This window comes from Papaver somniferum, chromosome 10 (genome assembly GCF_003573695.1).
Source record: "Papaver somniferum cultivar HN1 chromosome 10, ASM357369v1, whole genome shotgun sequence".
Classification (NCBI taxonomy): Eukaryota; Viridiplantae; Streptophyta; class Magnoliopsida; order Ranunculales; family Papaveraceae; genus Papaver; species Papaver somniferum.
The window spans coordinates 148690703-148762791 of record NC_039367.1 but is presented as its reverse complement, the minus strand read 5'-3'; the positions used below and the strand labels follow the sequence as shown (position 1 = coordinate 148762791).

The following is a 72089-nucleotide window of genomic DNA, read 5'->3' as shown; positions in this document are numbered from 1 at the left end:
CTTTGATAGGAACTTGACCTTTACATCCAATTAGAAAAGCTTCCTTCTTTCTTTGTCGCGTTTTAGTCACTCTTCTCTCCAATATGCAGTCTTCCTTGAGTGGTTCCTCTCTATCAAACCATAAGGATTCTACTCGCGGTAAGATCATAGTGTCATCGTCGTTATCATCAAGTAATGGTGGTTCAAACAACTTCAAGTATTCTGCATCTATAACCGAGTGCATTCCTAGATAAGGGGGAAGATCCAGACGAAAGGCATTGTCACCAATATGATCGACGATACGAAATGGTCCATATCTCAATGGCTTCAATTTCTTACCTTCCCACTTCAGTTGCTCCTTACTTTATTTTAACCATACCAAGTCACCAACACCGAAATTACAAGGCAGAAGATGCTTGTCATGTTTTGCTTTGTATTTGGCTTGTGACTTCTTTAATTGTGCCTCAACAATTGCATGAATAAGAGATATCTTCTCTGAGAACTTTTTTGCCTTTTGTCGTTCACTTCCTTCCTTTCCCCCGTTGAGGTGTCACTAGAAAATACTAGATCGAGAGGAGTAGGTGGTAAGTAACCATAACACGTCTCGAAAGGAGATTTTCCCGCAGAACTATGAACTGCTCTATTGAATGCAAATTATAGATATGGTAAATTCTCATCCCAAGTTTTAGGGTGTTTGGAATTATATACCCTTAACATGTTGAACCATAGTCCTGCTGACCACTTCTGTTTTTCCGTCTGTTTGTGGATGAAAAGTTGTACTCTTCTTCAACCTAGTGTTTATCATCTTCCATAAAGAATCTCAAAAATGACTAAGGAATCGACTATCCCTATCAGAAATAATCAAAGTAGGTAAACCAAAATGCTTCCACACATGCTCAAAGAAGATCTTTGCTGCACCGGCTCCCTTTACCGTCTTTGTACATGGGCAATCATCTTGTTGAATAGGTCGACCACAACGAACAAGTAATCATAAACAGACTTGGTCTTCGGTAATCCAACAAGAAAATACATAGAAATACTCTCTCAAGGCCTTGATGGTACTGGTAATGGTAGATATAACTCACGTTTTCTATTGGAAGGTTAGATGTGCTACACAACTTACACCCTCTAACTAACTTAGCCACATCATCTTGCATCTTTGGCCAAAATACAAAACGACGAAGGTGAAGAAAAGTTTTATTCATCCCAAAGTGTCCAGCAACTCGAGATGTGTATGCCTCTCTTAACCTTGTATAACAATCCATCACGGAGTTCAAACTCGCCCTTCAAACCACTCTTTATCCCTTCTGAAAAGACGAGTGAAAAGATGAGGGTACCAAAATATACCTCAGTCTAAAACTTTTCCACCTATAAGTCCTTTCTCCGAAAGTGATTTTCTATGGACTGTGTCGAGACAATACAACAAATCGGTTCACACTTCGTGTGATCGTATATGGATACAAGATCGAGAAAATACAACAACGAATTGTATGTTTACTTGATAAAAGGTTCGGACTTAACCAAACACAATAGGATTACTTATCAAGTAAATAGGAATTAACGTTTGTGTAATTTACTTTAAATTATAACAACAATTATAATTGCGGAAAATAAAAGTAAATGACACATCAAGATTTTGTTAACGAGGAAACCGCAAATGCAGAAAAACCTCGGGACCTTGTCCAGAATTGAATACTCTCAGGATTAAGCCGCTATAGTAAATCAAACCAACTTCGTATAGTTGAGACCAAACAACTAAACCTATAGTTAACCTAGTTCCGTGTGTATTCCCATGCGTCCGACCTGTAATAAGTCACGTACTTGGAACAATTCCTTTGGTTGGTATTCCAATCAGTAAAGGAACAACAAATTTGTTTGGTATCAACTCTTTTCAACCAAGTGACGTGAGTTCGACAAAAGGATCTTATGTTTATCTCAATAAACTCCTTTGTCAGGTTCTTAGATCTATCTTATTATCAACTACCAAAGTAATTGTTAAGATTTTGCTATCAGTACTTTTAATCACGAAGAATTATATTGATGCCAATCTACACGACTAATCAATCTAATCTACCACAAGGATAAACCGATTATAGTTGGATCATCTTTTACCGAAACAAGTATTGTGCACACCAAAGATTATGAACCCAAATCAGAAATCTTCATAGTCTTCTTTGTCTTCAAATCTTCTTAGATCTTCAATAAACACCTGCACACAGTCAACTTGAATCTCTTGTGATCAATTACGCACAGAATGGAGTCTGTTAAAAATGGATTATCACAAGACATCTTTAGATCTACAAACAGTCTAAAGATCCCCGTCGAAACTTTGATCTAGTTTGGGTGAATCTTATATCAGAAGAGAAGATTCTCAAGCATAAACAAACTAGGTGCAATCAAAGTTCAACAACTGTTAGTCAATCAAATCAATCGAAAAATAATAATAAACCGCAATTATCTAGTTTCCCAGCAAAGGTACTGATAGAGCTTCTCAATCCCAAAGAAGTCTTTAAATTGAGCGGCCGTAAGAGATTTCGCCTAATTAGGTCACTTTCCTCTCCGAATAGGCGGATCCACCAGTAACAACACAACTAGGTAGTTTTGCTGGCTCTGAGGATTAGTTTGCTAGAAATGCAAACTTTGGTATTTACAGACCAAGGAAGTTTGGACACCAAGGAATTTATAAAACCGAAAATATTCTCAAGATATGCAAAATATTCCAGATTCGGTTTCCATAATTCCTGGAAGTACTTTGTCCAAACATTGACCGAAAATCTCTTACAAAATCTCCAATTAGTAAATGCACATTACCAATTTTCATTTTCCAAAAAAAAAATTAAAAACCTTAATTAAAAGATTCTCAACGTATATTTTCGATCCGGGATTTTGATTTAGCTATTAAGGAATATCTTTGAACTTTGAACAATAAAAGATAAGTGTTACTGCACATGTTCAAAGTATGTCAAAATGTTTACTTTATAAGTCCTCTTTCATACTTACAATCTTGAAACCGATTTTCCACACTTCCAAACGAGTTTAGAATTTGTTCATCTGACTTTCAAGAACTATGTGATTGATTAAGAACACTCAATCATAAATCATGGGTTTCACGGTTCTACCAAAACAAGTTTCGGTTCTACCTCCATGTGAGTACTGTGCATAGTCACACTAGCTTTCCAAAAATTCGGTTGCCTAGGTACTAGGATCGGTTCCCCACATACTTATGGTAACTACTTGTATTTGTTGCACATTTCCATATGATCGGTTCCCCTTTCCCTAAAAACTTGTTGCACATGCTCATAGGATCGGTTCCCCCATCTACTAAAAATGTGTTGCACCTCTTACAAGGATCGATTCCCCTTTTGTGATCGGTTGCACCTCTTACTAGGATCGGTTCCCCTTTGCCCGGAGTCGGTCATACCAATAATACTAAATCGATCATACCATCTCAGGGGATTACTTAAGATCGGTTTCACTAATAAAATTCATACCAATACAAAAGTCAGGCCTTGTGAATAGTTTTACCAAGAACATAAACAAATCATGAGCGGCTATACTAATCACACATATTGGAAGTTCAAAAGATATGCAATGAATAACAATACCAATAAGGCTAGCAATTTCCCTTTCGATTCACGAAACAAGTTCATGAATTTACTTCCTTTAAACTAATGAAAAACATTGTTTTCTATGATGAAATCTTCACCTCATACCCATACATAATCACAACAGCATTCAAACGATTATGTCGATGTATTATATACGAAGTTCAAAAGATAAGCGTTATACTTAGTATTGTATTCCTTAATACTACGTCTAACTAGAGTGTAATCATTCATGCTTCGCAGTTATGTTTTGAATATGCACGACTTAAAAGATATGTTAGGGAATGAAACAGTTCAAGTCAACTAACCTCAAGTGGAAGGATGATGATGTCGTTGTAGCTCCTTACTTCTTCACTTCTTCAAGTCTTCTAAATACTTGTAATGTCTCATATCCTAATACTTTTAAACTAACCTATACGAAGTTGACGCTAGTACATAATCAAGCGACTCTTTAAATGATTTTTGATTCACTAAAATATGACAACCAAACTTGACATACCAATGCTTGGTGGGTTCAACCGAGATATGCATTAACACCTTCTAGTACCTTCTTGAAGTCTTTGCTAGATGTGTATGATTCTGCATACTCTTGAGGAACAATCGACTGAATTATCTTGCCCACCATTAATGCTCGGACTGGTGGACGAGACAACATATCTTCCAACTTATTTGTTACTCCGTTCTTGTACTTAATGAGAATGTTGAAACTTATCACGTAAGACATCCACTTCATGTGTCGGGCTTGTTGAAGTTTCATCTGTCCGTATAGATACTCCAATGGTTTGTGATTTGAATGTACCACTACTTCTTTACCTAAGAGATACACTCGCCAATGCTTGATACATTGATATAAAGCATTAAATTCTTTGTCATAAGGTGCATAGTTCTTAATAGTACCTGAGAACAATTCTGAATGGTTTACCATTGGTTTACCATCTTGTAACAACACTCCTCCCAATGCATAGTTAGAAGCGTCGGTCTCAACTTCAAAAGTATGTTGTAAATTAGGCAATGCCAACACCGTTGCTTCTGAAATCTTACTTTTTATTAGCTGAAAAGCGTCTTCATGGGTTTGCTGCCATTCAAATTTTTCCTTAGCTCCCGTCAAACCATGTAATGGTCCTGCACTATTCGAAAAATGTCGGATAAACTTACGCAAATAGGTGCATGCCCCTAAAAAACTCCTGATTTCAGTTATAGTACTAGGTTTAGCCCACTTAGTGATCACTTCAACCTTCCTTGGATAAATCTTTTGTTGTCCACCACCAACAATGAATCCGAGATACGCCAACTCCTCCTTCCCAAACTCACATTTTTTACGTTCAACTTTAGCTGGCCTTCATGTAACACTTTAAACACCTTCTCAACGTGAACGAGATGATATTCCCAAGTTCTGTTGCATATTAGGATTTCATCCAAGTAAACAATCACGAAATCTTCTATAAAAGGTCGTATCAAATCGTTCATCAAATGCATAAACGTCGTTGGAGCATTACACAAACCAAAAGGCATCACCAACCATTCGAACAACCCTTGTTTGTTCTTGAAAGCAGTTTTCCATGTATCATCTTCTCGAACTCTCATCTGGTGATATCCGAATTTGAAATCTAACTTTGTAAAGACTCGAAATTTTTCCAAATTATCCATCATGTCGTCTATCCGAAGTAAAGGGTAACGATTCTTGATTCTGATCTTGTTCAATGCTCTATAATCAATACACATGCGCCATCCTCTATCTTTCTTTGGAACCAACAACACCGCTGATCCACAAGGTGAAGCACTTGGCACTATCATTCCTAATTCTAGAAGTTCCTGGACTTGTTTCTTGTTCTCATTAGATTCCTTTACGGTCGTGCGATAAAGACCTACATTAGGAAGAGAAATCTCTCCGGTCAACATAATTTCATGCTCCACACTCCTCTTTGGCGGTAACCCCGTGACATCAGAAAATAAATCCTGGACTTCAACTTCAACCTTTCTAGGTCATCTTCTTGTTGTGCAGTCAAGGCTTCCAAACAATTTCTATTCGGCTTCTCCTCAAGAGAACGGATCACAAGGAGAATGAATTTTGTGCTAGCATTCACCAACCGCTTAGCTTGATTGGATGTGATCAAGCTTGCTTCCTCAAGAGGAGAATCTATAGCCCGAATCACAAAACTTTCTCTATCTTTGGTAAAAGAGTACTTTTGTTCCCTCATGTGTAGAGTTGCATCTCTATACCATAGGTAAGGACTACCTAGTACTACCTGGCAGACATCCAAAGGAACTACATCGCATGTAACTTCGTTAATATATGACTCACCTAGAGCAAATTTGAACGTGCACTTATTTGAAACTTGTAAGCCCCCTTCTTTTTGAAGCCATCCTAAAAGGTATGGTTTTGGATGTTTGATAGTCTTTAATCCTAACTTCTGCACCAAAGAATATGAAAGTAAATTCTTATGACTTAGCGGGTCAATAAAAACATCAAATAGTGATGTTTTGACATGCATCTTCATTGTGAGGAGTCTCTCCCTAAGATCATCTTTAGAAGGTATTCCTTTTTCCCTGTCATAAGAGATCTTTGAATTGGGTTCCGTGAGTCCGTGGACTTCTTTTGGAGTTTGAGCGACTAGTGCTTCCTTCTAGGCTTCTTTCCTCTGCAACCCTTTAGGCTTTAGATGAGGGTTCTTAACCTAATACTTGTCAATAACGTGACATGTTTTCTTGCAATGGGTGCAAATCAAACCTACCTTGTCACTAGACTTCCCTTCTTCTTTGCTCCTTTCACCTCCTTTCGCAGTGGTACCTCCAGATTTCACCTTAGTATTTCCCTTTGAATAAGATTTCTTAAGCCTTCCTTCAATGGCATTAGATTTTATACTTGCTTCGGAGATAGTATCCACCGAGAACATCTTCAACTCCTTCCGTATATACCCAAGGAACCCGAAAATATATTTCATATAGATAACATAATCTCCCAAGTCCAAATCCAAAATCATAGCTTGATTCTGAAATTCCGAAGTATATTCTTGCACGGTTTGGATGTAGGCCTGCTTCAAGTTATACCATTTGAACCATCTCTCTTCAAGTTAGACAACCAGATAAAATTATTTCCTTACAACTGCCTTGAATATTTTCCACGAAAATGCTCCCTTACCTAGGTTTTGTCTTTGATAAGCTTTCCACCAGGTTAGAGCATTCCTTTGTAGCTTCAATGCCGCCAAATAAATCTTTTCCTTTGAACCATATTCAAAGAAATAATATTGCATCTCTAGACGTTTAATCCAATCATCCAATTTTTCTACGTCGACACTCCCATCGTAAAGTGGAATATCAACACGAAAATCAATTTTCAAATTCTTACCATGAGGTTTAGTTGATGTATGACTTTTAAGAAACTCACTTTTCTTCATCCTCATCTTCTTCCTCTTTTTCATCTGAATCGTCTTCTTCTGCATCATCTTTTTCCGAAGCTTCATGTGAAGGTGTAATCCTTTTCTTCGTCTTCGGCTTGGGTGTATGAGAACGAATACATTCACTCAGATTCTTAAGGGTAGCCTGAATCGACTTCATGTCTGTTTGCAGTGTAGCCACCTTTTCTTCCATAGTTTGTGGTTCTCTTTCCTTATGTTCGTCATCTGAATACGTCATCCTTGATCTCCTTGTTTTCTTAACGTATTCTAGCTTCTCGAGTACCTCACCAAGATTTATGAAGAAATATCTAGTGAAAACCATAAACCACAGGGATTTACCCTAGAAACTAGCCTTGCTCGTGATGCCAACTTGATACGTATTGATACCTATACCTTGGTAGATATTATTATAAAGGCGGAATTCAGAATAATAATAGATGAGAAACTTAGAAAACAGAACACAAGTTGTTATTCAAAGAAAATATCTTCTCTAGATTATGAACAAGAAAACGGTTACAATTCTCTCTTTGTTACGCTCACAATCTGCTCTATACAGTGGATTAACCTTAAACTGTATGCTAAGCTGGCACAAGTATTGTTCCAAGCCTTCTCTAGGTTTTCTGTACTCCTGTCTATCCTTAGCTATTATCCAAAGCCCTCTACTTATAGCCTTCATCGTACTCAACCGACCAAGGACTTCTATTAGGAATCTATTTCCTAAACTAAGAGTATTTCCTAAAACAAAACTCTTCCCTAACTAGGAATTCTTCCTAAACAAGGAATCCTACATAGAATAGGATTCTTCCCTCAACTTAGATTGAGGTCAACTAAGTTCTTTAGAAAGATACACATGTATTACTTACGAACTTTGTCTGAATAACCTTTCACTACAAAGTCCTCAAGGTTGTCTATGTAAATTTCTTTATCTAATTCACAGTTTTAGAAAACTTGTCTTAACATCCATCTGATTATCTCCAAGATGTTTATGGCAGCAATATCAATTAGCATCTCAAGAGAAGTAATTCTCGTCACAAGTGAATAAGAATCAAGGAAATCTACACCTTCTTTTAGTTTATAGCCTTTACCTACCAACTTAACCTAATATTTTTCCATAGTTCCATCTACCTAACGTTTCCTCTTAAAGACTCATTTGCATCCCATTCTATTACTCCCTAGAGGTAAACTAGCAAGCTCCCAAGTATGGTTCCGACGGACTGAGTCCATTTTACTAAATGAAGGTTCTTACCAGATGGGGTTTTAGTAGATGTCAAGGCTTCTTTACAAGTCTGGGGATCAGACTAAGCTGGGCGTGTTATGAAGTCGGCTTTATAAGAAGTCCCAAGTCTAATTGTTTTTTACTTCTCTTAGGCTCAACCTTAACTTCATCTTCCTTTAATATAAGTTCTGACTATTTTAAAATAAATCTAGGGGATCAACAACACATCTCTAATGAGGTATAAGTTTAAGAATAAACATGTTCAAAGAACTCAGCATCCCTAGATTCTGTAATAATATTCACAACAAAGTCAAAAAAATCACACCAAAGTCAGAAAAATCAGAACACACAACCAAAAATCTATATGTAGAAGTATACTCAGCATACCCTATATGAAGACACACTCAACATTTTTGGTTTCTATCTAGTTCTTTTAGGAAGATGAATGACAATTTTAGTCAAACACCCCCACACTTTGACGCATTCATAACAAGGTCACCTACCTTTCCATAAATCACATGGAGCAGTTTCATCTGATCCTTAAAAGGGTACTCTATTCATGATATATTAGTTAAGAGGACTGCCTCCCCCCACAAGGCCGCAGGTAATCCTGAACTAATCAACATGGCAATTATCATCTCCTTAAGGATACGGTAGTTATGTTCTAGGATTCTAATTGGTTTTCAAATTCAAGTTTATACTCAAGTTTATAAATCTTAAGGATTCTAAGGCATCATCCTTATCCCTAAGCAAGTATACAAGATAATACCTCGTACAATCATCTACGAAAGTTATAAACCATCTTTTACCTTAGTGGTTTTGGGTTGAATTCATGTTAACCAGACCTAACTGAATTACCTCTAAGGGATTAGAACCACTCTGAACATTTGTGCTAAAAGATTTTATAGCATATTTTTATTTTACACAGATTTCACTTTTGTGTTCAAAATCCAAACTAGATTTCGGTACGCAACCCATGCTAGCCAGTTTAAGCATTTACTTATAAGTACGGTTCCAAGTCTACCACGCAAAAATTCAATCACACAAAGAAAGCATAAGAATCAACAATGTTCACTTCATGAGTTTTTCCATTAAGCTTATATAGACCCAAAGTCCTATAAATATTGCTTAAAAAATAATTGCCTAGTTACAACAAGTTTTCCAGATTCAATTAAAATCTTAAATCTTTTACCATCTATAACAGAACAAGATACAAGATTCTTGCATATGCTCGGAACATGAAAACTTCATTCAATGTGAGAATACTAAATATATGAGATTTTTCTCGACCTTTTCCTTTTATGCAACCTTTGTCGCAGATGAGTTACTCATGAAGAGTTTCTCAACATCCCCTATCCTTAGATAGTAGGTGAACATGTCTTTGTTTCAACAAACATTCTTGGTTGCTCCAAAGTCCACTTACTGATCTCTCATATTGGTTATTAAAATAACTTCCGACATCATGCCACTGGACTCGTTCTAGTTTGTTTCAACTAAATTAGCATTAACTTTCTACTTATTAAGGTTTTAATATTGTCTACAATTTATTGTCGTGTGGCCAGGAATTTTACAAACATAACAATCACCCTTATTAAAGTAATGTCGGATTCAATTTTACGAAACATACCTTTCTTATGAAGACTACGCTTAGAGTTGTGTTTTATGTTCTTGCCTTTGTCATTTTTGGAAGAATTTTGTTCATCCATATGCTCCTAGTATCCATGTCCATTTCCAATCTCATGTCACAATCTTCGTTTATACTTTGACCACGGACACGGTAATTTCCCGATCACCTAATACACCACATCACACAAACCTTAGTTCCCAATCGGAAAATAAGATATGAATTTTGAAGATAACCTCTAGCTCTACAAACTTCGTTTGAATCACCATTTCAAAAAAAAAAAACTCATGGTTACCCCCTTTAAAAACTAATTTAGTCAATAACAAATTTCTGCTCATTAGAATTTTTCAGGAACGTTTCTCTGTTTTGTAAAATATCAAAAAAATACTTTTACAATTCCAAAAATTCTGAAATTTTGTGTGAGTAACTATCAAGATGTCTACTATATTAGGTTAAAAGTTTTCACCGAAATTCCTTCTAGGTTAATAGAAAAATTCGAAACTCTACAGCTGACCAAAAATGCGTTTTTTGTTTTTCCGTCCGCAATTAACATTCATGATTATTACAAATTATAATGTCTTAAAAAATGTTGGGTGCAATAATCAAAAACAAGGAAAAATCAAATAAGCAAAAGTTATTGATACTGAGCTCCTTTATAATGGAAGTGATCGATTTGGTGAAACGGGCGAGCTCCCCAGATCTCCGCAACAACAACAAAGCAAAACTTTAGGAAAAAACAGAGTGAGTCACGTGTTCAACACGCTGTCCTTAAGACATTAGTGCCCGACTATACTCAAAAGTGATGCTATATCCCTCACAGGACAGATATCTCTAGGATAAAACATCCTACTACATGACCTACTACTAGCATATGTAGTAGATGATCAACTTGAGCTTCGCAACTCCCAAAAACCTTTAAAGAAAATAGCGAACGCTTAAGAAAATAATACAGTAGAAACTCGATTATTTAATAAACTCTCTTAAATAATATTTCTGGCCGGTCCCGTGTCGGGGACAACGTGCCGAATTAATAATTCGCTAAAATTATAAGATAATACTTTTTTGATCACCTACGTAGACCCATATGAAAGATAAATTAATAATGAATTATATATATTCAATACATTAATGATTTACGTAGACTTTTTGAAAAATGATTTTAATCGTCTTCTGTTTTTTGCTAAAATCAATATTGCATTGAATTTCATATCTAATTTTTCTTATCATTGCAAGAATTTTTGGTGTTGTCGGATTATCCTTCTTGTTCTTGAATAACGCCCTGTGGATTTCATTGGTCATTGTTGATTTTTTAACACCTATAAGATGAGAAGCCATATTTATGTGTATGTTTTGTTTGTGTTTGTAGTATGATTTCATATTGTATTTATATAAAATATTTTTTTGTTTGTTAGTAGTATGATTTCATATTGTATTTCTATATAATTTTTTCTTTTTTTTGATAAATTTTTTTTGAAAAATATGATTTGATATTGATATTGTGTTTATCTAAGAAATTTAAAATATGATTGGATATTATGTTTATAAAGTATTGTATTTATATAGGAAATATATAAGATATGATATGGTATCTTGTTTGTATAGACTAATTATTTGATATGAAATTTATCTATAAATTAATAAGTATTAATTTATTGGTTAATTAATATCTCGCTTAATTAATAAATTTTGATGGTCCCGACAACATTAAGTTATAGAGTTTTTACATTACAAAGATATTTTCCCTTAGGGATATTTAGGGATCTCTCTAAAATGTAGAGAAACTCGTTTCCCATAGATTTTACAAAACTAGAGAATTTGTTTATATAGTGGAATAATACAACTTAAAAAAAGGAACTCTCCAATATGGGACTAAAAAGTTTCATTCACAAAAGAAAATAATAAATTATTATTTTTCTTAAAAACTTTAAAAATCAATTTTCTATTAACTGTTCTCCAACATTTTATAGTCATCTTATGACCAAACATTTCATCTTACCCTGTATTGCACAGCAATGCAGTTAACATTTCACCTTACCATGAATAGCACTGCAATGCAGATAACACAGCAATGCATGACCCATAGGCATCCATAGGCCACGGAGTTCGTCATCGACCACTATTTTCCTTGCACCAAATTCAATGGTCCCAAATTTGACTTGTGTATTACTAACAACAATGTAAACAAATATAGCAGTACCAAGAGTCTAATATCCCTTTATTTATTTTTTTATTTTTTTTGATGCAAAAGACAAATTATATTTCATAATTTAAAGTTTAGTACATAACTTAGGTTGGTAGACTTTTGATCTTCCCTGATAGCAGTATTGAATTTGTCTGGGAAGTTTTCAAGATAAATAAAAGATTGTCTTTGAGTCCTAGACTCATTAGCTATTACATGATCTGCATTGTTTGTTGTTCTTTTAACAAAGTTAACAGACAGATAAGTAGAATAAGATAGCATAGGCCTTATTTCATCTATAAGTCCTTGGTTTATCCACTGGACTGTAGGATTGGCCGTCTTGATCGAGTTAATTACATTTGCACAGTCACTTTCCAGGATGATGTTGTTACTGCCGCAATCTCTGGCCCATAAGATATCTTCTTTCATGACCAGACATTCCGCCTGCTCCGGATCTATTCCTCCATTGATGTATTTACCTCTGATGCCCCTGCATTGCCCTGTTGAATCATGTATAATCAGTCCAATACCAAAACACTGCGAAGTATGATCAAAAGAAGCATCCATATTTATTTTTATTTGATTGGATTATGGCGGAGACCAAGTTTGTTGAATCTGTTGGGCTTGATTCTGTGGTACTGAATGACATTGCTTCACCATGTTGTTAATAGAATGCACTGTATATATATTAGATTCTGATTTTTATTTTAGAAAACTTTTGCGCATCTATTTTTCCAAAGTGACCAAGTTGTAATCATAAGTTTGAGAATATAGACTTGTTTCTCTTTCTTATTTATATTTAAACTAGCATCATTCTGAAACCAGCTTAATATTCAATCAACAGCTTGTATCTGTTGTGTTTGTAGGATACCTATATTAATGTTCAAAGCCAACCAAAATGACCTAGAGTAATCACAATCAATGATAAGATGTTGTAAAGTTCTGTGTGTTGCAAACATCTTGGACATAATGTATCAATTGAGGGATTGTAGAGGTTCAACTTTTGTTTTGTTGGGACAATTCCTCTAATACACTTCCATATGAACAGCTTCACTTTATGAGGAGCCTCTGATTTCCATAGTTTCTTCTAGTTAATGGATTGTACACTTCTGTTATTTTGGTTCTCTTGTGTTAAAGCTTTATACGATGTTTTAACTGAAAATCTTCCAGTTCTATTCGGCTCCCATACAAGTTTATCAGTACCCTATTGAAGTAGGTGCATTCCCAGAATCAAATGAGATATCTTATCAGGGAATAATGACCAAACTAGTTGTTCATTCCATCTTCTAGGGTTATTGAACATTAGATCAGAGACATACACTATGCGAGCAGGCTCTTGGAATGTGTCACGGGGTATAAGGGACTATTTAACCCTGATACCCATTTATCATACCAAACCAATATTTTTCACCACTTCTAACATCCCACTTGTGGAACTGCTTTACATATTGTAGACCTACTTCTACGCCCTTCCAAATCCAAGAAGAGTTAGATGGTAGTCTTGAAGATGAAGAAAACTACAGTATGGTGAATACTTAGCTTTCACGATCTTAACCCAATTTGTATCTTCTTCAGTACACAATCTCCAAGCTAGTTTAATAATTAATGTTAGGTTAAATTTCTCAACATTTCTAAATGCCAGTCCCCCTTCATCCTTAGTGGCACAAAGTGAATTCCATGCTAATAAATTTAATCCTCTATTTGATGTATGACCCCACCAGAATTTTCTCTGGACTGAATCCAACTGCTTAATTAAATTATTTGGAAGCTTAAAGTTTCTCATGTAATGAGAGGGTATTGAGTTCAGCACTGACTTAACCAAAGTTGATCTTGCAGCCTGGTTTAAAGTCTTTGAACACCATCCTTGCAATCTATTTTCATAAGCATCTTTAATTGAGCTAAAAGATTGATTTTTGGATTTACTTAGAAGGATAGGAAACCCTAAGTACTTATCAGAAGCGCAGAGTTGTTTAACTCCCAATTGGTCTCTAATAGCAAGTTTATCACTCTGAGAAAGATCTCCTGCTATAAAAGCCGATGATTTGGAAAAGTTGATCATCTGACCTGATAAGTTACCAAAATTTTGAAGACATGATTTTACCTGATCTATACTTCACTGATCTTCTTGGAAGAACAGTATAACATCGTCTGCAAACAACAACTGATTTATAGATATTGAACTTTTTGCCACCTTAATTCCACACAGTTTATTCTTTCCTTCAACATGCAATAAAGATATGGAAAGGTATTCCATTGATATAATGAAAAAATAAGGGGATAGTAGGTATCCTTGTCTAAGACCCCTAGCTGGTGAGTATGGCTTACACAAACCACCATTCAGTCGTATAGACATTGTTGTTGTCGAGATACACTGAAAAATGATAGTTCTCCAATCTTGAAAGAATCCTAATGACTTAAGCATGTTATCTACAAATGACCACTCTATTCTGTCGAATGCTTTCGACATGTCTAATTTAAGAGCCACTAGAACTTGTTTTTTTCTTGACTTTTTAATCGAATGCACCAACTCATGTGCCATAACAATATTATGATTAATGAGTCTTCGTGGAACATATGATGCTTGTGTAAGAGAGATTATCCTACCCATGAGAGGCTTCATTCTTGTAAATATTAGCTTAGAGATTATCTTGTAGATAATGTTGCATAGACTAATTGGTCTATAGTCATTTGGTGTCGAGGGTTGTCTTGTTTTAGGAATCAGACAAGTGATTGTGTGGTTTAAATAGGGTGGCATGAACTTGCTCTCAAAGAATTGTTGAGCTAAGTTGACAACATCATTTTCTACAGTTGACCATTGTGTTAAAAAGAATCTCGCTTGAAACCCATCCGGACCTGGAGAATTCCAACTAGGTATAGATTTAAGAAAAACCAAGATTCTTTTTCACATGGAGTAGCCAAAAAAGTGTCATTATCAGCTTGAGTGATAACCGGGAAGATAATATCAAAAGAGGAAGCAGATAGTTTCAGATTTGTGGATTGAGAAATGGAAGAGAAGTGTTTTGTTAAAATTAACTCCAGCTCATGTTTAGTGTTATACCATTGTCCATGTTCATCCCTTATCGCCGAGTTCCGATTCCTGGACTTTCTTCTATTGGCTAATGTATGAAAGTATGTCGTGTTATTATCTGAGTCCTTCAACCATCTATCTCCCGATTTTTGGTGCCAAAAATAAGCTTCCACTTTTTTCCAATAATTCAACCTCTGTATAGTGACGTTTATCTTGCAAGAGATGTCATCATTATATGGTTGTGATTGCAAAGTGGACAGTTGCTCCCTAAGATGCCTTATATGAAAATGAATACGACCAAAATGATATTTGTTCCATTTTGAGAGTTTATGCCTTGCAAAATCAAGTTTTTGAGATATATTCCCAGCATTAGCCGAAGAGTTCCAAGCATCATCAATGATGGCTGAATAATTTGGATCTTTCAACCAACATCTGTAGAATATCCAAACATTTATTGGCTTCACCATTTCTGGCTCACTACACAGAAGAATGGGGCAGTGATCTGAACCTAAAAAAGGAAAATGTTTAACTCTTGAGTCAGAAAAATCCCTAATCCAATTTGAGTTATGTAGAGCTAGATCTAACCTAGCTCTCTTAGGTCCTTGACCATTTAAACGGCTAGTCCAAGTGTGGTGAGAACCCGTATATATCCCAAATCCATTAGTCCTGCACTATTTATTATACTGCAGATCCAATTATCTATTGAATTAGCACTAGTAGAAGCATCTGAGTTTGAAATGTGAAAATTTAGATCTCCCAAGACCACCCAAGCTTGAAAAACATTTTCTCCCAGTTCTTTAATAAATTCCCATTGCTTTTTTTTTAGATCATAATGTGTGGATCCATAAACACAAGAAAGTAGTCATTCTTGTTTTGATGATTTCGAAGTGATAATAAGATGAATCATATTATCCTTGCTACACACAATATCGCATGGAAACCCATCTTTCTATAGTAATACTAAACCACCAGACAATCCAATTGAACTAACAAAATGGGCATTGGGATAATTAAAATTCTGAGTGAAATATTTCGCTTTATCCAAACCCATTTTGATCTCCACCAAGAAAATGATATCTGGATCTTGAATTCGGATTATATCTTTCAAATTATCTCTAGTTGCTTTACCAGCTAAACCTTGGACATTCCATGAGAGTATTTTCATTGTTGTAGAAGAGTTATAATTGATTGAAGAAGACCACAGACTAAACATTTTAAGTCCTAAAATTCTAAAATATAAACTAGGAAGTATAATACAGGGAGCAAGTTGAAAAGCAGAGAAATTAAAACTTGAGTTAATAGAGGTAATTACCTGGCCATCAGTGCTTGATTTCGTTTCCTTTCTTCTTTTGGAGTGGTTCTGCTCTGAAACTGTTCCATGTAATGGAGTGTATGAGTTAGGAGATGGTGAATGAACATCCAAACTAACACGCTCACTTCCTGAGAAGTCCACATTATGCTCAGTAAAGTTATAGCTGGATAAATCATCTTCGATTTGATTAACCAATTCTTGTAGGGGCTGCTTGAAAACATTATATGTAAGGAGTGAGTCTGTATCTATTTGGATAGCATTGAAATCATCAAATGAAACATCAAGTTCACTTAAAGCCAAATAAGATTTAAGAATCTCCATATTCGACCCGTATCCACTTTCCTGACCCATAGAATCATTAAAAATCTTCAACTTTTGCTCCACGTTTTCTTCAGACATATTTCCTAATATATTATATCTTCCTAGACTTTGGTAATCACTGTGATTTATGTAGTTAGAACTAGGACCACCCTCTTCAAGTCTAATTCTTTTTCCTTGTCTTTTAGACACCTCATCCTGTTCGATATTATTTTTTACTTGAACTTGTATCAAGCCTTGAGAATTACAACCAGCCACAGTAATCGGTGAAGTAAAATCCAAAGGAATGTTTCTAATGCTATTGTCTTTATGTTTTTCATTCAACGAGACTGAATCCTTATTTACTTCTACATTAAATTGCAATAAGCTAAGGTTTGTATTTTTTGCACGCATGCAGGTAGAAGTATGAAGCATGAATCTACCTTCATCATTTTGAGCAATTTCTGGCTGATTGACTTCATTTGTATTTTGATTTCCTTGCTCAGTGATTGCATGTTGATTTGCAGATTTAACTCTGGAATCAGGGTTGGTCCAAGATGGTGGTGGATCCAGTATAGATGTAGAAGACAAGTATCCTTTTTGTTGTTGAAGCAGATATGAAGCAATGATTTCACACTCAAGTTCTTTATGATCTATTGTATAGCAAACCCCACATAGATTAAATGGTTGTTTCTCATAGAACAACCTAATCCAAACCTCCTCTCCAACAACATTTTTAACCCATAATCCCCTACGCAATGGATTTCTAACATCTAAAAGAACCAGAGCTTTTTGAACTATTCCTTTAGGAACAAAACAGTCTGGGGGATTTATCTCTTTCACTTCTCTCATACCTTCAGCAATACTATTAACAATATTCGGATTTGCAAATCCTGGTTGCATGTTATATAGACGCATCCACATAAGCTGTTTAGTTAAATCCACTGAACTTCTTGGGATTTGAGGATTCCATGGTTCTAAAGCCAACAGATCACCTTCCAAAAACCACGGTCTGAATTTGAGCACAACTTCATATTCATCTTGGGTTTAAAACTTTATGAGATAGCAATCATTTTCCTCCTTTTTGATAAATATATCTTTGATTTTTGGTCAGAGCTTTTTGAATTCTTTATCTAAGTCGCTAACTGAATACACCTTGGAAGTATAGACCTTACCCAAAAAGCTAAATTTGAATTGTAATGCACCCTGTATCAAATCTTCAGTAGAGATTTGTGGTTCCCTTAAAACTTTCAACCTATCAGTTATCGATGTTCCTTCCATCTTTTATTGGACTTGCAACAACTCAGAGTCCATTTCAAAGTTACAAAAGATATAAGTTAAGATTTGGCAGGAAAGAACGAGGTAGAGAAGCATTATTAATAAGTTGTTGCCGCTAATTCTCTTGGTGAATGTCTTACACCTGTTGAAAAAGTTCTTACAACTTATTAACTTAAAGGGATTTAATGAAAGTCGGCTAGCGTGTCTTGAAACCCTAAAAAGAAGGCATGAGCAGCATATATCCAAATCTTTAATTCCTTCAACAGTGGTATCAGTGACAGAAAGTGGAAATTGCATCAGCGCGTGCCATACAATCATCAAAAATGGAGCCATAAGACGAAACATGGATGAATACTAGTAAGATTAGGCAAAACCACTCCAATCCTCTAGCAAGCGTCAAGCACCAAGCCAGGACCTAGTGAAAAAAGATAAGAGATATCATAATACTCAGTTAACAACCTTTTAATAAAGATCAAAGAGGTAAGAAGATAACATGCAATCACAAACGAGAAAGATTAAAGTGAGAATTCTTCTGAGAGTTGAAGGTCGATTTTTTCGCCAAGTCAGTCGCCCGAGTCATCGCTCTTCTCATATGAAATGAAAATCACATTGTTGTGGATTGAATTTGAATTTATCAATCCTGTCCATGTTTAGTCTCTAAAGGTAAAATGGTTGGTCAATGGTAATCTAGCTAATATTCAAACTCCAAACCTAACAAATGAGATGTGGATATCTTTAGACATGTATGATCAAAAATTTGTCACTTAAACCAAATTTTGAAAAGTCTTTTCGCTTATGAAGGCCTAGGTGTAGTGAGCTAATATCCCTTTATTTACTTTTAGGAGTTGGCACAACTACATTTGCCAACAATGAAGCTTTTAGGAATCCAAGAACAATTTAATTTTCAATACACAAATTTGGAAGCTTCCAATAAATCTTTTGTCTAAAATATTAATTGTATATGTATATCCCATTATCCCTACTTTTATTATGCTTTCTAACTTCAAGTCCACATATGGAGATAGATTATCAATGAAACTAGCATTTGCTCAGCAATTTTGAAATCAAGCATTTCATCTCATCCATACCAATGACACATCCTAAGCCGGTCTAAAATTTCAAGAGTCACATTATATATGAAATCTCAAAATCATTCTATAGCCCGTTTGGATTGCACATTAGAAGTAGCTTTTCGACTTCTACAAATCAAAATGTCGGAAGTCAGTTTAACTATCAAATTTCAAAACGATTCCTAAAAATCGAAAAGTTAACATTTTATGAAGTAAATAATTTTTCTTCTGACTTCTACTTTTAATTTCGACTTCTGAAAAAGCATAATTCAGAAGCAGATTTGTATCCAAACGCCTTATTAGTGTTATTACATCCAATGGATCAAGAACATCAAGTGGTGGTGGTTATATTTCCACTACCAGCACAAGGTCACCTAAACCAGTTACTCCATTTTTCCCACCTTGTATCGGATCGTCAAATTCCTGTTCATTATGTTGGTGCAGCGACCCACAATCGCCAAGTAAAGAACCGAGTTCACGGTTGGGATCCTTCATCTAACTCCAACATTCAATTCCATGATTTTCCTGTTCCATCGTTCCCAGGATACAGATGCATCAAACTAAATGGCCCAGTCATCTCCTGCCGATGTTTGAAGTGACAGATCATCTCAACTCATCTACCAATTAATACGGCTCTAGATACACCTCCATTCCATATGTGATAAATATCCTCGTTTATCACCAAACCTATGCGGTTGTCCAGTGGACTTCTAAGTTGGCATCTGCGTCCAATTCATTCGCTTGTCCATGGACTAGATGTCACCTAGGGTGAGCATTTGACCCCTAATCCGTGGATTTAACCGGGACCAACCGTTCATTTGCGGATGGGTGTCCGTACCGTTCGTTAATGGGTTGGGTGTCCGTACCGTTCGTTAATGGGTTGGGTGTGGATGGAATTTTTGAAATCCAACGGATAACGGATCGGGTCCGGATGCAACCTTGAAAATCCGTTGGACATCCATATCCGTTAAATTAAGAACATTTATATAGTTCTAGAAAATGCTATGGATAGGAATTTTTAAGATGTTTGCTTGGGGTGTTGTACATTGCATTTTTATATTTGCATACATATATAAGATATGTAGATTTTATAAGGAGTCATTTGTGTTAGCTTTATTTTCTTTACTATAAATTTTAACTAAAACAAATCCATCGGATTATTCGCATCCAATCCGTCCATCCGTGCATCCATTGGATACAAATCCGTTGGATATGGATTGGATGCGGATGCCAAATTTGAAATTCGTAGTGCAATGGATTGGATGCGGATGAGGTGAAAACCGGTCCATACCGGTAGGGCTGCACATGGTTCGGTTTTCATCGGTTTTTGGAAAAAATTAAACCGAAACCGAACTACTCGGTTTCCAATAATGAAAACCAATGAAACCATTTAGGTAGTTCGGTTTTGCTCGGTTCGGTTCCAACTCGGTTTTGTATAAAACCATTAGGTTTTTGGTTAACCAGCTAAGTCACTGAAATTTTTTATATCTGTCAGTCTCACAAAAATGACGGGCAAATTTTTCTGAACCTGTCACTCAAGTTTCAAATACATCAAATGTTCCAACTTCCAATACATATTGATAGAAACATTAAATTTTAAAGAGTCTAGTTTCTCCTTAATAAAAAAAACGAAAAAACATCAAAAAATTATAATCATAACTGACTACACATCTTTAGATGGAAAATTAACATAGAGATCTCATTCCTAAAAGGGTCGACAGGAAATAGTTTGTTACAGTGAATACACTTTGAATGTGTAGAAATTGGGTATTCCACAGGAGGTTGTAATGGTAACCTGCACGTACACAAACTCGAGTTAAATATGAATTTCTCAATCATGATCAGTGCAATGGTACATAATGTAACTAAGAACATCAAGATTATAAACCGCTATGGTAGAGAAGCACTAAACAATAAGCATTCGTTTAGCTGGAATTGAGGATGATCCTTTTAATGGAATATGCATTTCTAATGTGAATGTTGCATTATCACCTCAACCAATGAAACTACAATGGAATTGTACTGATATTGAAGAAGTTACAAGTAAAGTAAGCCCTGAACATTCATAACAGTTGACTAAGATGATCTACCTTCAAAGGAAATGGCATGAGTTTAAGCTATTTTGGCGTAAAGGAGAGTACTCACATTATTGACAGTTCATTGTTTCAACTTGGATATGCATATGCTTAAACAAATTTAAGTTTTATTCTAAAAAAATATCAACTGCTAAAACTACAAACTAGAGAAACTTACCGCTAACCCGTTAAATCATTTATAATCAACTTCACGATAACAAAGTTGAATCTTCTTCTTCTTCTTCTTCATCATCTATGTCAATGCGGATGAACTTAGAAGTTGCAAGAGAACCTAAAAATTCTGCAAGAAATTACATCAATAAGTGACAAACAATGAGTACAGAAAATAACAAATCAGAATTTTACAAAAGTGAGTAGAGAAAATACCTGAAACATCTTCAGCATCATCAGTTCCTAAGGTGTTTGGATCAAGATCAACCGGTGTCCGTAACCAGCTTTGCGTGCAAATCAACGCCTCAACAGTCTTAGGCAGCAGTGAACTTCGATATGAATCAATAACTCGCCTTCCAGTACTAAAGGCAGATTCTGAGGTAACAGAAGAGACTGGTATGGCTAGTATATCTCTCGCCATGTGTGATAATACAGGATACCTTGTACTATTAGTCCTCCACCAACCTAAAATTTCAAACTGAACACCGGTAGGGCTAATTCTCGGTTCACGTTTCTCCTCTAAATATAACTCCAACTCAGTTTTCCCCTCAACATTGTCATCCTCCTCATCTTCTCTTGCTCTCTCTGCTATTAGACTAGCATACGCAGAATCTTCATCATCAGTAACATTATTACAATCACCTGTGGCACTAGACATGTTTTCATCATTTGCATAGAGACACTTGTACTCTTCGAAAAGCTCTTGAAAATCAGTTTTCACATAAGTCGATAAGTGTTTACGTAATGACAGACCCGTGATATCTAAAGTATCAAGAATAAAATTTAAACCTTTCATTTTCTCACGTGGATCAAGCAAAACAGCAATGAACATGAGAGTGTTCATTTTCTCATATTCTCCCCAATACTTATTAAACTTGTCTAGCATTTTAGTGCCCATACCAGAGAGAAATGGATCTGAACTTTTTACCCATGTGTTCATTGTTCTATGAATGACACTTACGTTAAACAAGAACTCATGTGAAGTAACACGAGTACAGTAAGAAAACTTGACAGTCAAATCATAGAATACCTTTAAAAAAATTCCAAATGATCTTGCATTGGCCCAATCTTCCATATATGGAGCATGTATAGGAGGCGAAGGAGGGGCCCAATCTTCAGGGGTTTTACGCTTATTGCTATGTGTTTCTGTCACTTTTATGACAGCTTCAGTTGCATCTCCATCTGCACTAGCATCTCCAGCAACACTAGCATCTTTAGCGGCACTTGCACCTCCAGCTGAATTTCCACCTCCATCTGAACTTGCATTAGGTGGAGGTCGAGGTGGACGCTTATTAGAAGAAACAGAGGCAGTAGGTGTTGAAATGGATCCTCCTCGCATTGTCAAAAGGCAAGTCTGCAATGTGATAAACCATACATTTAATTTAAACCATACATTTAAGCAAAACCCACTGTGTAAATCAACCTAAATGACCAATTTTACATTTGAAATCCCCAATTTTTTTCAATTTTACAAACCCTAATATCATAATTAAAATCATAAACATGACAACAATCACATAAATATGAACATGACAACAATCACAACCAAACTACTTGCAGAGATCCCTGTAAATCAAGAATAAAGGTACAAAAATCAAACAAAACAAAAAATTAAAAAAAAAAACTTAATCAGTAATTTCAATAGCAGATTCAAAACCCCCAAATCTCCATTTCTAGTAAAAAAATTTTTAAAGGAATCTGAAACAAAACCCAGATCTACAAAGTTTCAAAAAGAAATCAAACCTGGAAGACACCAGAAGTAGGAGTAATCAAAGAGAAGTTGGATTGAACAGCACCAGAAGAATCACGATAAAGAGCTTCCTGAACCAATTTCCTCTACAAATCATAAGCACATCTGCACAGTCGGTTGATTTGGAAGTGGAACTGTGGAAGAGCTTTCTGATAATATCTACGAAAGAAGAGAAGACTCAGTTGAGTCGAGTGATGTAAGTTATTAAGGTTAAATATCCCCATCCACGTCCTAAAATCATGTAATCCTATGGTCACTATTAATCGGTTAACCAATTGGTTATTGGTTTGGTTTTATTTCAAAACCTAAACCGAAACCGATACTGTCGGTTATCTGAAACTGACAACCATTAATGAACCATAGGAATATGGTTATGGTTCGGTTCGGTTAAAAATTTTCGGTTCCGGTTTCGGTTTTCGGTTATGGTTCGGTTTTGTGCAGCCCTACATACCGGCCCATGCTCACCCCTAATGTCACCTACAAAATTAGAAAGAACGATTTTTTGGGGACCATGGTTTTTTTGGGGGGACCATGGTTTTATTTTGGGTAAAGACATTAGAAGTAAATCTAGGTCACCCCTTATATAGATATTTATATTAATACCTAAATTACCCTCCTGATTAATTTTGGGTGATGATTAGTGAATGATTTAGTTAAAAACAATTAGTGAGATTAAATTAAGAGATGGGTTTATTATTAGTTGAGTAGAATTATTGAGAGAGTAGAGTTAGAGAAGATGAAGGAGATAAACATGGAAAATAGATTTTTTTTCCAATTCACTAAGTTTGAGTATTCAAATGATGAAAACTCATCTGATTCTTCATCTCCATCCTCTCCTAGAATATTTGTTAATCTTCAAAATGATCCGGATTTGAACTGGATTTTGAACAGTTTGGTTACTTTATATGAAGAACAAGTAACTGAACTCATCTGAAGTTGTAGTTCGGTTACTTTATATGAAGAACAAGTAACCGAACTCATCTGAAGTTGTATTTCGGTTGCCCCGTGAGATGGAAAAGTAACCGAACTCATCTGAAAGTGTAGTTCGGTTACTTGTTCCAAACACGCGGGTTACCGAACTCTCTAATAATAGAATTTATAGGAGTTACAGCGTTATGTTCGGTTGGTTCGCAAACTGCATGCACTTTTGATCTAACCGAACTTTACGTAATATAAGAGTATATAAGTTTACAAAGTTCGGTTCTTTCGCAAACTTGAACCTAACAGCTAACCAACCGAATTTTGAGTTCGGTTTCTGCGATAAAATTGTGAAGTTACCGAACTTAACAAACAAAAAAAATGTGAAGTTCCAGCGTCTATTAGCTAAGTTCGGTTACTTTGTAGTTTTAAATTTTTTTGCGAAAAAACCGAACTCTATTGGCTAAGTTCGGTTATTTGGAACTCAACATAGTGGCCACAACAACACAGTTCAGTTAGACTGGATTTGTTTTTTTTTCGGTTCTAAGGGTGGAGTTCGGTTACTTTGTAGTTTTAAATTTTTTTGCGAAACTACCGAACAGAGAGTTCGGTGACTTAGTTTTAAATCCAATAGAACCGAATTGTTCTTCGTGTTCATCATTTTCAAGAAGTTCGGTTAGTAAACTAGGGTTTTTTGAAAAATCGGCCTAACCGAACATGCCTCTGTAACTCCTATTAAAACCCTATTTTGATGATTTCTATTATATTGAAGCAATCAAATTCAAATTAAAGTGAAGGGTTTGTTGGAAAATACCTCCGGAGTGGTCCCATGGCAGAATCAGGCTGCGGCTGGCGTCTTTTATACTCGATAAAATTATCATGTAACAGAACTTAATTGTGATTGCATTGATGTTGTTACATTTCTTAAATAGGCTGTGGAGGTGGTGGTGGGAGGAGGTGGTGTTGGTAATCAGTGGTTGGTGGTGGTGATAATCGGAGGAGGTGGTGGTGGTAATCGGTAGTGGTGGGCGGTGGTGGTGGTAATCGTTGGTTGGTGGTGGTGATAATCGGAGGTGGTGATGGTGGTAATCGGCGGTGGTGGTGGGAGGAGGTGGTGGTTATATGTACATATATATATATGTGGTTATTAGGTTGGTTTTAAATTAAATTAGGTTAAGGATAGGTTAGTCATTTCAACGTTTTAGGACACCCCTTATCACTATAGGGAAGGTGGCCAAATAAAACCATGGTCCCCTCAAAAAAACCATGGTCCCTAAAAAATCATGGGAAAAAAACGGTTCAGTCCAAAACCCCCCGAAAAATAACAGATTAGTCCATCTCGTTTCAACTAGGAACAGATTAGTCTAGAAAATGTATAAAGACGCTGCTGACCTCCACACGTATTTTATAAAGCACACGTGCAACGAGTGGAAACTGTTTTGTAACTGACACATTCAACGTGGATGTGACACGTTTGCTCAAAAAAAGAAACTGTACTACAAACTTTTAAATAATATACAAAATAATTAAAAACAATTTATCTTTTAAACTGCGCGTCCAAAATCGACAAACTTTATATATTTGGAAAGTATTTTCTGATAGCTACAAAAAGAGTACACATATGACTATATAATTTTAATTTTAAAAAAATTAATTTACATTTGTGTGTACAATTATGTACACCGCTGCAAAGATCCAAAAAAATCCAAACTCCATGATAGCCAAACTGTCATCCTAGTCCCCACAGACAGAAAAATATCAACCATGCCAAGCTCCAGTTGGATAACAACTAGATTTGTAGAGGTAAGTTTAGCAGATAACCTGCATCGAGGAAAAAACAATGAACATAAGAAATCGTAGCTTGAAAAGAAAGTGATTATCCTTTCACCAACATCCACATAAGAAATAAAGCAAAAAAATGATCAAAATAAAAAGTTAGTCGGTTTATGGTCAGAGACACAATCCATGTGGGAATTACTACACAAACTTAATATTGCTTCGAAATATCCCAGTACAGTGATTCATTGCACTTTATTGAAAAGGAGATTACTAACATGCACAACATTAATCATACTCACACCCATACCTACTTTTTCATGAGAAGTATATTGGTGCATCAATATATTCATCCATGTGAAACATTCCTAAAACCAATCCTTCGTAGCCACAAACAAACCTACTTTTTCATTGAAAATACACTGGTGCACCAATGTGTACACCTCTGCAAAACATGCATAAAATCGATCATTCATATTCACACTCGGGCACACTTTTTCATGGGAATTATACAGGTGCAGCAGTGTGTACACCCCTGTAAAACATGCAGAAAAACGATCATTCATAACCACACACAAACCTACTTTTACATGGGAATGACATGGGTGGACCAATACGTACACCGCTTCAAAACATGCATAAAGATTATCATTCACATCCACACACAAACCTATTTTTTCATGGGAATTACTTCCCACGGGTGCACCAATATGTACACCGTTGTAAAACAAGGGAAACCTACTTTTTCATAAGATTTACACAGGTGCACCAATATGTACACTCCTGTAAAACATGCACAACCCCAATCATTCATATTAACAATCAACAAGTGTACAACTATATACACATTAACTATCTTAATGTGTATAATTATGTACATATTAGGAATCAATATGTTATTTCATTAAACGAAGGTTGTACTTATCAAATTTAACTAAGAAAGCCTAAAGCACACAATCATGTTATCAGTTAGGACCAATATTGACGTAGGAATCACCAAGGGAACCAAAGTATACAACTAGAATAAATACCTTGCACCGCGTTGCATCATCTTGTACAATTATATACACGCCTACAAAATGATCCGGTCTTTCCATGTCCCCCCCTGAGTAAACACCACATATCATATTAAAGATGTAAACAGAAAATAACAATTAAATCTAAAATAAAAGATTCTTGTATAGTAAGAAGCATGTTTACAATTATGTACACATCAACAATTAACACATATATGATTATGTACACATTAATAATCAATAAGTGTACAACTATGTACACATATTGTCTACACGTTTATCCAAAACATATATACCCAAATGATCCTATCTTTCCATGTCTCTCCCAACTATCATTAGTGGCCAAAGAGAACTTACTTCTAATGTTCCTACGGACATAATAACAATAAATTGAAGGGATGAACAGTAAAAAGCTTCAGGAGAAGTAACAAAGAGTTTTAAAAGGAGTTGATGTTAATGTGTACACACTGTTCGTTTACGAACATAACTGAAGAGTGGTCAAAACATAGAGATTTATTAACAAAAACCTAAATGTAACAAAGAAAAATAACCACCCAAGAGCTAGGTTTTACTCACATCAAAAGATAGAAGTTGGATCCACACCAGAAATACAAGGTTAAAGTGATAGTACATGGGACACCTGGAAACAAATAAAAACTTACATAAGCCCCATTGTTAAAAATTTATCATCTTAAAAATCCCCTATTGTTAATAAGATAATTTACTCCTGTCACTCACGTCAAGCACCAATACTATCACTTGCCCTTGCAGAGGTAGCATCCGAAATTACTTGAGCTAAACAATTTGACAAAATTTCCTTAACCCAAGACCCTATTTCTAAATACCATGAATCTTTCACATTACTGACAAGAAGTCATGGATCTCCACATGTGTACCAGTTTGTACACCCCAATTATTTACGCAAGCATAAGCTTATGAAGTCGTTTTTTTTACATGTACACCCTAATTATTTTGTGTACCAATTTATACACCCCATTAGTTTACCCCAAACATAAACTTATAGTCATTTTACGAAAAATGATATTGCAGGAACCGTAAAATTCAATAAAAATCTAGATTTGATAGGATCCATAAAAATCAAATACCTACATACTAAACTCACCAGCTTATAACCTGGTGTGATCTTGAGCTTGTGTCATTTAAGGAAGTTACACCCACTTTCCTTTTAGCTGCAAATAAAAATAGTGGTAAATACGACAAACTTGTATATTGCCAGATTATTACAAGTGTAAGTGTAATGCAAGTTGAGCTTATATACCTACACAAATATTAATTAAGCTCCTCAAATGATCACTGTCCCTCATTACTTCTTCAATCATCTATTCAACGATGGTCCCTTTCTACATTCAGAATAAAGGATAGAAAATGGTCATGTACAAAAAGAAATAGTGTTTTAAACTTTCTCAGATAGTATCCTAAAATTGGTACAAACCCATATTTGGTATCACAATCATGAACAAGCAAGTACACAAGTTTTAATTAGTACTTAAAACATTCTAAGAACTACTCAATCTTGTAACAACAGTAACAATAAGAAACTTCAAAATGAACCATCGCATACCTCAACATCTCCGGTTTTGATTGTAGCGGAAAAAATAATCCATATAACCCAAGTTTCCTGAAATTTCAAGTACTCATTTATAACTTTACCCAAAAATTCATAACATAACATATATATAGAAAAAAAATCCGAGGACTTTAATTCCATTCTATAGAAGGAAAAAAAAAAAGATGATTCTTATTTTCCGATCGAGAACTAGAATTAAGAATGAAAATCTACTGTATAATTTGAGGAAGAAGAAAAAACCTTCTAATGCTTCTTCTCAATCTCCTTTACGTCTATGTTTTATTTAATTTCTCTTTCAAAATTTCGAAGACCCAATCCAATAGTTCATTTTTGCGAAATCTCCAATGAAATTGTTGAACTGATATATTTGGTTACGCTATCTATTGGATCATATTTTTTATGTTCAATTGTAATTGAAGCAGACGAAGGGAAGGAGGTAGAAGAAGAAGAAAACCTAGATCTATTTTCTCTGCAACTGATTTGTTTCTCTCTCTACAAAACATCAAAAACATTAAAAGGTTATTTAGGGTAATAACAATAACTGAATTTTTCTGGATCGGTAATATTTTGGACTAACTCGTATAAAAATGGATTAAAATGTCACCGTATTTATAAATTTGGATTAACGAGTACCAGGCCTAAGATGGTAGGACTAAAGCGTCCAAAGCCCACCAACTTTGGGACTAAACGTCAATTTCTACAAAAATCATTCATCGGAAATGGTCTTGGTCAGTTTGGCGCTCCACCCTAGCCAAGTCCATCACAAGATATCAGAGCAAATATGGCGAATGGGCCAGAAGAGTTAAACTACACCAATGACGGTGGTTCTTTCCCAAACACTTCTACAGTATTATTCTTGTGAAAACTACAGATAAACCCATTTTCTCAACTTCCATCACTGTCAAACCCACGGGCGGAAAAGTTCAGGCGCGCACCCATTTTCCCGTCAAAAATTGTAGCAGACCCATAATTTTCTGAAATTTTGCGTCTCAGTTTTTAAAAGGCCAAACTACCATTTTCTTCAAGAGACGAACAGAGAGAAGCGAGAAGAAAATAATGGTGAACTCTGATTCTTCGTTTTTAACATTTGGATATTTCCCTTTGTCAAATCTTTCTCTAGACCGCGAAAATAGCTTTCTCTTTGTTAAATCTTTTCCCAAATCCTTTTCTGAATAATCTTCTCAATAAAACTAGGGTTTCTGTTTCAAAATCTGCGATTTAAATATGGGGATTTTGAGTTTCTGTTGTCTTTGATTTCACATGCATAAGATGTTATGCATATTTTTTTTGTACTTCATAACTTGTTATGCACATTTTCTTTGTACTGCATAACTAGTTATGCATTTTTTTTTTGCATCTGCAGTGATTTATGATAAGCATAACCTTTGATGCACATTGTTTTGTACTGCATAATGTCTTATCCATCTGCATAACTGGATATGCACATTTATTTTACTTGTGCAACATAACAAGTTATGCATCTGCATAACTGGTTATGCACATTTTCTTTGTACTGCATAACTAGTTATGCACATTTTCTTTGCATCTGCAGTGATTTATGATAAGCATAACCTTTGATGCACATTGTTTTGTACTGCATAATGTCTTATCCATCTGCATAACTGGATATGCACATTTATTTTACTTGTGCAACATAACAAGTTATGCATCTGCATAACTGGTTATGCACATTTTCTTTGTACTGCATAACTAGTTATGCACATTTTCTTTGCATCTGCAGTGATTTATGATAAGCATAACCTTCGATGCATCTGCATAACTAGTTATGCACATTTTTTTTGTACTGCATAACTGGTTATGCACATTTAATTTTGTGCCACATAACAAGTTATGCACATTTTTTTGTACTGCATAACTTGTTATGCACATTTTTTTTTGCATCTGCGGTGATTTATGATAAGCATAACCTTTGATGCATCTGTATAACAAGTTATGCACATTTTCTTTGTACTGCATAACTAGTTATGCACATTTTTTTTGTACTGCATAACTGGTTATGCACATTTATTTTTGTGCCACATAACAAGTTATGCACATTTTTTTTTTGTACTGCATAACTTGTTATGCACATTTTCTTTGTACTGCATAACTAATTATGCATTTTTTTTTGCATCCGCAGTGATTTATGATAAGCATAACCTTTGATGCATCTGCATAACTAGTTATGCACTTTTTTTTGTACTGCATAACTGGTTATGCACATTTTCTTTGTACTGCATAACTAGTTATGCACATTTTTTTGTACTGCATAACTGGTTATGCACATTTTTTTTGTACTGCATAACTAGTTATGCATTTTTTTTGCATCCGCAGTGATTTATGATAAGCATAACCTTTGATGCATCTGCTAACTAGTTATGCATCTGCATAACTGGTTATGCACATTTTCTTTGTACTGCATAACTAGTTATGCACTTTTTTTTTATTGGATAACTGGTTATGCACATTTATTTTTCGTTAACTGAAAGTGAAAGTATCAAAGGAAAATAAAATGTTGATTTTGTTTGTGTTTCGTTCATTTTTTTCGAAATGTTGTTTTTAGGATTTGTGTACTGTAAGTAGTTTCTAGGTTGGTTTTTTAGAGTATGAAATTGATTTTCTAGTGTTTAAATGGAGAGAAATTTACTCTGCAAATCTGTTATAGAGTTTTTGGAGGAGGAGAAAAGAAACCGCTGAGGGTAATAGAGTAACTACGCATTTTCTAAAAAACTTTGGGTGCGACAGTATCCAAAAAAATTTATGGGCCTGACGGTAAGAAAATAATTTTTTTTGGGCCTGCGCCATTATTCTTTCTTGTCCGCCTTTAGCCCCTTCTTCCCATCTTTGGAAAACCCTAAAAGTTTCTACCTTCTCTAGAGTTCTATATATATATATATATATACACAACACAAGATAAGATAAAGTAATCAGAGACATCATCGTCGTATAAACTAAGTTGTTATAGCTGGTTTATCTTCTTTTTCCTCTACCTTAGGTGATCTTGAATGGAGAGCACCATGTTCAATATGGAGGATCTTCCTAAAGATATTGTATCAATAATTCTTTCGCGTGTAACTGGTGAATGCGTCTTAAACTGCAAGTTAGTATGCAAGATATGGGAAACACTCCTCCGCGATAGAAAGGTGAAGGAGGGTCTTCTTTACTTTGCTACGCTACGCAGACATGCCCCAACAGTAAGATGGGAAAGGACGGCTACATTTTATTATGGAGATTATGATGACATTATGAGTGATGATTACACAGTGAACCCTTTAAAACCCCTTACTAAGATCGAGCATCCAAAAGTTAGACGGGGTGATGCTAATATCCTGATAGGTTCTTGCAATGGTTTGGTTTGTTTGGGTATATCTAATAATCACGGTGTCCCTGATCCAGTCCATGTCTGCAATCCGTTCACCGGAGAATATGCCAATCTTCCAATGCTAAACATGGATAAGTCTGGTGACTTCTCTGTTATAGTATATGGATTCGGTTATTTACAGAAGACTAACGAGTATAAGGTTGTGAGGATTTACTACCCCAGCTATCCAGGTGTTGGTTCGGTCCAGATATACACTCTTGGCAGTCGCAGAGGATGGAGAAGCATTGGAGAAATTAAACACAACTTGTGCAATCCTGGTATCCTAGCAGATGAAACACTCTATTTCATGAATGCCGGAAAGCAGGAGATTGTAGCCCTCGATTTAGCAGGCGAAGCATTCCAACTGGTGTTACCTCCATGTATCCAAGATCCTGAGCATAGTACTGCCCACTCGTACCTAAAGTTGATAGGAGAGCACTTATGTGTGGTTTATGCACGGTGGGGCGTCAAGATGGACATTTGGTCCTTCAAAGAAACCAATAAGCAGAAAAGTTCTTTTGCATTGGGGAAGGACTATAATTCCTGGAGTTGGAGCCTAGAGTATAGTATACCTTGGAATTTCGATGTTGAAGTTTCATATGAGCCATTTGCCTTGACTAAAAGCAATGAAATTTTGTTGTGGAAGGATTACCAGACACTTGTCTCTTATTCTCCTGAAACTGCCACATTTAAGACGTTTGAGAATCATTATATGCGCTACGAAACTTCCAAAGCAATTCCGCACCGAAATACCCGTGTTTCACTGAAAGCCCTTGGTGTATCTGCGAACATGATCAGATATAATGCCAAAGCAACTGCACATTCGTTTTTTCTGCACCTGAAGCCGCAAACTCCTCGACCCGGGCAACTGCAAATTCCTGAACCCTGGCAAATGCAAGCTCATCACCCCTGGCAGTACATTCCAAACCCTCCCCCCTGGCACTATGATCCGATTCCTCACCCCTTGCAGCAGCAGATTCCTCGCCCCTGGCAGTACGTTCCAATTCCTCACCCCTGGCAACAACAGCAGATTCCTCACCCCTGGCAACAACAGCAGATTCCTCACCCCTGGCAGTACGTTCCAATTCCTCCACCCTGGCAACCGCAAATTCCTCACCCCTGGCAGTACTTTCGAAGATGAATTACTAAAGGAAGAAGATGAATTACTAAAGGAAGATGGCTTCCTCAGGGGTATTATGTGCCACACTGCCATGGGCCTAAGAAGATTGCCAAAACTAAACTGCTCTTAACGTGTTGTCTCAACCAAGAGCGTAAACTATCAGGTAATCTGGTTTTTTATTTATCATGTCATGTTATTTATTTTTGCAACTGTAAGAGTTTCAGTTTCTTGTCTACTTCAAGATGTGATCATTCAAGTTACTGAGTATTTTATTTTCTTTATCAAATGAAGAGATATACTATTAAAAAGACGAATATGTTACAGCAATATGCAACAAAAAGAACGGCTGAAGAAAACTATCACTCCAATCCTCAAAGTCACCGACTGCAAAATAACAAATACATAGTCCCAGTTACAAATCCAAATTGTAAACGGAGGTAAGGCATTGGGGTGAAGCATTTGCAACCATGAGAATGTAGATGCCTTCACAGAGCAAACTACTTCATATGCGCACAGCAATGCAGGTCCCATGGCCATCCATAGGTCACTGAGTTCCTCATGAACCACTCAGTTTCCTTGCACGCCATAGTAAATGGTCCCAAATTTGACTTTTACTCACATCGATGTAAACAAATACTAAAATGATATAGCAGTCTATTAACATTTGCCAACAACCTCATCTTCTATTAAAGTTACTAGGAATCCAAGAAAAAATTTAATTTTCAAATTTCAACTGACAAATTTGGAAGCTTCCCATAAATCTTTTATCTGAAAAATGAATTCTTTATGTATATCCATTATCCCAAAAAAAATAAAAAAATTATTTGTTAATTTTCTATCTTCAAGTCCACATGTAACACACCTTCTGGATCTGGTTACAAATAAATAATCAATGAAATTAGCATTTGCTCAGCTCATCCTCCATTTATATGTAATGAAATAAAAATCCTAAAACCGATGATAGATCCTAAGCCAGTCTAAAATTTCAGAGTCATATTAAGTTTCAGAATCACCTCTTTGTTCTTTCATCCTAGAAAATGGATCAAGAGCATCAAGTGGTGGTGGTTGTAGTTCCATTACCAGCACAAGGTCACCTGAACCAATTACTCCATTTTTCCCACCTTGTATCAGACCGTCAAATTCCTGTTCATTACGTTGGTGCAGCGACCCACAATCACCAAGTAAAGAATCGAGTTCACGGTTGGGATCCTTCAGCTACCTCCAACATTCATTTCCATGATTTTCCGATTCCATCGTTCCCAACACCTCCACCGGATACAAATGCATCAAATAAATGGCCTAGTCATCTCCTACCAATGTTTGAAGCGACAGCTCATCTCCGTGAGCCTCTTGCTGAACTATTGCGTTCGCTCTCCCCGACATCTCGACGCGTTGTTGTTGTTCATGATAATGTCATGACCGTTGCTGCCAAAGAAGCTACATTAATTCCGAATAGTGAAGCTTATTCTTTCAATAGTTGTTCAGCTTTTGGTGTTATGCTTTTCAGATGGGAAGCTCTTGGTAGACCTTCTTTTCCTGGTATTGAAAGTATAAATCAGGATTTTCTTCAGTTATCATTCGTAGATTGTTTGACTTATGACTTCACGATTTTCCTTGCTAAGCATATGGAATTTTCAGATCTTCATGTAGGTGAAATCTATAACACATGCTATCCTATTGAAGGTAAGTTCATTGATTTAGCTTCTCAAGAACCATTTCTTAAGGCAGGCAATAAGCAATGGGCATTTGGACCACTGAACCCATTATCAGTGAATTCAAAGAGTGCCCGTAGGTGCTTGGAATGGTTAGACAAACAATCTCCAAATTCAGTTTTATATGTTTCATTTGGGACCATGACATCAATATCAGACGAAGAAATTACAGCGATAGCAATTGGACTTGAAAAAAGTGAGCAAAAGTTCATTTGGATCTTGAGACAAGCAGATCTAAGTGATGTTTATGCTAATCAAGAAGAGATTCAAATCAAATTACCTGAAGGTTACGAAGAGCGGGTTAAAGGAGTTGGGATGATAGTAAGGGATTGGGCACCACAACTTGAAATTTTGGGACACTCGTCAACTGGAGGATTCTTGAGCCATTGTGGTTGGAACTCTTGTATGGAAAGTTTTAGCATGGGTGTCCCAATGGCAGCTTGGCCTATGCTGACCAACCTAGAAACACAATGTTGATTACCGAGATTCTAAAGGTTGGAGTTGTTGCCAGAGAATGGGGAAATAGGAAGGAAGTAGCTTCACCAACCGAGATTGAAGATGCCGTGAGGAAATTGATGGCTTCGGATGATGGGAAGGATATGAGGAAGCGCGCAGAGGAATTAGGAGTTGCCATTCGTGAATCTGCATCAAAAGAGGGAAAGTCTACTGCAGAATTCAATTCTTTTATCGCCCACATATCTAGAGTTTAGACAGGAGTTGATAATCATGGTTTAACTACTGTTTTGGTTTTCACATGTTGTTTTTCTATCAACTAACGAAGATTCTGTTTTTCTTTATTGGAGTTCTGGTTTATTATAATTGTAAAAGAAGTTCAGTATTTTAGTTGTGATTGATTGGAAAAAAAAAGAACTCCTAAAACACAACTTAAGAGAATCATAGCCATACCTGTCATAGAAAAAAGCTTATTCTCCCTGGCTCTGTATTGTTCCGTATGAATTTTGCAGGACAATTCAAAGGTGATGATTCAACCAGCATGTTCTCTAGCAGAAGCCAGTGACATATAGCAAGATCACCATAAAATTCTTAGTTGACAATGATGAACAAGCGCAGCTAGAAGGAAGCATGTATCATGCGAGAGCAGTAGCAGGTTCAGCAATAACATCCAACATCAACCCAGCTTCTTTAACTTCATTATCAGTGAGATTTTTGAAGCTTCAGGTTCCAACATTCATCCTCAACTGAACTCACATGAGAGTGAATCGAGCCCCCTTTGCACCACTGGTCTCCGAAGGTATATCCCCTTACCATCACCAACCTTTAGCTCATAATTTTTTTGTGTAATACCAAATACCTTTGAGATAGAAACCCAACAGCAATGACTTATTGGTCCAGGCTTCCAGCTACAAGTTTAAAAAGCAAGGAAGTCAGAATTTAGGCTAAATTCCTGACATATTACCTTTACCCATGCATCCTTTACTTTTGTAAACCTCCATTGGCATATTTAGCCAGTAGAACTAAATTCGTCATGTTTTAACTTTTAATTCACAGACATCCTGGGTTATACTCCCTCCGTTTCAAAATAATAGGAAGGTTTGTGTGTAAATTTTGAAACGGAGGGAGTACCTTATAAGGCTCAATGAGCTGATCCCATCTGACCCAATGCATTCCTATAGCACGATTAGTCTTTCCCCAAAGGAATAGACGCATTTTCCTTTCTAAGACAGGATATCACCTGCTTTTGAGCAACCATAAGAGAAAGGAAATGATTAGGAAGGCCCGCCAATAATGATACTATAAGAACCAATCTCCCAGCTTTCAATATCCATTATATTTTCCAGAGATAAATCCTTTCTCAAACCTGACAATAACTGGATTCCAGATTCTTTTAAACCGTTGTCAGGTCCCAAGAAGAAGACTGAGATAGGAAATAAGAACCTAATCCACTGCAGAACCAAGCCTACTTTTCCAGATATGTGGGTCTGGTATATCTCCTACCCCACCAGCCTAGTCTTGGAAGCATTTACAAAAACCACTTCGGTAAGCCATAGAGATTGGAGATTGCTGATCATCACGCATTTATGAAAACCGTCGTATCATCAGGTAATCAAAACCTGACATAACCTTTCTCTTTTTAGCTTTAAATTAACACATAACTTTTCTCCTGAACAGCAAAGGTGACAGTAGAGAAAGAGCCTGCACCAATGCCTTGACGAATTCATACCCTCCGATTTACACCAAAACAGCAAAACCCATAGAAGAAAGAATAGAATCTGGATAACTCCAACAAATTCTGTCAAAAGCTTTCCCACATAGAGCTTTACCATCTCACAAGTTTCTTCTTTATATAAATTGCAATAGAAGGTACGAAATTTTTTATTTCAAGTCTTCCCTTCCTCTCAATTTATGACCATCACTGTCCTTCAAACAGAGAACTTGCATCTCTGAAGCTTGTGCACCAATGAAAGTACTTTATGTTTTTGTCACTTAATTTTATAGCACAATCTGCCACGACTTCTGCCTAAGCTCCCTTTCCCTTGGCAATATTAGGTTCCCAGCTCAGCTTTTATAGATGCCTTCTCCACTGTTTCATCAGCTGAGAGAGAGTTCCCTGCTGGTCAGCTAACTCCAAATTCTTTAACGCAGTCGATACAACTATAACTTGGTTTCCACTGACCCAAAAATTTCCTTCACTCATTCCTTCATCAAGTAACTCATTCCATAAATTACAGTCAAGAACCAATACAAACTATCATCTATAATATGTTACTTCCACAGATATCGAGTAAGTACCTGGAGAAACATTGCTTAGAATAAAGTCAGCAAACCTCCAAATTACCAGAATCCTGCTTTTAAAAAAAAAAACAGATTTCCAAACCCATTCACAATTTTGATACCACAAATACTCATAATAATCAGTTACCATCTCTACCTTCATCTTCTGAAGACAAAAGAAATTTTCTTTTGGCAATTGAATAAGATAGCTAACTGCAGACCTCTTTACAGCACAGATTAGTCCCCATACATTCAAGTGAGCATTCCCGGCATCATCTAGAACTCCTAGCCACCTTAGAATGCTTAGAAGATGAGTAACAGTTTAGTCCACCATCGAACTTGTTAAAGAGCACTCAAATCTCTGATTTGTTTGGAGAGTTCGAACCTGCTCTATGTTTATTCTCGTTGTCAAATACCGAGGGAATATCGAAACTCACTCTCGTCATCAACTCTACTAGACAAAGCTGTATCATCAAACTCAGACGTCTTCAATCTGCTCGGATCGACCTAGTTACATTAGGTATAACTAGCGCATAACAATCCACAGAAACCTAAGTTATACAACTTGTGGTTGTGGATGATTCGCAATAACATATAACCATTAACTGTTCAGATAACTTTACCAATTGATTTCTAAGTTGCACACACAGTAAACACTTAGTTTGCTGCAAGTATAATGTTAGATACTGGAATCCATCCGTCCAACTACCCATCTAATATTAAATATCCATTCTCAGTCATTTCCTGAAACAGTCTAAAGGAAGGACCTATAAGTTCCTGCATACAAAACCCTCTAATTATACTAGTACAAGTGACCTAGATCCAAAATTCCACACCACAACAAAAAAATCCTAACTAAATTTTCCTTCAGGTCCAGTTGGAAATCTGACTATAAGGAAGGATTCCATTTCTTTACCTATGGTTTCTAAATTCTATCATACCAAGAAAATCTAGGGTTTGCAGACAACACAATTCAGATTCTTAATCAGTAATTAGAAAAAACAGAACTAAAAATCACTGATTGAGATCACAACCATACCCATACACAAAAAAGGAACCCAAACTACACAAACAAAATACAAAAACGTTACCTGTAGTAGATGTTCTGTGCTTTATCTTCATCGAAGATGAGATAATATTGTGTTTGAGCAAATGTACTCTTTCCAGTTCGCCCATCCATTCACCACCATCGGAGGACCTGGGAAGACAACACTAACTAAACCTGTGAAAATACCATTTTACCCTTCTCTAAAAACTAACCATAAAATCCTATTACCACTTAAGATAGGTCCCCAATTTTCGTTCCAACCCAAAGCTCTTCTTCTTCTCCTCCCCTCCCTCTCCCTATCGTCCCCATTTTCTCCATTAACGATCGTGGAGAAAAAAAAATTCATCTGATTTATAATTGCAGTTTCAGAAAAAAGGTCGTTAACATCGAAGTTTTGTTGCTTAACGATTTTTGATCTGCATGTGGAATTTATGAAAAATCGTTAACCATTAGGGTGGAGGTGAAAACGACCCTACGAACAATTTTTTCCCTAGTTTTGAGTCGTTGGTTACGAAGTTTTTTTTCTTAACGATTCTTGAACTGCATGTTTCATTCATGATAAGTCGTTAACCATTAGGTGTAGGTGAAAACAATTCTTTCAACAACCCTTTTTAATCATCAACGAATCTGTTTATGCCAAAGCACCTCTCTGTTTGAAAAATGAAAGGGTCGTCAATTAATTAATAATGTGTTAACGATCCTATGTTGACGACCAATTTATGAAATTAACGACTCAGTACCCTTCATATACAACTCCTCTGTCAACAAAAGTGTAAGGGTCGTCAATAGAAAGCAATTGAATCCTCAATTTTACTTTGAGAATTGTCAATGAATAATCATAGTCGTCAATTATTTCTAAGGGTCGTTTTAGCTTCTTCTTTTTTTCTAACGACCCCTGAACTTTTTAGAGTCGTCGGGTTCTAAACATATTAAGTTAACGACTCTACATGACCTCACTAGCTGGAGTCGTCAATGGTATCACACTTGGTTGACAATTTTTCATAACTTGTAAAAGTTGCATGCTGGAGTCGTCAACTGTTGTGACAAATCATTGACGAGTCATCAGGGTCGTTGGTTTATTACCCTCTCGACCTAACGACCCTCACTCTGAGTAGTTGCATGGTGTCCATGAATCGACCACTTGGAGCACCATTCATGCAATTTGAAGAGCATAGGAAATTTACCTGATTGTTTTGAGCTTCGGGTTCTTCATATGGAGGATTGGTTCCTTCATTTTGAGCAATAGAATCTTCATTTGCATCATTTGTCAAAGCTTCCTCTATTAACATCTCTTCATCAAACATCCAATCCATAGGATTAGTTGAGACAATCTCACCATCAACACAATCATGTATGTTATTTAAACCTTCACCAACATCACTTCCTCCACTAGAATCACTCATTTCAAATAACCCTAAGTTTTCCCCCAAAAACTCACCTCCTTCTCCATAACACAAAAACACAATTTTTCTTTTATCAAATTTTTATCCCTAAATATGATTTTAATCTAACTAAACTAATTTACAACTAATCAATTCAATTACCACTAATGATTTGGGGGTAGTTTAGCCATTTTAAAAAAATGTGATAAGGGATAACCATCAATTACTATTTCATGACCTTTTTTGTCATGTAGCTAGGGGCCCCTAATTATTTTTCAGGGCCCCAAATCAAGAGGTGATACATATTTGTTAATGGTGTGTCAAACTTTTAGTTACTTGTATGTTTTTTTTTAGTTACTTGTACGTAATTACCGAAAATAAAAAACACCACCCTTATTTTTCTCCTGGTGGGCTGAGCGGCTGTCTCTCAATCGTGTATTAGAACAAGTATAGACCTAACGGGATCGAAATCTCGTGAATCACAACGACTGAGACAGTTGCGTTGGGCCTTACGATGAACAAAAAAAAAATCACCTCTATTTTTCTTCTGGTGGCTTTCTCTGAGTCGGTGTATTTTCGGTGACAAATACCCGTTGTGTTTAGCAAAGCTGAATATATTTAAACAAGTATAGATTCACATGGATTGAAATCTCGTGAATCACACTCACTGAAACAGTTGCGGTGGGCTTAGCTGAATAAAAACACCACCCCTATTTTTCTCCTGGTGGGCCCCAGCGGCTTTATCTCAGTCGGTGTATTTTTCGGTGAAAAATACTTAGTGTGTCTAGCAAAGATGAATATATTAATTTTTAGTAACAATGGCTAACTGTGTTCTTAAGCCTCATATAAAAGGACGATCCAGACTAGTTCTCCGCCCATATAAATAAGTAACGACTTATTAGATTATAAAACTTGTTTTCTTTATTGATCTCCCTTTTTTACTTTTAAACCTTTACATGCAGACAGAACCCCCCAAATTTTAAAAAGATCGCCACCTCTTTTGTACCCAAGTTCATTTTCTTCGGTTTGCTTTACCCAAATCCAAAATGCTAATCCTTTTAAATTCAATCAAAACCGAAAAATCTTTTGTTTTTTTACTATGATTTACATGTTCAAGGAGCTCTGATTTTGGGTATTTAATGCGTTTGGGTTTTGGAACGAATCTTAGTTTTGTGAAGTTTTGAAAAAGAGACTTATGTGAATCATGGTGGATTGAAAACCATGTAAATCATATGAATCAGACTTATATAAGATAAGTTGTCTAAGATGGAGAACAGATTGATGTTGATGGGTATTCTTAAAATTGGTTGATGGGTTTCAATGTGTTGTGATTAAATGGTAGTGGGTTATGATCAAAGTTCAATTTTAACCAAAATTTGAAGAAAAAAAAACAAGATTCAATTTAAGGTTTTGTAGAAAATTGAAAAAACACAATGAATCTAATGCCATGAATTAAGTTTTTGTTTATTTTTTTCCATAAGAAACTAAATCTTTCTGTTGTTGATGGTTGTTTTGTTTAACGACATACATGATATTTATGGGTGTACAATGTGTTAATTATTCAAAGATAGGTTTTCTGGGTTTGTAATTCGGTAACTGAAACTTTGAGGATTGTTATTTTTGTACATCCCCAAAATTAGAAGATGTTTTGTAGTTTTTTCCTTTTGATCAGAAAGGAGGGTTGTGATTGGAATTGATCAAGAAGAAATTTTTGATCTTCTGTGCAAGTTGTTTGTTCTTCTCTAAAATACTGAAAAGAAGAAGTTGTTCTTCTTTGTAAGTCTTAACCAAGTCAAGTAACAGCCATTTTTTTTACGGCGTCGATTAGTTAAATTTTATTTATATTTTTAACTATCATTGAACAGAAGTCAGAACTTAATTAAGTCAACGCTAATCAACATAATTTCCAAGTACCAAACTGTAATGACTCGTCCCTCCACCGATATTGTCCCCACATAGCCACTGCGGTCATCCAGCAGTGTAGGATTTTCAACGGGCATCGCTACGATCATCCAGCAGTAACTTTCCGGGAGGTCACCCATTCCTGGATTGCTCCCGCCCGAGCACGTTTAACTTCAAAGTTTTCTGCCAACTCTGGATCCAGTTATGCTGAAAAGGCCTCGGTATTAGGAAAGAACAAGTCATTACTTATATTCCATTCAGCCAACCACCGCCCAATATCGGGGTATTACAATACCACCACCTTAAATTGGACCCGTCCTCGGCTCCTGAATATATTCTCAAGCCCAGATCTCCGACGTTCCCTGCCCCTCATGAGAAGCACCTGGACCAAACCCGTCCAGCGTACCTTCCCACCCTCGGAAGGTGAACCGTCGTCGGCTCTGATACCATTTGTAATGACTCGTCCCTCCACCGATATTGTCCCCACTTAGACACTGTGGTCATCCGGCAGTGTGAGGTTTTCAACGGGCATCGTTGTGGTCATCCAGCAGTAACTTCACGGGAGGTCACCCATCCCTGGATTGCTCCCGCCCGAGCATGCTTAAATGCAGAGGTTTCTGCCAACTCTGGATCCAATTGTGCTGAAAAGACCTCGGTATTAGGAAAGGACAAGTCATTACTTATATTCCATTCGGCCAACCACTGCTGAATATCGGTATTACACAAACACTAAGATGGAAAAATATTAGACCAAACTCTAAAGTAGGACAAAACCTAAGTACTTAAAACAAAATTACCCTTTTTCTGTTGGTAAAAGAGTGGAGTGGTGGCTCAAACTATTTTGTGTACACCCACAATTACCTTTTGTTTTAGTGCTTCTATTTCACTTATAAAACAACGGTTCGTTTAAGATAAACAAAAATCTAGTAATTCGATTACAAGGTAATCTGACCAATTCTATGAAACGAACACACAATAAAATCTCAAAATTCGATTATTCTAGAAATTGGATTACCTCCAAAAGTCAAATTTGGATTGAAGTGTCGATCGAATGTAACGGAATTCGATTAGAGGGAAAACAACTGTAAAAGACTAATATACCCTTAAATGACTAATATATCATGATTAGGATTTAGCAATAAGCACTCAATCCAGATTTGATTCAATCAATTGGGTTTAAGAATCAGTCGGATTTTCTAAAACTTTCTCTTGATCTGTAACTTATTACAACTTATTTGAGGAGCTTAAAGATCAATAACTGAAAGTTGTTTTTCAAATTTATTGGAGGTTCTTAAAGTCATAATGTATTGTAAATTCCTATGTCATGATTCCTTTGTTAGAAAACCTGAAACGAATACCATATTTCCAGTTAAGGAATGGATTTCCTGCAATGCAATTCTTGGAAATATATTACCCTGTAATTTGATTATTTCTCTTCCTATTTTCCTAAACAAACATGTTGTTAGTTATTACATATTCAGCAGTTAGGGTTATTGTAAGGTTAAGGTTTTGGATTGTTTTGAATCTAAAGTTATAGTTCTTCCTATATAATACTAGTGTATGAACGCGTGCCATGCACATGAGGCATCACAACCCCAATGAAGGAACTAACATTTGAATGTAGCTAAAACCTAACGTCTTTTACGCCTCCGCTATCATCCTATCACCGTATTTTCCTCTTCTCTTTTTCTCTGTCTTTAATTGTCGCCTTTAATCCATTGATTATGGTGGTTTTTTATTTCTAATCTAGCTACGAATTGTCTTAGTACTATAATATATAATATTGAGTAATTTGAGTTCGTGATTTAATAAGATTGATTGGTATTGACAGTAGGTAATACTTTTTGCGTTACTTGATAGGTTAAGTGGTTTGGATTGTGCTTCAAGTTCCGGTAATCATAGAGTATAAATGTTATCATCATGATTAGAAACAACAATAACAGGGTGATTTTTGTTTAACGATACGAAGAAGAAGACAAAAAAGATATCTTCATGAAAAAAATAAAAGAATTAAGAGGAGTTTTGTGTAATAATCATTGTTAAGAAAGGTTATTTCTGTGATTTTAGGTACAAACTATTTTCAAATCCGATCGTAAATAACTCTTCTCTTTATATTAGTTAGATACAGAATTTCTTGCGAAAATGCTTAATACCCCAAACATCCTCCCCGAACTTGCCCCCATACTCACATATAGAAAATTATAGTCGCCCCCTATTTTCTCTAGGGGTGGGGCAAAGCAAATCGGTGGTGGGTATTGATGCTACCTATTGGGGGAGGAATGTGAGAAGCAAAATTGGGGAGTATGTAGTAGCTTCGAGTTTTTGGCGCACGCTTCAGACACTCTCTAAAACTAAATTGGGAATAAAATAAAAGTTGCTATTTATTCACTTTTTCCATTATAAAAATTAAAATAAAGTTTGTCAAGAAAAAGTTGACTACACCTCGCCAAAATAATATATTTACGGGTTAAAAGATTCTCTCCAAACTCTATTGGCCGAATTTGAAATGGGTAGTGGGGCTTGACTTAATCACGGGCTATGATTGATTAATATATAAAAAGGTAAATACTGTATCTGGAATAATTATTTTGAAGAATTTTATCGGAGCATATATACTTATATTTCAAAAAGTGTTAATTTGACACTTTGATTTGATTAGTTAAGTAACAGATTGTCTTACTAGTAACATGTGCTAAGAATCACATCCCTCCACATATAACTTCCAAAATTGAATTAAGTGATCAGTATGAAATGTCACGTGAACACTTGGCGGAGGGTACATACAAAATAAGACTCCTTTCCTCAAGCGTATTAATCACCATTTCTATTGCGTGGAAAGAACTCTAAGAGATCATTAAATATGATGGATATAGAGTAATAATGGTTATTTCCCTAAAATAGTCCTTAGTAATTACAGCATAATCCTAATGGATATTCTTTAGAAAGAATATTATCCAGATGCATGAATATAATCTTAACTCTAACTTCGTTAATTACAACATATGAATTTTCATATATATAAGACACTAATTAGTCATCCCTTATACCAAGAATTAATTAAATATGGTTTGTCTAAAATCCAGTCTAGTGGAGATTTTAATGATACTTGTTCTATGGTTTAGTGTGTTGTCCAAATATGGAGCTGAAAAAAACTATACTAAGGTATCGGAAAAAGAAGATATGGAGATTAAAAGACAACTCAAGATTCTTAACAAACCACCAATGAAGAAGATAATCGTAAGATAATTGTTCCTTATCTCCAATGAATAGTTTTATTTACATAATACAAGTCTAAATACCATTAAATTTAGCGTAACAACCGTGTACGCACTTTATTATGTGTTGTTTTCATTTGATTTCTTTTTTCTAACTATTTATTTTTATTTTTACATATTGTAGACTAAATTGGGTGATACTATAGATTGCATCGACGTCTATAAGCAACCTGCTTTCGACCATCCATTACTTAAAGATCATAAGATCCAAGTACTCAATCTACCCATACATAATGACATTGGTATAACATATTTAGCCATATCTCACAGCATTGTATTGCATACCCTTTTATTAACCATTTACATATGAGGAATAAGATAATCGTTCACATATTTTATGATGGCATTAGATTTGTAATCCGAAAATTGCTTTTATAGGAATGATTTAACGAAATGCAACTGCTATTACCATTTAATAAAAATTATGAATAAATAATGCAGATGGAACCAAGTTATTTTGTTCGGGAAGAAAACATTAGTAAGATAAGTTCATCTGCCACAAAGGATTCATTGATACAGATTAATGAGCTTCATAAAGAAATTATGTGCCCAACAGGAACAGTCCCTATTCGAAGGACCACAAAGCGGGAACTAATGTTTTCTAGTCTTATAAAAAGGAGGAGAAAAGCTTACCCCAGAAACCCCATGTATCATCACGTAAGAATTCCTCGACTTTTTTACTTCTAAAATATCTGCTAACTAAGAATTAATTCGTTATCTTTTAGAAAAATGGGAACTAACAACTTCTCTTTGATTCTATCTTGATATAGTATGTATCTGTGGAAACACCTTATAACGAAAAGAACGAATATTATGGAGCTAAAGCTAGCTTTGGAATACATAATCCACATGTAACTCAGAACCAATTTAGTACGTCTCAGTTGTGGATTCAGAATGGGCCAAGGGACGCAACTAATAGCATAGAAACCGGATGGGCTGTAAGTACTTATTAATTAACAATCATCACTTATAATGTTAATAATATAATAGGTATCGCCATGTAAATATATATAATGTATAAAGTGCGCCTAATTTTAGTGAATGCATAACCTGTTTGGGGTGAATCTTTGGAAATGGTTGATAGATTTTGTGCATGGTGTGCGTGAAAAAATTAGGCTTGTATCGCAAATCATTTCCACATATTGATTGATTTGTTATAATTTTCAGATACTAAGTGCGATCTTTAATCTTGTAATTTTTATAGGTATTTCCAGAATTTTTTGGTGACAATTTTACGAGAACCTTTGGCTATTGGACAGTAAGATTATGTATCACTTTTTATCGCAAGAATTATCCCAACCCGTGAAAACACACTAATTAATTTTTATTGTCATGTGTATCTTCATAGGCCGATGGATATAAAGATACAGGTTGCTTCAATATGTTTTGCCCAGGTTTTATGCAGGTGCATACCCGAGTTCCATTTGGAACAATTTTGAATCCCACACCCGGCTCTGGAGGGGAAATATTTTTTTGGGTATTTCGGGTAATTAACTAATTCGATTGGATTTTGGAGAAAATCATTTTTATAATAAGTTTTTCCACATTTTTTTGGTTCAAAGTTGTTTCCGTATTTGGTTCACCTTACTAATGCTCGTTCAAATTGAAAGGGATTAATATCATTTCTTTATATACCCATGTCAGGATAAAAAGACTCATAATTGGTGGTATTATATGGGAAATGACGATAAAACACCCATCGGGTATTGGCCAAAGGAGCTTTTCCCTCATCTTCCATACGGCGCGCTAGTTAGATTTGGTGGAGTAGCAGGTGCAGAGCTTAATGTACCAAGTCCACCTATGGGAAATGGACATTTACCGACAGACGCTTATATAATGGAAGAAACAGGTTTTATGCGATATTTGCAAATCCTTGAGGAAAACGGAGGCACAAGTTACTTTGGTAATTCTGCAGTAATAAAGAAAGATCTTGATACAAAATCCGACTGTTATGATATTATCTTTCGCAAATATGGCTATTGGAAAAGACGTAAACATGGGTACAATTCTATGATATTTGGGGGTCCTGGTGGTAATTGTTTCTGATTTCTCATCAACATTAATATGCTATAAGCTAGATTATATATATGGCATAGTAGAAAATGTGATGTTTTCACCTATAAAGTTTGTGGTATCAACAAAGTTTAATGTTTATTTACTAGAAACAAATGAGAACGAAAATAATGAATAAAATTTAATGACAACAATATTGTCGATATGGTTACGAGGTCAAAATTACCCTTACAATCAAGTACCTGTTGATTATGTTTGTTCTTTGTTTTTCTTGAAGTTGAATGATTAAAATTTATTGGAAATCAAAATCACAAGCAACTACAAAAAATTAATACTTGCGAACAAAAATAAATAATAAGCTGGGATGTTACGGAATGTGTCAAAATTTACAAAAAAACTCATCCCTTGTTTTCTTCCTTCCTGGTTCCTCCATATGTTATAATGTAGAACTTTTATATAAGAATATTTTTGGGACTAGGTAAAAATATTCTTATAGAGAGGTTATTCTTTCTTATATAAAGGTTTTAAAAAGATCAAGCCAAATCGGGACCAGAAAGTTTTATTCATATATGAAGTTTATTCTCCTGTAGAGTATTCTTATACAGAGGTTCTACTGTATTGTTTCTTTCCTTCTAAGTCACCTAATAATTAGCAGAAAGCGATAAAGCTAAAGCAACTTTGCATTAAAAAAAATTTACAAACACCCATGTAATTAAGTAATTTCAAATACCCACAAAATAAGATTTCAAATCTTCCGAATTAAAGGATAATGGAAAGAACCATGATTATATTTTTCTAGAAAAATCCGAATTAAGTCTGACAAAAAGCCATAGGTTCTGGTTTGACACCCGCAACCACATACCCGAGACCAAGTCCAAAAATCACATACTCACACACACCCGCAAACCCGAGCCCAAGCCCAAAAAACAGATGAGTTAACAAAATTAACTCATCTATCAATTGAATAAGGTCTAGGCCCTAAGATGATTTCCAAAAATAGACTATCAGGGGGTTAGTCCTCGAGTGATTTGGGGGGAGTTGAGTGTATTTTAAATCTCAGGGATTTTGAGAGAGTTTGAGAGAGTGTAGGGAGTTTGAGAGAGTTTTGTGTTTTTGAGTTCAGGGAGTTTGGGGGAGTGTAAGGAGTTTGAGAGAGTTTATTAGAGGGAGTTTGAGAGAGTTCACTCCTAACTCATTCTCTTTTAAGAAACAATAAACCCTTATTTGCAAATAACATTGATCTTTAATCAAAAGAAAAAAATAAATGAAAATGATCATATCTCTGTATCAATAGTATGTTATTTTGTGCAACGAGATAATTTTTTTTCCCTTCAATTTAACGGTCTCCATACAATTCTAACTCCCTTTGTTCACGAAAATTTTCCCACATATCATCCGCTGTACTCTTCTCCATGCATTAGCTTCTTGACGTTGTTGTTCTTGAGTTTGTTGTGTCAAAATTTCATCGTCATTTACAAGCGTTGATGGATGGATATCTTCCTCTTCCTCGACCGGAAACTCATCTGAACGGCATTCTTTTCGTAAGAAGTTGTGTAGGTCTGCACAAGCTGTCATTATCTCCGCTTGCACGTGATACAGAAATGGAGGTTGAGACTTAAAGATCAAGAAACGAGACTTCACAACACCGAACAATATTTCAACTACATTCCTCAAAGAAGCATGACGCATGTTAAATAATTCTTCAGCCTTTTTCGCATGATTACCCGTACCAGAAAATTCTTTCAAATGATAATGTTGGCCACAAAATGGTGTTAAACAATATCGTCGGTTTGCAAACCCACCATCCCCCAAGTAATATTTACCTGAATAAAACACAAAAAGAAAACTTCGTCAAGTAGAACCCGAATATAACTTAACCAAAAAACTCAAAACTTCACATTAGATAAAAGTAAAATTACCTTGCGGTATTTTCAGTCCATTTCTTTTTGTCATTGCGTCGTTAAGTATTTTCGAATCATGAGAAGACCCTTCCCATCCACTGAGCACGTATATGAACTCCAAGTCGAAGTTGGAAACCGCTAACACATTTTGAGATGTAATTCCATGTCGATTCCGATAAACGGCTGCATTTCTTTTCTCTACCATTGCTGGGATATGTGTACCGTCCATAGCTCCAATGCAATCCTTAAAGTAAGAATAAAATCGTGTACTCTCACGAATTTTAAATGGATTTGCACTTGTTGGCTTAGCCATCATCCTCGGAGCTATAGAATTTAAATCTCGCAACATCCTGTTGAAGTTTTTACTAACTGTCCACCGAGAGCGACCAAATGTGTCACGTATTGTGCAATATCGTGAACTTTGGCCAACAACGATTAAAAATGTACCAAGCATTTCTTCAATAGAAACACATCTTGTATCACATAATGATGTAGTTTCTCTAATGATACAACATAGTTTTAGAAAAATATCAGGGTACATCCTATAACTTCTTCGAAAGTCTTCTGGGTCTTGACGCAAAACTCTCCTTATATAGTTATATCCAAACAAAGTAACTGGGCATCTCATTGGTCTTTCAATACGCTGACTTTGTTTGTATTGCAATTGCTTGATTATATCCATCAACCATGAATGCACCGCTGAAAGTATATTAAAAAATATGGATAATTCAAATTCATTATTGTTGCTTACCTCTTCATCATCACTGCTTTCTTCTTCTGTATCAAAGGCTTCATCTTCATTATCAGTAGATAAATCCAAATCAAACATGTTCACCTAAAAAGATGATAAAAGTACTTTTTTTTATTAGAATTATCATTATTTCAAAAGCATAAAAGTATATGTATATAGAAAATAAGCATATAGAATATAAAGTTCATAAATTCAATCATAATAACCATAAAGATGTCAACCCATAAAAATTAGTAGCAATCAATCCATAACAATAAGTTCTCAACTAGGAGAAAAGAAAAATTAAATACTAATAGTTATGAAGAAAAACGATCAAATGTTGTAACTCTAAAAGCCCATTAAACCTAATAGAAACTTGCAAAGATGACAGGTTTATGATTTTAACTTTGAACCAATCCACAACTTTCTCTCTTCAGGAGTAAAACGTATGAATAAGTTCTTCTTGTGATTGTTGTCCAGCATTTCAATTACTTTCAGCTTATCTTCCAAAGAAATTTCATTCATGCCATAAACAAGATCCCATACTTGGTTATCTTTCTTATCCTTATCAATTATGCGCATTTCTTTTTCAATTTTGCGGTCTTCTTTCTCTTTCGCAATAAGAGCATGCATTGAATCAATAGAAGAAGCAATCGATGAACTGTTGGCAACCAATTTCTCTAGATAATCAGACTACCCGGTAGGATTAGTTGATGTAGAAGAGTCACCAATCTCACACCTTGGTCTTTTCTTTGGTGCCGTTTTTCTGACAGGAATTTTCTTTGTGTTCATATCTTGGGTTTCATCTTTATCTTGTTCATCACTTTTCTCTAAGCCATATCCCACGTATGATACGTTAAAAGCATTATCATATTGCTCTCGTTGAGTATAATCAACATCGAAGTAATCATCTTGTTCATCTTCCTTATCACAGGTTCTAGCACTTGTACCCTCATGGGTAAGATCAACTGTAACTTTTCCAGAAGCACATTTATTCCCAAAAACAATAAGCAAGTCACCATAGTCTTTACCATTATCTTCCCTTAAGTTAGTTTGGTTTGGATGGCTCTGTTAACATACAAAAAATAAATAAAGGATAAAGCATGAATTAGAACTCTGCACAAAATAGAAGAAAAAAAATGTCAAATTTAGTTTTCAGTAAGTAACACACACATACCTCAAAGTAATTGTTCCACATCTCGTCGGATCCAGTAATCATCTTGTTAGCATCATCCCAACCGAATCCAGAAGTACAAGATTTAAACAAATCCTGGTATTGACCAAATCTAGTCTTCAGCCATCTATGTTTCCCTTTATAATTCTCAAAAGATTTGTCACAACCACATGCTTGGTTAAGTTTTGGAAGTATCTCCTCTTCCACTATTCTCTTAGTAAAACATCCACTAGTGTCTTTCTTCTTCTCAAGTGTAGCTTCTACCAACAGTTCCAATAATTTCTCAGTCTCTCGAGTTGTCCATTGTTTGTAATTCGTAGTCACTTCCGTTTCCGGTTCCATATTCTTATTCTTCCTAACATTCTTTTTCTTCTTGTTGTTTTCAGCAGGTTGGCTGGATTTTTCCATCTATGGTGTGACATGTTAGCTACATTAGTACTTAGACTAATACTAGAACTTAACAAAGCAAGGATAGTAATAACACCAAACAGTCTAATGTAAACATGATAAAAAATGTGATACTAGATTACACAGTACTAACACGCAGAGATACTTAGCCAAATTGTTAATCAAAGAAAATCCCTTAGCAACTCCTTGCAACAAAAGCACCATATGAATTGGCTAAAACACGCCAATACGGAATGAAGTACGCCACTGTATTGAACTTTGGCATATAGAATAAAAGAGAAGTATGTGTCTAAATAAGATGACTTAACAAGTGATAGTGATTCTCAATGACACCCATGCAAAGTAGCAAGCCAATTAATGCATGATGACATAACAAATTATGAAGATAGCTGTAAAGGAATTCTGTTTCACCGAAACACAGTTTCAGATTGTCCAATCTTTGCAATACTAATACTTACCTGATCCTCTTTAAATTTTTATGGTACACTTACACTCAATATTCCACAACACACTCAAAAATCATAGCATTCCAACGGTTCATTAAAAAGATACATTACTCAGAACCCGACTACTTTCAATACGTGCATACAGAATTCAGTTCCGGATTTCTCACACTTTGGTGTACCTAAAGTGATCAGAACTTCATGAAATTTCTACAGTAGGTAACCTTCATATATACAAACATCATACTAAAATTTCAGCTTTGTCCGATAAGCGGAGAATGAGATAAATAGGAATCAGTTTCCTATTCGGGATTTAAACTCAACAGACCATAGTCATATATTGTGCAAGCTTTGCAGTAGCAAACGTGACTTGATCCGCGTGAAAATTTTACTGTACTTCTATAACAAGGTAAACTACGACATACTCAAATTTCATCATATTCCAACGGTTGAATTTAAATATATCATTATAATCAAATCATGCAATTTCTTACCAAGATCTTTTGAACCACAAATTAGGATTTTGACAGAGAGAGAGTACCCACAAAAAAAAAAAACTATACACACCATCAAAATAAACAATCATGGTGATCAAAGATATGAAAAACAATCAAAATAGTACACAAATCAAACTATTATAAACAATCATGGAGATCAAAGAAGAAAAAAAACATACCTGGAAAAAAACGTTTCCTTTTCTTTCTCCTATGGTTTTCTACGCACCAAACTCCTTCCCAAATCTCTACTCTTTTGAGAGATTTGTTGTGAGACCAAAATACACTAAAAACTCCTTCGAACTCCCCAAAGCAACCAACTCCCTAGTATTGTAGGGTTTTATGACTAACAGGGAGTTCAAGAGTTTTTTTTTAAACTCCCCAGCGACTAACAGGTGTTTTCTAGAGAGTTTAGGAGACTCCTCTAAACTCCCCAATGACTAACGGAGATTTGGAGAGATTCCCTCAAACTCCCTCAGGACTAACAGGAGAAAACTTAAATACATTAAAATCTCTCGAACTCTCCCACGACTAACCCCCTGTATGCTTAACGTGTTGTCTCAACCAAGAATGAAAGATATCATGTGATTGGGCTCCTTTATTTCTCATGTTATTTTTGCAACGGTACGTAAGAGTTTCAGTTTCTTGTCATCATTCAAGTTACTGTTTATTTTTGAAATGAAAGAAGTATATTATTAACAAGACGAATGAGTATGTTACAGCAATATGCAATGGATGCAATAAGAACGGCTGAAGAACTACACACAGACTTGGCCAAGAAAACTCACACCAATCACTCAAAGTGACTGCCAAATAACAAATAGATCGTCCCAGTTACAAATCCACTTCGTAAAGGGAGGCAAGTCCGTCTCTATCATTTTTGAGGCTCGGGCGCCAAACTTTCAAAACCGGGCCTTTTCTTCCTAATTTACGTACGCATGAATGATAAATGAAAAATGGATGATTAAATTATCAATGAAACTGCAGCTTGCTCAGCAAAATTGTGAATCAAGTATTTCAATCGTATCTTAAGCCAGTCTAAAATTCCAGTGTCATATTAAGTTTCAAAAATCACCTCCTCTTTGTTCTTTCATCCTAGTGTTGTTATCTAAAATGGATCAAGAACATCAAGTTGTGGTGGTTGTAGTTCCATTACCAGCACAAGGTCACCTGAACCATTTACTCCATTTTTCCCACCTTGTATCGGACCGTCAAATTCCTGTTCACTACGTTGGTGCAGCGACCCACAATCACCAAGTGAAAAACCGAATTCACGGTTGGGATCCATCTGCTACCTCCAACATTCATTTCCATGATTTTCTGATTCCGTCATTCCCAACACCTCCACCGGATACAAATGCGGCGAATAAATGGCCTAGTCATCTCCTACCGATGTTTGAAGCGACGGATCATCTCCGACGGCCGCTTGCTGAACTGCTGCATTCGCTCTCACTGACCTGTCGACGCGTTGTTGTTGTTCATGATAATGTCATGAGCTTTGCTGCAAAAGAAGCTACATTAATCCCAAATGGTGAAGCTTATTCTTTCAATAGTTGTTCAGCTTTTGGTGTTATGTTTTTCAAATGGGAAGCTCTTGGTAGACCTTCATTTCCTGGTATTGAAAGTATAAATCAAGATTTGCTTCAGTTATCATTTGAAGATTGTATGACTTACGACTTCATAAATTTCATTACTAAGCATATGGAATTTTCAGATCTTCATGTAGGTGAAATCTATAACACATGCTATCCTATAGAAGGTAAATTCATTGATTTAGTTTCTCAAGAACCATTTCTTAAGGCAGGCAACAAGCGATGGGCATTTGGACCACTGAACCCATTATCATCAGTGAATTCAAAGAGTGCCCATAGGTGCTTGGAATGGTTAGACAAACAATCTCCAAATTCAGTTTTATATGTTTCGTTTGGGACCATGACATCAATATCAGACGAAGAAATTACAGCGATAGCAATTGGACTTGAAAAGAGTGAGCAAAAGTTCATTTGGATCTTGAGACAAGCAGATCTAAGTGATGTTTATGCTAATCAAGAAGAGATTCAAATCAAATTACCTGAAGGTTACGAAGAGCGGGTTAAAGGAGTTGGAATGATAGTAAGGGATTGGACACCACAACTTGAAATTTTGGGACACTCGTCAACTGGAGGATTCTTGACCCATTGTGGTTGGAACTCTTGTATGGAAAGTTTGAGCATGGGTGTCCCAATGGCAGCTTGGCCTATGCATTCTGACCAACCTAGAAACACAATGTTGATTACCGAGATTCTAGAGGTTGGAGTTCTTGCCAGAGAATGGGGAAATAGGAAGGAAGTAGCTTCACCAACCGAGATTGAAGATGCCCTGAGGAAGTTGATGGCTTCGGATGATGGGGAGGATATGAGGAAGCGCGCAGAGGAATTAGGAGTTGCCATTCGTGAATCTGCATCAAAAGAGGGAAAATCTACTGCAGAATTCAATTCTTTTATCGCCCACATCTCTAGAGTTTAGACAGGAGTTGATAATCATGGTTTAACTATTGTTTTGATTTTCACATGTTTTTCTATCAAGTAACAAAGATTCTGTTCTTCTTTATTGGAGTTCTGGTTTAATATAATTTTAAATAAAGTTCAGTATTTTAGTTGTGTTTGTTGAATAAAGAACCCAAAAACACAACTTAAGAGAATCATAACCATACCTGTCATAGAAAAAAGCTTATTCTCCCTGGCTCTGCATTGTTCCGTATGAATTTTGCAGGACAATTCAAAGATGATGATTCAACCAACATGTTCTCTAGCCAAGCGCAGCTAGAAGGAAGCATGTATGATGCGAGAGCAGTAGCAGGTTCAGCAATAAAATCCAACATCAACGCAAAATCTTTAACTTAATTATCAGCGAGATTTCTTCCAAGCTTCAGATTCCAACATTCATCCTTAACTGAACTCACATGAGAGTGAATCGAGCCCCCATTTTTTTAGACAACCTGACTTTGTTGGGGAATTACTTCGCCAATATCACTCCTTTGCACCACCGGTCTCTGAAGGTATATCCCCTTACCGTCACCAACCTTTAGCTCATAATTCTTTTGCGTAATACCTTTGAGATAGAAACCCAACAGCAATGACTAATTGGTCAGTCCAGCTACAAGTTTAAAAAGAAGGAAGTCAGGAGTTAGGCGGAATTCCTGACATATTTACCTTTGCCCATGCATCCTTTTCTTTTGTAAACCTCCATTGACATATTTAGCCAGTAGAGCTAAATTCGTCATGTTTAAACTTTTAATTCATAGACATCCTGGGTTATAACTTATAAGGCTCAATGACCTGATCCCATCCAACCCAATGCATTCCTCTAGCACCATTAGTCTTTCCCCAAAGGAATAGACACATTTTCCTTTCTAAGACAGGAGCACCTACCTTTAAGCAACCATAAGAGAAAGGAAATGATTAGGAAGGCCCGCCAATAATGATTTTATAAGAACCAATTTCCCAGCTTTAGATATCCATTATTGTTTCCAAAGAGATAAATCCTTTCTCAAACCTGACAAAAATGCAGAATCGAAGAGGCACCCCCGAGGCATAACTGGATCCCAAATTCTTTTAAACCATCGTCAGGTCCCTAGAGAAAGACTGAGATAGAAAATAAGAAACTAATCCACTGCAGAATGAAGCCTCTTTCCCCAGATATGCAGGTCTGGTACATCTCCTACCGCCACCAGCCTAGTCTTGGAAGCATTAAGCCTGACACACAAAAAGCACTTCAGTAAGCTATAGAGATTGGAGATTGCCGACCGTCACGGATTTAGGAAAACCGCCGTATCATCAACATATTTCAGGTGTGAGATTGAGTAATTTGTCAGGTAATCAAAACCAGATATAACCTTTCTCTTTTTAACTTTACATAAACACATAACTTTTCTCTTGAACAGCAAAGGTGACAGTGGATCACCCTGCCTTACACACCCGAGCTTCGAATTCTACCAAATACCGAAACATAATTAATAAAAGACTGAGAAAGAGACTGTACCAATGCCTTGACGAATCCATGCCCTCTGATTTACATTAAAACGGCAAAAAACGGCAAAACCCATTGAAGAAAGAATAGAATCTGGATAACTCCAACAAACTTTGTCCAAGCTTTCCCACGGAAAGCTTTACTATCTCACAAGGTTCTTCTTTATATAAATTGCACCAGAAGGTAAGAATTTTTTATTTCAAGTCTTCCCTTCCGCTCAAATCTCAATGTATGACCATCACCGTCCTTCAAACAAAGAACTTGATTTGAGCATTTCTGAAGCTTGTGCACCAATGAAATTAAAGTACTTTAGGTTTTTGTCGCCTATTTTTATAGCACAATCTGCCGCAACCTCTGCCTAAGCTCCTTTTCCCTTAGCAATATTAGGTTCCCCAGCTCAGCTTTTATAATGCCTTCTCCACTGTTTCATCAGCTGAGAGAGAGTTCCCTGGTGGTCAGCTAACTCCAAATTCTTAAATGCTATAGAACTTTTACTTGGTTTCCACTGACCCAAAAATTTCCTTCACTCATGCCTTCATCAAGTAACTCAGACCATAAATTACAGTCAAGAACCAATCCAAACAATCATCTTTAATTTGTTACGATATCGAGCAAGTACCTGGAGACATATTGCTTAGAAATAAGTCAGCAGACATCCAAATAACCATAATCCTGCTTTAAAAAAAAAAAAAAAAAGAAAAAAAGAAGAATCCCATCAGTCTTACTGATGGCAGACAAACCCTTTCAAAATTTTGATACCACAAATACTCATCATAATCAGTTACCATCTCTACCTTCATCTCCTGATGACAAAAGAAGTTTTCTTTCGACAATTGGATAAGACAGCTATGTGCAGACCTCTTTACAGCACAGATTAGTCCCCGTACATTCAAGTGAGCATTCTCGGCATCATCTAGAACTCCTAGCCACCTTAGAATGCTTAGAAGATGAGCGACCCGTTTGGTCCACCATCAAACTTGTTAAAGAGCACTGATTTGTTTGGAGAGTTCCAACCTGCTCTATGTTTATTCTCATTATCAAATCCCGAGGGAGTATCAAACATCACTCCCGTCATCAACTCCGCTAGACGAAGCTGTATCAACAAGCTCAGATGTCTTCAATCTGCTAGGATCGTGCACGGGTGCCCCGGAATCTTCATTTCTATTGAGTATGCATCCTTTTCTATAATTTTTCTTGGTTAAGTTGGCAACAGATTTCAAAAGAAACTACTAAGGAAATTACAACTCCTATACTAGTCATATAATATGAGTTCCAAGAATTTTCATGCCATTGGGTGCTTGATCATAGAAACACTCAATTCTAACTACCTCTAGAACTGCGATGAATTGTTGGAATAAAATAGTTCTGCAGGTATAAGTAATGATTGTTGAATCAAACTAGTAACTGTAAGTATAACTAATACAGACCAATGGATAGAACTTATACAACTTGTGGATGTTTCACAATCATACATACAAACTAATGCTCACGACAACTTCACCTTAATACCTAAGTTGCACACATCCTAACTACCTCTAGAACTGTGATGAATCATTGGAATAAAGTAGTTAGTGTAGGTATAACTACGGATTTTTGGATCAAACTAGTGACATTAGGTATAACTAGCACATAACAAACGATAGAAATCTAAGTTATACAACTTGTGGTTGTGGTTGATTCACAACAATATATGACATTTATCTGTTCAGATAACTTCACCAATTGATTTCTAAGTTGCACACACAGCAAACACTTAGTTCTGCAAGTATAATGCGAGTTACAACTGGAATCTATCCATCCGACTACCCATCCAATATTAACTTGAAGTCCATTCTCAGTCATTTCCTGAAACAGACTAAAGGAAGGACCTATAAGCTCCTGCATACAAAAACCTCTAATCACACTAGTGCAAGTGACCTAGTGCTACAATTCCACACTACAATAAAAGAATCCTAATTTTCCTTGGGGTCCAATTGGAAATCAGACAATAAGGAAGGATTCCATTACTTTACCTATAGTTTTCTAAATTCTATCATACCAAGAAAAATCTAGGGTTTACAGACAACACAATTCAGATTCCTCATCAGTAATTAGAAAAACCAGAACTAAAAATCAATAATTGAGATCACAACCATACCCATACACAAAAAGGAACCCAAACTACACAAACAAAATACAAAAACGTTACCTGTAGTATATGTTATGTGCTTTATCTTCATCGACCAGGAGATAATGTTGTGTTTGAGCAAATGTACTCTTTCCAGTTCCCCCATCCATTCACCACCATTGGAGGACCTGGGAAGACTGTACTAAACCCGTTTAAGAATCGCGAATCACCATTATCTCATTTCTGTGGTAAAAGATCAAGAAACCACCGATTTAGCTTCGAATCTTATTCGATTTCAGGAGGAAAATCTAGGTAATTTGGTTTTGAGGAGGAGAAAATAAAATTAGGGATTTGAGAAAGCCAAAAAAAAAACAATTGTTGATAGGCTGATTTTTTCTGCGGGTTTGATAATTAGGTTTTGCCGGACTTTAGATCTCCGTCTAACATTCGTCCAGCTTGATACATACTACTAGTTAATGGTGTGTCAAACTTCTACTTACTTGTATGTAATTGCCGAAATAAAAAACACCACCCCTATTTTTCTCTTTGTGGGCCGAGCGGCTATCTCTCAATCGTGTATTAGGCTAACCCCTATGGGCTAGATTGGAGTGCTAGATTGGCCAAAAAGTGTTGCAAATCAAAAAATAAGTGTCGGAAAAAAGTTAACACTGATAGTTGATAGTTCTCTCTCCTACCAGGTGCTCGCAGTCCAACTATCAGCGAGATTGAAACGCTGAACCGTTCGGCGCTCAAAAAGTGGTCTAAACACTGAACCGTTCAGCGTTGGGAGAAAATTTTATGATCTAACGACTGAGATTTAAAGCGCCGAACCGTTCAGCGTCATATGGTGGTCCCGCTGCTAATCTAGCTGCTAGATTAGCCATCCCATAGGACCTAGGAGGTTGCCCATGCTGACGTGGATGGCCATCTAGCAGCTAGATATCTAGCCTATAGGACTAAGCCTTAGAACAAGTATAGACCTAACGGGATCGAAATCTCGTGAATCACAACGACTGAGGCAATTGCGTTGGGCCTTACGGTGAATAAAACAAATCACCTCTATTTTTCTTCTGGTGGCTTTCTCTGAGTCGGTGTATTTTCGGTGACAAATACCCGTTGTGTTTAGCAAAGTTGAATATATTAAAACAAGTGTACATTCACAGGGATTGAAATCCCGTGAATCACACCGACTGAAACAATTTGGTGGGCTTAGGTGAATAAAAACACCACCCCTATTTTTCTCCTAGTGGGCCCCAACGGCTTTATCTCAGTCGGTGTATTTTTCGGTGAAAAATACTTAGTGTGTCTAACAAAGCTGAATATATTAATTTTTAGTAACAATGGCTAACTGTGTTCTTAACCCATCATATAAAGGGACGCTCCAGACTAGTTCTCCGCCCATATAAATAAGTAACTTATTAGATTATAAAACTTGTTTTCTTTCTTGATCTCCCTTTTTTACTTTTAAACCTTTACATGCAGACAGAAACTCCGAATTTTAAAATGATCGCCACCTCTTTTGTACCCAAGTTCATTTTTTTCGATTTGCTTTACCCAAATCCAAAATGCTAATCCTTTTAAATTCGATCAAAACTGAAAAATCTTTTGTTTTTTTACTATGATTTACATGTTCAAGGAGATCTGATTTTGGATATTTAATGCGTTTGGGTTCTGGAAAGAATCTTAGTTTTGTGAAGTTTTGAAAAAGAGACTTATGTGAATCATAGTGGATTGAAAAGCAGGTAAATCATATGAATCAGACTTATATAAGATAAGTTGGCTAAGATTTGGAGAACAGATTGACATTGATGGGTTTTCTTAAAATTGGTTGATGGGTTTCAATGTGTTCTGATTGAATGGTAGTGGGTTATGATGAAAGTTCAATTTTAACCAAAATTTGAAAAAAATCAAGATTTAATTTAGGGTTTTGGAGAAAATTGAAAAAACACAATGAATCTAATGCCATGAATTAAGTTTTTGTTTATTTTTTTCCATAATAAACTAAATCTTTATGTTGTTGATGGTTGTTTTGTTTAAGGACATACATGATATTTATGGGTGTACAATGTGTTAATTTATCAAAGATAGGTTTTTTGGGTTTGTAATTCTGTAACCGAAACTTTGAGGATTGTTATTTTTGTACATCCCCAAAATTAGAAGATGTGTTGTAGTTTTTTCCTTTTGATTAGAAAGGCGGGTTGTGATTGGAATTGATCAACAGAAATTTTTGATCTTCTGAAAAAAAGAAGTTGTTCTTCTCTGTAAGTCTTAACCAAGTCAACTAACAGTCATTTTACGGTGTCGATTAATTAAATTTTATTTATATTTTTAACTATCATTAAACATAAGTCAAAACTTAATTAAGTCAACGCTAGCCAACATAATTTCCAAGTACCAAACTGTAATGACTCGTCCCTCCACCGATAATGTCCCCACTTAGCCACTGCGCCCATCTGGCAGTGTGGGGTTTTCAATGGGCATTGCTGCGGTCATCCAGTAGTAACTTCCCTGGAGGTCACCCATCCCTGGATTGCTCCCGCCCGAACACGTATAACTGTAGAGTTTTCTGCCAACTCTGGAGTTAATTGTGCTGAAAAGGCCTCGGTATTAGGAAAACAAGTCATTACTTATATTCCATCCGGCCAACCACTGCCTAATATCGGGGTATTACAATACCACCACCTTAAATTGGACCCGTCCTCGGCTCCTGAATATATTCTCAATCTCAGATCTCCGACGTTCCCTGCCCCTCATGAGAAGCACCTGACCAAACCCGTCCAGTATACCTTCCCATCCTCGGCAGGTGAACCGTCGTCCGCTCTGATACCATTTGTAATGACTCGTCCTTCCACTGATACTGTCCCCACTACTGCGGTCATCCGGCAGTTTAGGGTTTTCAACGGGCATCGTTGTGGTCATCCAGCAGTAACTTCACGGGAGGTCACCCATCCCTGGATTTCTCCCGCCCGAGCATGCTTAACTGCAGAGGTTTCTGCCAACTCTGGAGCCAATTGTGCTGAAAAGACCTCGGTATTAGGAAATGACAAGTCATTACTTGTATTCCATTCGGCCAACCACAGCCGAATATCGGGGTGTTACACAGACACTAAGTTGGACAAATGTTAGACCAAACTCTAAAGTAAGACAAAACCTAAGTACTAAAAACAAAATAACACTTTTTCTGTTGGTAAAAGAGTGGAGTGGCGGCTCAAACTATTTCATGTACACCTACAATTACCTTTTGTTTTAGTGCTTCTATTTCACTTATAATACATCGGTTCTTTTAAGAGAAACAAAAATCTATTATGTAATTCGATTACAAGTAGGGATGGAAAATGGGCGGGGACCTTGAATCCCATCCCCTACCACGTTCGAAAAACCAAAACCCAACCCCTACCCGTTCCCCATCAAAATGGGGCAGGAACGGGTATGGGGAATCCCGGTAGGGTATGGGTTTCCCATGGGTTACCATAACATTACGATAAATATTTAAAATTTTGTAAATAATAATAATTTAAAAATAATTATAATGATTCAAACAATGATACTAAGCAGTACATTTTGAAATTTTAAGTTTATAATAACCAACTAAAGCTGAAAAATAAATGAAACAATTAATCCACAATTAAGTACTATGGTGCCTTTTACTTTTTAGTTCCTCATTAATAACCATATGCCTCTATGTTAATCATTTCATCATGATTTTCTTCGTTATCTTCCAATAAAGTTCCTCGATCAGATATAATAAGTTATGGTATGGGGCGGGTATGAGGTGGGGACCTTGAATCCCATCCCTGCATCACTACTTTCGGGAATTCCCCGTACCCCGTCCCGTTCCCCGTTTATACAGGTAAAATCCTAACCCATAGGGGTGGATCCCCACGGGGATGGGTATAGGTGGGGCAAATTTCCATCCCTAATTACAAGGTAATCTGACCAATTCTCTAAGACGAACACACAATAAAATCTCAAAATTCGATTATTCTAGGAATTGAATTACCTTCAAAAGTCAAATTTAGGATTGCAGTGTCGATCGAATGTAACGGAATTCGATTAGAGGGAAAACAACTGTAAAAGACTAATATACCCTTAAATGACTAGTATATCCTGATTAGGATTTAGCAATAAGCACTCAATCCATATTTAGTAATTTAAGGGTATATTAGTCTAAAACCTTCTCTAGAATCTAAAACCTTCTCTTGAATCGGATATTCTAAAACCTTCTCTTGAATCTATAACTTATTACAACTTATTTGAGTAGCTTAAAGATCAATAACTGAAAGTTGTTTTTCAAATTTATTGGAGGTTCTTAAAGTCATAATGTATTGTAAATTCCTATGTCATGATTCCTTTGTTAGAAAACCTGAAACGAATGCCATATATCCAGTTAAGGAAAGGATTCCCTGCAATGCAATTCTTGGAAATATAATACCCTGTAATTTGATTATTTCTCTTCCTATTTTCCTAAACGAACATGATGTGAGTTATTACATATTCAGTAGTTAGGGTTATTTTAAGGTTGAGGTTTTGGATTATTTTCAATCTAAAGTTATAGTTCTTCCTGTATAATACTAGTATATGAACACGTGCCATGCACATGAGGCATCACAACCCCAATGAAGGAACTAACATTTGAATGTAGCCAAAACCTAACGTCTTTTACGCCTCCACTACCATCCTATCACCGTGTTTTCCTCTTCTCTTTTTCTCTGTCTTTAATTGTCGCCTTTCATCCATTGATTATGATGGTTTTTTATTTCTAATATAGCTACGAATTGTCTTAATACTATAATATATAATATTGAGTAATCTGAGTTCGTGATTTAATAAGATTGATTGGTATTGACAGTAGGTAATACATTTTACTTTACTTGATAGGTTTAGTTTGGATTGTGCTTCAAGTTCCGGTAATCATAGAGTATAAATGTTATCATCATGATTAGAAACAACAATAACGGGGTGATTTTTGTTTAACGATAGACAAAAAAGATATCTTCGAGAAAAAAAAGAGAGAGAATTAAGAGGAGTTTTGTGTAATAATCATTGTTAAGAAAGGTTATTTCTGTAATTTTAGGTACAAACTATTATCAAATCCGATCGTAAATAACTCTTCTCTTTTTATTAGTTAGATATATAATTTCCGGCGAAAATGCTTAATACCCCCAAACATCCTCTCCGAACTTGCTCCCATACTCACATATAGAAAATTATAGTCTCCCCCTGTTTTCTTTAGGGGTGGGGAAAAGCAAATCGGTGGTGGGTATTGATGCTATCTATTGGGGAAGGAATGTGAGATAGCAAAATTGAGGAGTACGTAGTAGCTTCTAGTTTTTGGCGCTCGCGTCAGACACTCTCTAAAAAAAATTGGGAATAAAATAAAAGTAGCTAGTTATTCACTTTTTCCATTATAAAAATTAAAATAAAATTCGTCAAGAAAAAGTTGACTACAGCTCGCCAAAATAATATATTTACGGGTCAAAAGATTCTCTCCAAACTCTATTGGCCGAATTTGAAATGGGTAGTGGGGCTTGACTTAATCACGGGCTATGATTGATTAATATATAAAAAGGTAAATACTGTATCTGGAATAATTATTTTGAAGAATTTTATCGGAGCATATATACTTTTATTTCAAAAAGTGTTAATTTGACACTTTGATTTGATTAGTTAATTCAGTAACAGATTTTCTTACTAGTAACATGTGCTAAGAATCACATTCCTCCACATATAACTTCCAAAATTGAATTAAGTGATCAGTATAAAATGTCACATGAACACTTGGCGGAGGGTGCGTACAAAATAAGACTCCTGTCCTCAAGCGTATTAATCACCATTTCTATTGCGTGGAAAGAACTCTAAGAGATCATTAAATATGATGGATATAGAGTAATAATGGTTATTTCCCTAAAATAGTCCTTAGTAATTACAGCATAATCCTAATGGATATTCTTTAGAAAGAATATTATCCAGATGCATGAATATAATCTTAACTCTAACTTCGTTAATTACAACACATGAATTGCCATATATATAAGACACTAATTAGTCATCCCTTATACCAAGAATTAATTAAATATGGTTTGTCTAAAGTTCAGTCTAGTGGAGATTTTAATGATACTTGTTCCATGTTTTAGTGTGTTGTCCAAATATGGAGCTGACAAAAACTATACTAACGTATCGGAAAAAGAAGATATGAAGATTAAAAGACAACTCAAGATTCTTAACAAACCACCAATGAAGAAGATCATCGTAAGATAATTGTTCCTTATCTCCAATGAATTGTTTTATTTACATAATTAATACAAGTCTAAATACCATTAGATTTAGCGTAACAACAGTGTACGTACTTAATTATGTGTTGTTTTATTTGATTTCTTTTTTCTAACTATTTTTTTTTATATATTGTAGACTAAATTGGGTGATATTATAGATTGCATCGACGTCTATAAGCAACCTTCTTTCGACCATCCATTACTTAAAGATCATAAGATCCAGGTACTCAATTTACCCATACATAATGACATTGGTATAACATATTTAGCCATATCTCACAACATTGTATTGCATACCCTTTTATAAACCATTTACATATGAGGAATAAGATAATCGTTCACATATTTTATGATGGCATTAGATTTGTAATCCGAAAATTGCTTGTATAGGAATGATTTAACGAAATGCAACTGCTACTACCAGTTAATAACAATTATGAATAAATAATGCAGATGGAACCAAGTTGTTTTGTTCGGGAAGAAAACATTAGTAAGATAAGTTCATATGCCATAAAGGATTCATCGATACAGATTAATGAGCTTCATAAATAAATTATGTGCCCAGCAGGAACAGTCCTTATTCGAAGGACCACAAAGCGGGAACTAATGTTTTCTAGTCTTATAAAAAGGAGGAGAAAAGCTTACCCCAGAAACCCCATGTATCATCACGTAAGAATTCCTCGACTTTTTTACTTCTAAAATATCTGCTAACTAAGAAGTAATTCGTTATCTTTTAGAAAAATGGTAACTAACAACTTCTCTTTGTTTCTATCTTGATCCAGTATGTATCTGTGGAAACACCTTATAACGAAAAGAACGAATATTATGGAGATAAAGCTATATTTGGAATACATAATCCACATGTAACTCAGAACCAATTTAGTACATCTCAGATGTGGATTCAGAATGGGCCAAGGGACGCAACTAACAACATATAAACTGGATGGGTTGTAAGTACCTATTAATTAACAATCATCACTTATAATGCTAATACTATAATAGGTATCGCCATGTAAATATATATAATGCATAAAGTGCGCCTAATTTTAGTGAATGCGTAACCTGTTTGGGGTGAATCTTTGGAAATGGTTGATATATTTTTGTGCATTGTGTGCGTCAAAAAAATTAGGCTTGTATCGCAAATCATTTACACATATTGATTGATTTGCTGTAATTTTCAGATACTAAGTGAGATTTTTAATCTTGTAATTTTTATAGGTATTTCCAGAATTTTTTGGTGACAATTTTACGAGAACTTTTGGCTATTGGACAGTAAGATCATGCATAACTTTTTATCGCAAGAATTATCCCAACCCGTGAAAACACATTAATTAATTTTTATTGTCATGCCTATCTCCATAGGCCGATGGATATAAAGATACAGGTTGCTTCAATATGTTTTGCCCGGGTTTTATGCAGGTGCATACCCGAATTCCATTTGGAACAATTTTGAATCCCACACCCGGCTCTGGAGGGGAAATATTTTTTTGGGTATTTCGGGTAATTAACTAATTCGATTGGATTTTGGAGAAAATAATTTTTATAATAAGTTTTTCCACATTTTTTTGGTTCAAAGTTGTTTCCGTATTTGGTTCACCATACTAATGCCCGTTCAAATTGAAAGGGATTAATATCATTTCTTTATATACCCATGTCAGGATAAAAAGAATCATAATTGGTGGTATTATATGGGAAATGACGATAAAACACCCATCGGGTATTGGCCAAAGGAGCTCTTCCCTCATCTTCCATACGGCGCCCTAGTTAGATTTGGTGGAGTAGCAGGTGCAGAGCTTAATGTACCAAGTCCACCTATGGGAAATGGACATCTACCGACAGACGCTTATATAATGGAAGAAACAGGTTTATGCGATATTTGCAAATCCTTGAGGAAAACGGAGGCACAAGTTAGTTTGGTAATTCTGCAGTAATAAAGAAAGATCTTGATACAAAATCCGACTGTTATGACATTATCTTTCGCAAATATGGCTATTGGAAAAGACGTAAACATGGGTACAATTCTATGATATTTGGGGGTCCTGGTGGTAATTGTTTCTGATTTCTCATCAACATTAATATGCTATAAGCTAACTTATATATATGGCATAGTAGAAAATGTGATGTTTTCACCTATAAAGTTTGTGGTATCAACAAGGTTTAATGTTTATTTACTAGAAACAAATGAGAACGAAAATAATGAATAAAATTTAATGACAACAATATTGTCGATATGGTTACGAGATCAAAATTACCCTTACAATCAAGTACCTGTTGATTGTGTTTGTGCTTTGTTTTTCTTGAAGTTGAATGATAAAATTTATTGGAAATCAAAATCACAAGCAACTACAAAAAATTGATACTTGCAAACAAAAATAAATAATACAAAAGAAGCTGGAATGTTACGGAATGTGTCAAAATTTACAAAAAAACTCATCCCTTGTTTTCTTCCTTCCGGGTTCCTCCATATGTTATACTGTAGAACTTTTATATAAGAATATTTTTGGGACTAGGTAAAAATATTCTTATAGAGAGGTTATTCTTTTTTATATAAAGGTTTTAAAAAGATCAAGCCAAATTAGGACCAGAAAATTTTATTTATATATGAAGTTTATTCTCATGTAGAGTATTCTTATACAGAGGTTCTACTGTATTGTTTCTTTCCTTCTAAGTCACCTAATAATTAGCAGAAAGCGATAAGCTAAAGAAACTTTGCATTAAAATTTTTTTACAAACACCCATGTAATTAAGTAATTTCAAATACTGACAAAATAAGATTTCAAATCTTTCGAATTAAAGGATAATGGAAAGAACCATGATTATATTTTTCTAGAAAAATCCGAATTAAGTCTGACAAAAATCCATATATAGGTTCTGGTTTGACACCCACATCCACATATCCGATCCCAAGCCCAAAAATCACATACTCACACACACCCGAAAACCCGAGCCCAAGCCCAAAAAACAGATGAGTATGTGTTTCATCATAAACACTGGTCCCTGGCACTGCTCATGTAATTTATCTCACACAAAAAGGTGTTGACCCAAAAACCAAACCTACAACTTTAAAAATCCTAGATTTTTCTAATCACATTTTGAAAACTAGTACCGTCAGGTAAAAGTTTCATTCAAATGCTAATGACTAATGAATCACTTCTCTGTAGATATCCCTTAATCTAAGTTAATGTCGTGTATCTGATACTCGTCTTAAAACACTTTGATTTACTATCAATTGATTATGTTTTCTTTGCTATTTTTCTTTTGAAGTATGTATTTTACGTTTTTTTTGAGTTTTATAGGTGCTTTGGAGTCAGTTGGTGCGTAAAAATAAGAATGTATCTGAAAGATATCATGTAATTGGGCTCCTTTACCTCACCCCTGGCAACAGCAAATTCCTCACCCCTGGCAGTACGTTACAATTCCTCACCCCCGGCAACCGCAAATTCCTCACCCCCGGTAGTAGGTTCGAAGATGATTCGCATTACTAATTGCTAAAGGAAGATGGCTGCCTCAGGGGGTATCATGTGCCATGGGCTCTGGTGGTTCATCACAGGAGCTATTGATTCATGAAAAACACAAGAGAAGAAGAATCGATCTTTTACAATTGATTCATGGTTGATCACGAGATATTGCTGGATATTACTTGAAGAATTTGAGATTAAGATGGGTTTTGTTGGTTGAATCTCGTGGTCTGTGTGAAGTGGATGGAATGCAGAACATGAGAGTACGAAATTAAAGTTGGAAAAGAAATGTTACTATCGTAGTTCATATAATGGAATTGTGTTGCTGCCGGTAGAAGGAAATAAAGAAAGAATCAAATAAGGAGATAAATTTTGAGGTATCTTGATATGGATAGAATGGATCTAATTGAAGAAATCTGATGCATTTGGTTTGAGAAGAATGATGGAGATTAATGTGTTTTGGCTTCATTTGAATATGGTGATTATGGAAATAAGGAATATTGTTGGTTTAAATGAATGTTAGGACAAAGAGGAATTCTGAAAGTCGGTGATGATGGTGATTGAAGGTTTCTGGTGATGTTGAGAACAAGATTGTTGGAAGAATAACAAGGACAAGAATTACCGATTGTTATGGCATAAATAAATGAATGGATGTATTGAATGATCTGCAGGGACTGAGTGTTGCCGGAGGTAATGGGTGTGCTAGAAGAGGATGAATCGGATTGTCAGTTCCGGGAAACTGACAAGCATATCAAGCTGCTGGGCTTGTGGATTGTGTTGAGGCAGAATTAGGAATTAATTTTGAATGATTTTTTAGGGACCATGGTTTTTTTGAGGGGACCATGGTTTTATTAGGCCACCTTCCCTATAGTGATAAGGGGTGTCCTAAAACGTTGAAATGACTAACTTACCTTTAACCTAATTTAATTTAAAACCAACCTAATAACCACCTATATATATAACCACCACCTCCTCCCACCACCACCGCCCACCACCTTCGATTACCACCGCCACCACCTCCGATTATCACCACCACCAACCTCCGATTACCACCACCACTGTCCACCACCGCCGATTACCATCACCACCACCTCCGATTATCACCACCACTAACCACTGATTACCACCACCACCTCCTCCCACCACCACCGCCACCGCCTATTTAAGAAATATAACAACATCAATGCAATCACAATTAAGTTCGGTTACATAATAATTTTATCGAGTATAAAAGACGCCAGCCGCAACCTGATTCTGCCATGGACCACTCCTGAGGTATTTTCCAACAAACCCTTCACTTTAATTTGATTTTGATAGCTTCAATCGAATAGAAATCATCAAAATAGGGTTTTAATAGGAGTTACAGAGCCATGTTCGGTTAGGCCGATTTTCCAAAAAATCCAAGTTTATTAACCGAACTTCTTGCAAATGAAGAACACGAAGAACAGTTCGGTTCTATTGGATTTAAAACTAAGTCACCGAACTCTCTGTTCGATTGTTTCGCAAAAAAATTTAAAACTACGAAGTAACCGAATTACACCCTTAGAACCGAAAAAAAACAAATCCAGTCAACCGAATTGTGTTGTTGTGGCCACTATGTTGAGTTCCAAAATAACCGAACTTAGCCAATAGAGTTCGGTTTGTTCGCAAAAACTTTTAAAATTACAAAGTAACCGAACTTAGCCAATAGACGCTGGAACTTCACATTTTTTTTGTTTGTTAAGTTCGTTAACTTCATAATTTTATCGCAGAAACCGAACTCAGAGTTCGGTTGGTTAGCTGTTAGGTTCAAGTTTGCGAAAGAACCGAACTTTGTAAACTTATATACTCTTATATTACGTAAAGTTCGGTTAGATCAAAAGTGCATGCAGTTTGCGAACCAACCGAACTTTGTACACCAAAGTTCGGTTAGTTGAGAACAAACCGAACACAACGCTGTAACTCCTAGAAATTATATTATTTGAGAGTTCAGTAACCTGCGTGTTTGGAACAAGTAACCGAACTACACTTTCAGATGAGTTCGGTTACTTGTTCATCTCACGGGGCAACCGAACTACAGCTTCAGATGAGTTCGGTTACTTGTTCTTCATATAAAGTAACCGAACTGTTCAAAATCCAGTTCAAATCCGGATCATTTTGAAGATTAACAATTATTCTAGGAGAGGATGGAAATGAAGAATCAGATGAGTTTTCATCATTTGAATACTCAAACTTAGTGAATTGGATTTTTTTTTTTTATTTTCCATGTTTTTCTCCTCAATCTTCATCTTCTCTAACTCTACTCTCTCAATAATTCTACTCAACTAATGATAAACCCATCTTTTAATTTACTCTCATTAATTATTTTTAACTAAATCATTCACTAATCATAACCTAAAATTAATTAATAGGGTAGATTAGGTATTAAATAAATAACTAGATATGGGGTGACCTAAAATTACTTCTAATGTCTTTATCAAAAATAAAACCATGGTCCCCCCAAAAATACCATGGTCCCCAAAAAATCGTTCTTAATTTTATGGGTTGGTCTCTTCCCCCTGCGTGAGCCCATTAAGAGTAAGATGAAACTAAGGCTTATTTGGCCTTGACCAAGATTTAGAACTCGTCAAAAGATGGGAGGATATATATATAAGAACTAGATCTCATATTATGGATGATCTGTTCTACTTGTGTTATAGGGTTTTGTATGATAGTTTTCTTCTTTGTATTTTTATGATGATTTCCAAAAACACAAGTAGCTAGTTTATTGTTATTGGTTAAAAATGTAGTCAGATATTCCAAGCACGTTATTTGATTGATGAATTAGTTTTTTCTCATTATATTGTCGTTCACATTCTACTGTTTATGACAAGTTACATGATTTAAATATTGCAATATGATTGAATTTTGGTTTAGTTAAGCCTAGAATTAAATTTAATTCACATCCATATCTAAAGCTAATTTAGGGTTTATTATATTATACGCAAAAGTGATATTCCTTGAATACAAGTAGCATAAATATAGTTATAGCTTGTAGTGATATTGTTAGATCATTGCTCGGTCGAACTCGCATGCGTTGCTATCTCAAGCATGTTTTTCAATATTAGTGATCAAAACTATATGTCTTGATTTCTAGTATACTTATGACTAAGTCTCGGTCTAGGATAGTTAAGAATAGTTGAGCTCCAGACTCCATGGAGATTATCTTGCAAAGACAAAGAACTACTCAAGGAACCAGTGGAACTTCATCCGACCAAAAGGTATGTGGAGACTTGAACTCATCTTGTCACTCAAAAGTCTATCTACTCTATATCCTACTCTTGAGACAAAAGTCGTATAAATATGATAGTTTCATACATACACATTTGCTATTTCAAGCCGAGTTTACTGGACTATCTTTTTCTCAAAATACGTGTTGGTAAGATTTTTCTTTAACCATATTCATCTTTACCCGTGACGAAAGTCATAATGACGTTTCAATCTTGAAAATAGCTTTGATGACGATATTCGATTCTTTATGTCTAACGACTGTTGTAACATTATAGAAGAATGTTTCAATGATTGAAATGTAGAGTTGAGAATATGTAACCACCTATGGATGTAAGCATATAGTGTGTTCGCACATTAGTGTATAAATCCATGTGTCAGAAACCAAGTGTGTGCATATGTGTGCATGCGGTATTGGTGAAGGAGACGGGTTGGGTACGCGTACTGGCGGAAATTCACTTCCATGAAATTCTGCTGAGTTTGAAGTTTACGAACTCAAAAACCAGTCACCTTAGGTACGCGTACTGGCAGAACTTTTTCACTCGAAAAGTATGCTGAGTTTGGAAACTAAAACCAACTCAAAATCCGGTAGCTAAGGTACGCATAACCGTACGCGTACCCAAGCTAGTTATTTCTCAAATCGGTAGTTCATGGACTTAAAACAATAAATTATAAGGAATGCAATCTTTGCAAACCGTGGGTATATTGTTCATCAATTGATTCAAATGAATCAAACTGATTGTTAAAATTGTGTCTATGTATAAAGACCTAAGCAATTGAACAACTCTTGAACTAGTTCTTATGACTCATTTGAACTAGTTATGAGAAAGATGAATACGGTTAATATGAAAGAACTCTCATGGCTAACCATTGGTCAACCATTTGTGAATCAACCAATGTACACGTTTAGGTACGGTTACTCAAACCTAAATGAATACATTTCATTTGTGTGTGACAAGATAAGTTTCGATCTAACGGTTGAAAGATATTAGCTTGGATAAATCAGGTTTTTCAATTATATAACA

The 72089-nt window shown here is 35.8% G+C and overlaps 3 protein-coding genes, 3 long non-coding RNA genes and 1 pseudogene across 6 annotated transcripts; 4 read left to right on the top strand and 3 right to left on the bottom strand.

Annotated features, from left to right (window-relative positions):
- Window positions 1-25483: 25483 nt before the first annotated feature.
- On the bottom strand, window positions 25484-28741 carry LOC113317638. Its single transcript, XR_003343799.1, has 7 exons — window positions 28518-28741; window positions 28272-28328; window positions 27969-28050; window positions 27813-27879; window positions 27266-27329; window positions 26705-26778; window positions 25484-25718 (listed from the first exon to the last, which is right to left on the bottom strand). It is a non-coding gene; the product is annotated as an uncharacterized LOC113317638 (long non-coding RNA).
- Window positions 28742-31282: 2541 nt separating this feature from the next.
- LOC113316488 (F-box protein At3g07870-like) lies at window positions 31283-32779 on the top strand. Its single transcript, XM_026564656.1, has one exon. The coding sequence runs from the start codon at window positions 31283-31285 to the stop codon at window positions 32777-32779; it is 1497 nt and encodes a 498-aa protein (XP_026420441.1).
- A 717-nt stretch (window positions 32780-33496) lies between these two features.
- Window positions 33497-35367, top strand: LOC113315012 (annotated as a pseudogene).
- Window positions 35368-35375: 8 nt separating this feature from the next.
- On the bottom strand, window positions 35376-38368 carry LOC113315014. The gene is made up of 2 exons (XR_003342669.1): window positions 38295-38368; window positions 35376-37221 (listed from the first exon to the last, which is right to left on the bottom strand). It is a non-coding gene; the product is annotated as an uncharacterized LOC113315014 (long non-coding RNA).
- Window positions 38369-44684: 6316 nt separating this feature from the next.
- LOC113316487 lies at window positions 44685-46977 on the top strand. The gene is made up of 7 exons (XM_026564655.1): window positions 44685-44772; window positions 44935-45052; window positions 45367-45467; window positions 45581-45748; window positions 46015-46068; window positions 46159-46296; window positions 46455-46977. The coding sequence occupies exons 1-7, from the start codon at window positions 44716-44718 to the stop codon at window positions 46854-46856; spliced, it is 1038 nt and encodes a 345-aa protein (XP_026420440.1). The 5' UTR covers window positions 44685-44715; the 3' UTR covers window positions 46857-46977.
- Window positions 46978-52703: 5726 nt separating this feature from the next.
- Window positions 52704-54653, top strand: LOC113315010 (zeatin O-glucosyltransferase-like). Its single transcript, XM_026563327.1, has one exon. It carries the CDS (start codon window positions 53087-53089, stop codon window positions 54476-54478), a length of 1392 nt encoding a protein of 463 aa, XP_026419112.1. The 5' UTR covers window positions 52704-53086; the 3' UTR covers window positions 54479-54653.
- A 741-nt stretch (window positions 54654-55394) lies between these two features.
- Window positions 55395-58548, bottom strand: LOC113315013. Its single transcript, XR_003342668.1, has 3 exons — window positions 58170-58548; window positions 55994-56600; window positions 55395-55707 (listed from the first exon to the last, which is right to left on the bottom strand). It is a non-coding gene; the product is annotated as an uncharacterized LOC113315013 (long non-coding RNA).
- Between the last annotated feature and the right edge of the window lie 13541 nt (window positions 58549-72089).

Coding starts and splice junctions, on each gene's coding strand:
- LOC113316487 (XM_026564655.1), top strand. CDS start 44,716: ATGGAGATTAAAAGACAACTCAAGATTCTTAACAAACCACCAATGAAG. Junction 45,749..46,014: donor GCATAGAAACCGGATGGGCT/GTAAGTACTTAT, acceptor TAATTTTTATAG/GTATTTCCAGAATTTTTTGG. Junction 46,297..46,454: donor TATTTTTTTGGGTATTTCGG/GTAATTAACTAA, acceptor TACCCATGTCAG/GATAAAAAGACTCATAATTG.
- LOC113315010 (XM_026563327.1), top strand. CDS start 53,087: ATGGATCAAGAACATCAAGTTGTGGTGGTTGTAGTTCCATTACCAGCA.
- LOC113316488 (XM_026564656.1), top strand. CDS start 31,283: ATGGAGAGCACCATGTTCAATATGGAGGATCTTCCTAAAGATATTGTA.